Source organism: Centrocercus urophasianus, unplaced genomic scaffold (genome assembly GCF_019232065.1).
Source record: "Centrocercus urophasianus isolate 14NV4802_14NV808 unplaced genomic scaffold, USGS_Curo_1.0 seq_29, whole genome shotgun sequence".
Lineage (NCBI taxonomy): Eukaryota > Metazoa > Chordata > Aves > Galliformes > Phasianidae > Centrocercus > Centrocercus urophasianus.
The window spans coordinates 4,379,278-4,449,718 of record NW_024884855.1 but is presented as its reverse complement, the minus strand read 5'-3'; the positions used below and the strand labels follow the sequence as shown (position 1 = coordinate 4,449,718).

Here is a 70,441-nt window from a genome sequence, read left to right as displayed (position 1 = left end):
CAGAATGAAACCAGATACTAGCTGAATATGTCTTTTTAATGTCTTTTGCAAAACCTGTAAGGAGAAATAAAAAACACAAGGGCAAGCAGCAGGGCACTGTAAGTAACCTCATCAGCTTTTAATCACTGGGAAATACCCAGAGAGGTGATAATAGGGCTATTGAATGAGCCACTACTGAGTGCCCTAATGTTGCTGAAGGGCCTTAATTCACGTTTTGTAGTTATATTCACTGAATGTTTTTGTTATTCAGTTTGTTCATCAAAGTGAGTACTCCTGTTGAAAATAAAGGGTTTCTTGGATAAACAACCTCCCTCCTCATCACGGGCTGCCGAGGTGTAGCATTAGCAAAGTTAATCTTTAGCTTTACTCACTCTAAATGCTGCAGTGATGGAAATGCTGCCAGAATTTCCACGAGTTTTAGGAATCCCTGAAGGCCACACGCTGGACCCAGACTGGAGGAAAATAAACAGATGTAGACAGGCAGCAGTTGATTCACAGTCAGAAAAGAAACAGCAGAAGTTATAAATTAGTTAAGTAAGCTCTTTCTCCACAGCCCCAGATGCCAGACAGTTCACCTTCCTCAGAAGCAACCATTCCCTACAGTCTGCAGGGAGCATTTCTGCTCCAAAGCCTCCAGATGAGGACCAACAAAGTCAAAGTCAGACGGAGCAGAGCTGTTTGTACAGAGGAAGTTTCATTAGAAGCAATATCTGCATTTCCATTTTTTATCTTCTTTGTAAGACTCTCAATTGGTTTAGATTCATATATTTCTGTTCTTTTTCTGTTTCTGCAGATTTCTCATTTTAATTATTGTAATCTTGAAAGCAGAGATGTAAAAAAACATTCTCAATTTTTTTCCAGTTATTGGCAATTCAAACTAACTTTAGATCAACATTCTACTGCAGCTTAAGGCATAAACAGAACTACAGTATTCCAGCTCCAGGCATCTGCTCATCAAATTTGTCCCTCAGATGCTAATCTCATTTGGAATTCCTTTTGTATCAGAACAAGATCAGCCTAATTAAAAGACATGGAATTTTAACCAGAGTTTTAAAATTAAAAGAAAGTAGGAAAGGAGCTGAGTAGAGGAAGAAACATAAAATCAGAAGCAAAGCATTATAGTTCTGAGCTTGGTCAGATATCAGAGCAAGAAATGAAGACCTGGTGAGAGTTCTCCACTGCATCGGTGCAAGTTCTTCCCAAATACTCTAACGCGGGATGCTTTTAAGCAGTAGAAGAGAGAAATGTCTACCTTTGTAAGCTGTTTTACAGTCTGAAAAACGTAAGGATTAAAAAACCTCATTTTTCAAGACAATGTTTCCAAGTGAATCTTCCCCCTTCCAGGAAAACTGAACTACATACTTAATTTGGAAGAAATTCTCTGACCTTTTCCTCTCACAGCTCAAGCTTAGATGGGGCAGAATATTCAGATAGAACAGTTGAATATTTCTGGCAAAAAAATTGTTTCATGGGCATTTAGATCACTATTTTGCATTTTGCATACTGACATGACATCTGCACCTGATTATAAAGAGCTAAATTTTGGTGAAGTCAAACAAAATTGATAGAACCACATTGACCTGAATCACTGCAGGATTCAGAAATTACTTTTTTTATTGTTTTTTTGGTTGGATGTAAATTACTAAATATAGTTCATATGAGCAAAATGTAAATAATAAATGGGTTTTACTTAATGCTTTACCATAAACTGAGTACACACTGTAGACAATCCCTGTGACAGTTCTAAGTGTAATCAGACATCAATCAACAGGGAAGCATTTCACTTACGCAAATTCTAGTTTTCTCAGGTTTTTTACGGCAGGAATTTCATAGCTGCTGCAACTGGAGGCATCTTGAACACTAAATAAATCACATTAGAATAAGAGCATGAGAAACATTTTGTAACCAAAATAGTGCTTTAAAAAGAATTTTAGAGGGATCTTGATCATAAACAAGCTTACCAATTGATTATTATCTCCTGCATTTCTACGAGGTCAGAAAGGTCACTGATGTCTTTCATTGTCTTTGCCTTAAAGGGATCAAGAACAAATTTTTCTGTTGACACTCTCAGCAGTTCATAGTCTTTTGTCTGTTCTAAATATTTCCATAGCTTGATTGTATCACTGAGGGAGGCCCTGTGAAGTGATAAAACGTGAAATCAATAGCTATAACTGCTGTTTCATTTATGCACAGCTTTATGAATGACACTTGCTATCTACACAGAATGACCAACCTGAATGATGTCACATTCTTCAGGCCAACCAAGTCTTTTAGCCCATGCGTGTCAATACTGCTGTTCTGCAAATCCAAGGAAAACTCTTTTCTTGACCTTTTTAAAGTAGAGGACAGTACATGGACATCTGGTGGTGTAAGAACAGTGCCCAGAAAGGACAGGTCTGGCTTGAGCCTTAAGGCCACATGCTGCAAGAGATAGTTGTTTTGTGTTTCATAAATACAGTGCAAAAGCTCAAGTAACCTCTCTGGACAGAGGTTGTTTATTTGCAACCTTTTAATATATTTCAGGAGCATTTTCTGCTTCTTGGTTGATTTTTTTACACCGTTGTTTGAAGAGCAGAAGTAGGTGTCATCCTGGAGGAATAACAATCCAGCCAAAAATCGAGGCACTAAATGTAACCAGTTATAAGGTTTCTTCTTTTTGGATGGAAAAGACAGATACTTTATTAAACTTTTGTCCTTGATGCCTTCTGCTAATATAAGGTGAAGTGCACCCAAGAAATTCTGAATGACAAAATCGGAGAACATGGTCCCATATTCCTCTTCTCCTGTACCTGAATGTTTGGGGAATGCAAATGGCAGGAAAAATCCATTTTTCAGAGCAAACTCTTTAACTTTCTTAGAAGGAAGAAGGTCACTTTTCATGGCACTTTGGTGCTTTTCTCCAAGATACCAGGCTATACAGGCTAGCGTAGCAAGATTCTCTTGGTTTTGTGCAAGTGTAACATCTGTAACATCTGTTTGCGTAGGCATTATTTTTTGCTGAACAAATTTCAGGAAGAGTGTAGTAAGAGTTGAAGGAAGGCCTTGGTCTCCCATTTCAAGTATTGCCTCACAGAGAAAACAAACAAATCTACACATAACAGGGCTGTAACAATGACTGAAGAGGTACTCACACTCTTTGATTAAATTCAGTGCATTGTCGCACGAGGGGAATCCTTCAAAGTATTTGGTTATGTACAGTTCTCTCTGCCGAGGGGAGAATCCTACTATTTCAATAGTCTTATCCACTTTGGACACATACTGACACACCTTTTCTTTTGTTCTTGCTGTAAGTAATAAAGTACAGCCATTGAGTATCTTCTTTTGGATGAGTCCTGAAAGCAGCTCCTTCATGCGGCACAAGTCTTTGTTAGGCTGGCTGGCTGAACAATGAGGAAAATTCTCATGGCCGTGCAACCCTTCCAAACCATCAAAAACCAGAAGGACTTTAGTAGAATTCTGAAGTAAATACTCGAAGATCTCTGTGCTTCCTTCCTGAGGTTTCACAAAAAAGTCAAGAAGTAGATCCTTCAAGCTGTACCACTTCTCAGGCAAGCTTATTTGTTTGCAGTCAAACCAAAAGACAAATTCAAACTGAGGAAACTCTCCATTGGACCAGTCCTGGCAGATCTTCTGAACAAGAATGCTTTTGCCCATTCCTGCTTTTCCCAGCACCACAATCACTTTAGTCTCTAACTCTTTACCTCCTGGGATTTGAAATATTTGGTTTCTTTCAAGGACTGCCTTTTCCTTTCCTTGCTGACTGTTAGTTACCGAATCCTTTTCCACTGATTTTACACTGTTCTTCCCAGGCTTGGTTTCAATTTGGCTTTGCCTAAGTGTACCATCAATATACATGTGATCAAGAGACATTTCACGCTCCACAGACACAGATTTGCACACGTCTCGGAAGTAATCCATAAGCGATGTACAGAAAGCTTCCACTGACCCTAGAGAAAAAAACACATATGCAAACTGAAGGAACCAGTCCAAAAACGACAGCAATGCTTCAGGGTGCTTTAAGCACATGACTGTAATATGGTCAAAATATATCAGTTCCCATAAAGCACGCAGGCCTGAATTTATCTAGCTCCAGTTACTTCAGACTTCAGTAATGACAAACACCTTTACACTAAGAACTCAATCACTCTGAAGATATCTATGGACATGATAAAACAGCTAAGGACATTAATCTCCTGGGTAGGTTATATAGCTAGATGTCCAGAAATGTACAAGTCTAAGATCTTAAAAGCAGGAATTTAGCTCAAGAGAGTTGGAACAACTTAAATTGTTGAGAATGACAATTCCTAAAACAAGGCTCTATTCTGCAAAGAAGGGAAAACAGCAAATTGTGGAAGTTTCAACTCACTTGGTCTTCTTGAAGTTTCTTCAGAAAGAATTACTGGAACTTGGACTTCTTTGTACATTTCTAAGCCTGAAACATGACAATATACTTGAGAAAGATATCCAATAGTTGCTGATTCAGCTTTACTAATTTTAGCAGGAAAACGAATCCAAATGCTCAAGTTCACTGCAACATAAAACATGTACTGTCAGGAAAATATTACCACTGATCTTACACAAGAAAGGGGAGAGAAAAGCTCACAGTATTACACGTGAGCTGATGTGAACCAAGGCAGCACGACACTCAAAAAGATGACAGCTGTTCCAACAGTGTGAGGTCATAGCATAAGAAGGTGGCATCCACTGTTTTTTTTATTTTTTTCAAATGGTGGTGTGCAGAAATTCACATTCACATGTAGGAAAGGTTCATCTCATCAAAAGTAAAAGCAGTATACAACATTTACAAGTATTTTCTCAAAACTTGGAGTATTTGCCTATTAATTCCTAGTTCGAAGTTGTGCATCTGTGGGCTGGGTTAGCCACCAGAGGGCAACAAAACACTTGTAGTAACCCGCGAGGAGCTGAAATTGCCAGATCACGCAGAGATGGGAAGGAGAGGAGCTACTGAAAACAAATCTCCCTGCACTCCGAGAGTTGGAAGAAAAGTGCAGAGGAAAGTCTGCTATCCCAGCTGGGACTGTTACAGCCTGAAAAAGACTCTGATCTATTTATAAGCCCTTCTGCACACTATGCATCTGCATTGTTTCGTTAAATAAGACTTCAGTTTTATAGCTCCTATGGAAGCTGACTGCAGCATATGGCTTCCAGCACAGAGCACTTCAAATGCTCAGGCAAAGGCAGTAATGGGACAGCCTCGTGCTCTGATAGCAATCAAACACAAGGGGCTTTTGTAAGGCTTTTAACTAGATAAGATTTTCCTTTGTGGCAAACTGTATTTTTTTTATAATTGAGCCAGTAGTTCTACAAGCCCTTACCTGCCTCGTTCTTTGGACTAGACTAAGCAGCAAGTCAGCAGTATAAAGCAGGAAATGCCACTGTTTTTTTTTTTTCTTTTCTTGAATGAGGTCAACTTCAGTAAAACCAGCAGGGGGGAACTGGCTTTGAATAGAAGGGAGTGTTCCCTCCCCGATCCGAAGTAATGTACATATTCAAATTGATGCTATACTTACCATTTAAATTAACTTGAAAACCTGGGGATACCATTAATTCAGTGGAGGAAGTCAGTGCTGGCAAGAAACAAATGAGAGTTTTCACTGTATCGCAGCTATTAGTGACTGAAATGAGGGAGTCTTCTACTCTGTTAACAGCATTGATTTTCCAGTACTTTCTGACTATTTATGTGGATAAAAGATTATAGTTCTTACCTGGATATTTTATAGCATTAGATTGACCATTTCCAAGAAAATAATTAATTTTCTGCTGAGCAGGATCCACAGAGTCTATGTTCTCTCTGTTGTCTTTCATGCCAAGTGGCAGACTCTCTGGAATCAAAGGTACTGAAGACCCTGAAACAGCAGAATCATTACTCTCCTGTTTTCAAATCTTCATATCTCAAAAAGTTCCTAAAAACAAAAACTAAATAGCCTTCTGAGAGATAATTATCTTTTCTTGTACTTTCTGGGCAAATACTTCCAGCAGAGACCTTATGATACAGAACTGTATGACTTTATGTTTTTTCTAAAGTTCATGAGATCACATGAGGGACACAGAACCCATCAGAATAAACTCTTAAAAGGTATGATTATTGGAAAACACAGGGGATTACCCAGTGTTTAGTGACCCTTGTGTGTTGACATTCAAAAGACAAAGTCTATTACTATTAAGGCAATATACTCAGAGCAAAGTCCATAGATGTGCAGACCAGAGATCAAGAAGAGAGAAAATGTACTGATACCACATATCTGAATGAATGCTCTCCCTCCTTTGCACAGAACTGCATAACACAGCTGTACAAGCAGCTAGTGAGCATTCTCCCTCTGACCATAAACCAGGGAATTGTTTGTTGATGGAGTGTTCGTAACTCAATCATACATAGCCCTGAGTTTCTGTGGTGTGACAGAATTTCTTCCACTACTTTGTGGTTTCACCTAGCTTCACAGAGACACTCCCACACTTCCAACTTACACAAAGCTTTTGGATTCATTTCCAGCATAGGTTTAACAGCAGGAGGTATTAGATTGTGAGTCTTTGTCATTAGCACTTGCCAGTGGAGCCTGCACACCTTCTGTTATATACAACATGACCAAATCATTGTGACTACTCAGCCCATCACTTGGATAAGTATTCACTTTTTGTGAAAAAAATTCCACACTAGATTTTGGTCTGCTATTGCAAAGACACAAATAGCATGTATAACTGCAAACACAGTTATCTAGCAGCCCTTTACAAACACCTGGATGAGAAAGAAATTGGAACTAAACAAAAGTTTATTCTAGAAAATTTTGTTATTTCCTATTCTTTTAGGACCAATAGTTAATTGTTTATATTAAATAACTCTCATCTCTTCTTTATTAACCTGCACTTCACCAATTAAACAGAAGATTCATTCTATTCAAGTAGGGGGAAAGTACTTTCAATTTATCTTGAACATTTTCATTCTGTTAGTGAGTGTCTCAGTTTTAAGTCTCAGACTGAAGTGGCTGTTGTTTTCCCCACTACTGTTCATGGTCAATGACCAAACTTACAAGATGCAATAAAACAACCAACATAAGAGTTCACAGCTACAGCTGTGTGGTACATACCGGGAATTACAAAATTTCCCAGTGCATTGATAGTGGGAACAGAAAAGGACATGTGCTGGTGAGTTAGTGGGGTGCAGTCAGATGAATGGCTGTTGAGAGACGTAAGGAAACATCCATTCCCTGTTGATACTGCAGAGGCATCCACTTAAAAATAAAAATGAGACAAAAACAAAAGAGAAATTTACTTCACTGCTAGAAGCTGAGGGACCCATAGAAGAGGTATCAACAGATATCATAAAAACCCAATTCTTATCAGTTGAGTTATGAAAAAAAAATTAATAACTTTCCAAAATTTACTCTGCAAAATCTAAAGAGTAAATGAAATTCTTCATCTTTCCTGGCCTGTCTTCTTTCTAGATGTGTTTAGACTGACAGATAAGACTCAACAAGGTCTTAAATTGGCTTCAAGGGCACAGTCTGTCCCTTAATACTGCTTGAGATGAGAGAGGTTGAGGTACAACAAACCGTATTTACTTATGCCTGTGACACGCATTTATCCTACAGCCAGGCAAGAACTTGAGCACTGCTTTGTCCTTGGAAACAAGTTATAGCCTGCTTGCTGGATGCTGATATTACCTTGTAGATGGTCTGACAACTTAGAAATGTTTTATATTTGTTTTACTTTGGTGCAAAGGACTGTAGAATATGGGCTGGGCCAAAAGCAGTCTCTTCACTGTTATTTTTACTAGGATGTTTCCCTGGATTTCTGTGAAGTGTCACTTAGCCACTGTTTGGCATTTCCTGGTATTGATCCTCTTTTTTTTCAGAGTCACGTAACGCATCATAAATAAAAGGTGTACATGAAAAGTTACAAAATTTATCACTGTTCCAGTTCTCCACTGGCCTTCTTTATGCCCTCAGGTGGGTTTAGAAAAGTTCAACTGTGCCTCTCTAGACACAAAGTCATTTTTCTATCATGAATTGGACAGCTGCATAGTAAGAAGCATGTGATTCTACAGCAGTTTCTACTCTACTGGAAGCACTGAAGTATGAAAATGCACCACTATGCTAATCATCAAATCTGTGACAGCAGATCTTCTTTGCAAGGCAGAGTTACATCTAACCAGGAAGGCAGTATGGAACATGAGGCAGTGTAATACAGTCAATAATCTTTTTGTATTCAGCCAGTATCTTACCAATTTTCTTGTATTTAGGTTCTGAAGTATCAGAACAAGTCTCTGCAGAGCCTAAAAAGGCTGAAAGAAAGAAAGGTGACAGTAAATGACAGAAAGAGGATTCAGTTTGTTGATTCTATGTTTCCATTGTAGAAACTCATTTTAGACTTTAAAGTAAAAGAGGATGCTAACAATTTCAATTCAGCTACTTCAGAACTGCATGAGTCCAAAACATTAAACATGAATGTGAGTAGTCTCATATTAGTTTACTGTGATCCTGAAATTTGAATTCAGCTATAGATTATTTTTTTTTTCCTTAAATAATGTAGCTTTGCTGTTTTTCTTGCTGTTAAAGAGTGAACAGTTGAACTAATGCTTGCTAAGCTGTAGATACACTGCAAACAAAGTTAACATTCTCACAGAGATTAAAAAAAAAAAAAGGAGAGAAAAATTAGGGGGAAAGAAATACAACATGCTTAATGTCATGTTACAGGAAAACAAATTCTGCAAATTGTGAAGAATGTGCTGGGAGGATTTTTTGCTTAATGTCCATCCAGGATAGGAAAAGTCAGGGGAAGCACATCTGCTTGTGTCACTGAAGAACTACATGAGAAATGCACTGAGGCTGCATATAAAACCAAAGAACTCTAATCCAAATTTTGGATGCAAACTTTAGAGCCTTTCAGACTCTCACTGTTTTTACTTACTCCTTTTGTGACATTTCTGCTTCTTTACATCAGTGAATTTCTCAGTGTTTTCAAGAGCCATTTCATCCAAAATAAGGTTCCCTGCTAAAAAGATGAAATATTGCAAATCTCAACTTTTGTTCTCCTAGAAATGTTGCAGGAGAAGATAAAAGTGAGAGAATGACACGAGAAGACAGCAATGATGAAACATGCTCCAAATAAAAGATGAACAACAAAAACCATTCTGCAAAACACACCCAACTCTATAGGATTTAGAAAGATCACAGAAATCCAACCATAGATTCTGTCATCCTGTGTTAGTTTTGAGAGTGAAGAAATTGATGTACTGTGACAAATTCAATGGCTATTAAAATACTGCTAATTATGAGCAAAGAATTAAACATCACAGCTGGATCACAGCTGTATTAGAGAGTTTGTGTGATCTCTGTACCAGAAAAGGACCTTAGTCATTATAGAGATGAGAAAGATTAATTATTTTAGAGGAAGAGTAAAGGGTTCCAAACTGTTTATATATTTTTTTTTATAAAACAGTGAAGCTATCTGTACCATTCTTCTACAGGAAAATACATAAATATTAAAATTGGATCTCATTTCCCCTAAGATCAGCACCAATTTTGCCATTACGTTCAACCTCTTCACTCTGAATTCTAAAAACACCAGGGAGAGGTAAAAAAAAAAAAAATTTAAAAGCCACATGGGCCTCTTGTAGCCAGAATTAATTGCCCTGGATATGCTCTGACCTTTAGCAAGCAATTCCAAATTACTTTCTCCAAGCATAAAAGAGGATGTGCAGATATTCTGTGAACCTTTCTGAATCTACATATTTCTCAGCAGCCACACGATAATACAGATTCTCTAAAATGGTGAACTGCTGATTTTGTGCCACAATCGAAACGCTGATTTTGATCAAGATGTTGAGCAAATATCTCCAATCAATTACTGATATGAAGAAATAATTTACTACATATATTTTATACCATTCCTGTGTTGATCTGGGAGAAGTAAAATCTGACATGGCTTCTCAGGCGACTTAGTGCATTGTCCACAGAAATAAGGGTGCAGAACTGAATTTATACACATGATAAGACCTATTGGTGTGTTGGGCTTAATGAATACATGGACATCATTTGTGTCAAATGCTCATAAGTCTATGCTTCTTGTAGGCATTTACTGCACTAGACAGTCAAGCAATGCCTACAATATTGCTATGGTGAAGTGATCAGCAGTTTGGCCACAGATACAACATGGAAAATCCTGCAAAAAGCAAAATATCCTCAGAACTTGTCAGCACAGTTTCTGGGTGAAAGAAAGCTGAAGGTGGAAGAGGATACCTGATGACAGAAATCTTACTAGTGTTCTAATTGAAGTACAGTGCAAGGTGTTATCCAGAACTCTGTCATGAAGAAAATTAAACTTGTCCACATAAATCTTACCAAAAGCATCTTCCACCTGTTTCTCATGCTGATCCTTGAGCACATATTCTGCTAATTCAGCTAAAAGAAGAAAAGAGACAGGAAAACAGTAATGCCACAGCAAATTTCACAGTAAAATTGTTTACTACTGTTCACAGAATTCTGCAATATAACTGAAATAACAGTTAAATTAAGATTTTCTTGTAAATTGTTGCTCAGGAAACAAAGAACATGAGAAAGGAGAAGTGGAGACAGGAAGTATTAAGCAGAAGGAGCCATTAATAGAGAGATTTTCCCCTAACAACCACAGACTGTTGTTCATCTGTTTCCCCACAATGCATGGTTTTAGGTACCAAGGTTAGGCTTATTGTGCATGAGGAGCCTTGAATACGTGCCACTCTTTAGAGTGAAAATAGAATTTGTAAGAAAGAGCTATATCAAATGGGTAGAAAAGAATGAGCACATTAAGATACCAAGAGCTGGAAAAAAAAAAAAAAGAAAAAAAAAGAAGAAGCTTTCATACCTATTCTAGCATAAGCATCTCTGGCACTGGAAGAGAGATACAATTCATCCTCACTTTCATCATTTTCCACTGTACACAGGAAATCCATATTATTGAATTGTTCATAGTTGCAGGTATCAATTTCAGGATCTAGAATGAAAAAGGAGTTAGCACTGGTTTAACAAATACGACAGCTAAGGAAAAGTAACAGAAAGCAGGACATGAAGAAAAAGGAGATGCATTATTTCAGTGTAAGGCTTTTGGTTTTTGGTGCATGTTGGCTAACTAGGAACAGAATTGAATTCTCAGTAACTTACAGTTAACCCAGAAATCCATATTCTTTTGTTAAACTCTGAAAATTCACCTCTCCTAGTATATAAAATGGTTCCAGAACCCATTTCATGGCACTACAGCCTGGAGACACAGCGTGGAATCATCACAGAAGCATACAATTGCTCAGGTTGGAAAAGACCTTCAAGATCATTAAGTCCAATGACAACCTAACTGTACTACCCTAACTCTAACAACCCACTGTAAAATCATGTCCCTGAGCACCACATCCAGATGGTTTTTAAACATATTCAGGGCTGGTGACTCAACCACCTCCCTGAGGAGCTTGTTCCAGTGCTTAAGAACCCTTTCTGTAAAGAAGTTCTTCATAATATCCAACCTAAACCTCCTGGGGCAACTTCATAGAATCACAGAATGGATTGGAAGAGACCTCACGGATTACCAAGCTCCAGCCCCTCTGCTGCAGGCAGGGCTGCCAACCTCCATATCTAATACTAGACCAGGCTGCCTAGGGCCCCATCCAACCTGGCCTTGAACACCTCCAGGGACTTGAGGCATTTCCTGTTGTCCTGTCATCTGTCAATGGCAGACAGGACTAACCCCAAATAGTCCATGTTATTAAACCTTTTTACACTTCAGGATGTGGTAACACCATCCAAATTCCCTCTTGGGAATGTTGCAGAGTCCATGCTAACCTCTGATCTGCAGCAGTAAATTGGCTAGGAAAATGCCAGTCAGACAAGGCCAAAAGCATGTCAGGGACTGTGTTAACAACTTAACAATGAAGATGTCCTACTTCCAATAAATGGGGCCATATTTTGACACTGTTTAACTTATCCATGTCTTCTCAGACACTAGGAAGGCTAAGAATTCAAACCAGCAAAACATCTCTGCTGCTGTGAAAGTCAAGTCCTTTATCCCTAATTCATCTCAGTCCTGTGCAAGTGAGATCATGGCAGTGCAGAAAAACTCCTGCAACAAGATGCAGAAAGCAATGTGGATTTGAAATGGTATCACTCCAATATGGTAACTTCTTAACGTCTGTCTGGCACAGAGCTCTAGGACTTCAACATATGTTCTCCTTTCATTGCCATTCTCAACATGTAGTTGAACTCCTTTGCTTAAAACAACCTCAGCTACTGTTTCACAACACAGCAGCACAGGTACACTTTCATACTTTTACTCTAGCAAGCCCAGGCAAAGCAGCGTGCTCTGCAATGTCCACGCTAATTTAGCAGCAGAATTTGAGAGCGAGGGCCAACCTTCTAATCTGCTTAGCTGTAGAAACTTGTATGAAAGAAAACATCCCTTTGGCACCCTAGTCTTTCTGCTTTCTCCTCCATCACAGAATAATGAAATCATTAGTCTGTGCTCTGAAAAGATGTAGAACAGCACCTGCTAATGCAAGTCTGTTGCGTTGGTGCCTTAGGAAATGATAGTTTGCTTGCAGTTGTCTAGCTTCATAGAATCACAGAACGGTTTGAATTGGAAGACACCTATAAAGATCATGACTTAATTTTTAGGTAGTCCTGTGTAGTGCTGAGTTGGATGTGATCCGTGTGGGTCCTTTCCAATCTGAGATGTTCTATGATCCTCCAGTTCCAACCTTCCTGCCATGGATACCTCCCACTAGATCAGGTTGCCCGAAGCCCCATCCAACCTGGCCTTGAATTGTTAAGCCTTGTCCCATCACTACACACCTTTGTAAAGAGTCTCTCCCCATCTTTCTTTTAAGCCTTCTTTAAGTACTGCAAGGCCCCAGTAAGATTGTCCTAGAGCCTTCTCTTTTTCAGGCTAAACAACTGCAGCTCTCTCAGCCTGCCTCCATAGGAGAGGTGCTCTAACCTTCTGAGCATATTTATGCCTTCCTCTGGACCTGTTCCAACTGCTCCATGTCCAACACAAACATGTGAGCTTGTGCAGGGGGCACAGCTCAGAGAGGCTCTCCATCCATTCACTCTAATTGACACTGATATTTGGGATTGTTCTGGACCAGGTTCAGCACCTTGCACATCTTTAAATACATGGTAGTTTCCGGAAGCAGTCACTGTTTTATATACTTATACAGAAAAAATTATCATATTGCAAAACAAAGCACCTGGTGAATTCAGTCCAGCCACCACGATGAACTGTCATTGGATGGCCACTTAATCTTGAAGAGATGGCAATGCCTTATATCTAAATTATTCAAGTGCTTTTTAGTGCTTTACTAACCTGCAAAGAATTCACCTTCATTTCCAGATGACTTAGGGTCTGAGAATGTAAATAGATGCACTGGATCAATATCACAAAGCAGCAAATCAAGGTAGCCATTTTCAGACACAGATGCTGAATCCATGATTTATCTCTTGTCTGAAATCAGATCACAAAACAATTAGCTATGACAGAGACAACTTCTGTAAATGAAAAGTAAAAGTCTAGCACTGTGGCTTTCTGTTGATCATAAGCCATTGAAATCTGACAGGATTGGAACTGGTCTCACTGGTCTCATGCGTGAGACTCATTGCAATCTGCATCTAGGTCTGTAATTTTAAGTCATTGTTGTCATGCAGATAAGTCTCAAGTGAAGTTATTGCAATGAGATTCACCCATTTTTCACACCAACCACATGGGATACTGCAGTCTGACCATACAGCCCAAAACAACCTGGCAAGTACTAAATAAACTGCAGCTTCTGTAACTTCATCAGAATATAAGTGGTACAAGCACAGATCCAGCAGTTATTGAGGGAACAAGGAGACTGCAGTGAAGAGGATGGAAGAACTCCATCCTGTACTGCTATGACAATGTCTGTTCAGGGTCAGCAGCTTCTGGCTGGGCTGCTACATCCCAGCTCGTGAGACCTGCAGACAGCTCTAGGAGACGTCCCCTCAGTACAGGAAAGAACAGTAAGAGATCACACAGCTATTTTGTAGAGCTCTTCCCCAAACTTTATGGTTTACTGTATGGTCACATTGGGAATTCATTTCTGGTAACAGGGCACTTGCTGGCACTGTAAAATTTACCACAGTAATTTAAAAAATAGATTTAGCAATATCTGCTAGACAAAAAAAAGCACTAGACAGAAAAGCATGAGCTAATAAGAATTGCTAAGCATTTCAGAGTGCCATACGAAATCCAGACAACTCTCTGCGTACTCATGTGCTCCCTGCTGCACTCCCACATTTCTGTATGGTTTGGGAACTGCTTCGTTTCTGCATTTCTTTAGATAAAGTTTATCTGTCCTCCACCTCATTTTAAATCCCTTCCGTATGCTTCCAGTTAGAGCAGCAAGCACCAGCATAAGCTCAAACATTCCACAGATAGTGGAATAACTGTACATGTTGGTTATTCATCATCTTTATCAAATTATTTCCAAAACAAATATTGGCTTCTCAGTGCTTACAGATCTCTGATATGAATGTTATCCGTGTTGATGATCCAAGTCATTCAATCCACCGTAATTCTCAGATACCAACATGAAATGGACAACCAGCAAATTTTCCAGTCTGCATCCTGTCAAAATAGCTGGTCACACACTGCAACTATGGAAAGTTTCAGACAGGCACTGAGAATCATATTTTGAGGTGAAGGCAGTAAGCAGAACCAGTCACACTACCACAAGCTACTTTCTTGTGAACTAATCCTCATTTCCCTCCCAGCCCTGGGTGGAGTTGTCCCTTTGTGCAGCTTGGAAATGGACCTCTCTGTGTTCTTCTGCAGAAGACACCTGAATCTAGAGCCAAATCTTAGGAGAGCAGGTGGACATAGCAACACCCTATGTGTAGGGGTGACCTACACTCAGGTACTTCTCCTTTTTCATACTGTGTGGCCTCATTACATTACCAACATTACAAAAAGTTGTGGTTATTGCCTGCCCTACTATAAATGGAAAGCAGAAGTTGACAAACCTTCATGAGAACCAAGAAGGAGGTTATAAACATATCACATTAATTTCTCAAATTGTTGCTGCATGCTCTTTGTTGTATTACTGTAAAATCTAAACACAGTTGGGCCTTGCAGAATATTGGTTTTCCACACTGTGAACAATGCTGTTGAAACATTAACCCCAAAATAATATTGGATCAGAAGTAGAGACAGAGAAGTGATGAGCAGAAGTTCTGCTGTCCCATAGCCCTGAGCAATGTGCTTTGGGTAGCCCTGCCTGAGCAGCAGCACTGGAGCAGCTGAGCTCCAGAAATCTTTCCAGTCTCAGCCATCCCATGGTCCTGTGCAGTTCTAAAGGGAATGCAAAACAGACAGGTGAATCACTCCTTCCAAGTTCAGCAATTATTAAACTGCTTGATTACAGCAGATGAAGAAAAGGGCAAATCCTATGGAAAGGGAGTAAGTAGGCCTTCTTAGTGTTTGTGGAAATATAATCCTAAGAGCTTTTGTTATTCTAAAGATCTCTTCCAATTGCATTTCCCTGTGGTTAAATACAGACATAATGCAAAATGTTTCGCATTACAAAGTCAAGGTGTCAGGAAGGAGCTGAGAAAGGAGCCTTGCCAGTGCCAAGTCCCACTAGAGAGCTGAAAATTAAGAATTAAGAAGAGCTACAGCTCAGGAGTACAGGAGTAAGAGAAATGTAGCCTTCTACCTTGGGAAGATTGAACTTTCAAAAATGAAGAACTTGCTCTGTTTACCCTCTTTTCTTCTTCACTGCATTGGGCTGACATACATCTACACAAATCTGCCTTTCTATTATCTACACTGGATTTCAGGTGGTGCAGTTTCTTTTGCTGAACCAAAAAAAATCTTAATAACAGCTGTGCTGTGGCATTAAAGTGATGGTGGGATTTGTGGAAAGTGCTCTGTCCAAAGTTTCAGGGAAAAAGAAGTGAGTTTTGGAAAGAGGAAGGTTGCTACATGAAGGGTGTGCCAGAGGGAAGCAGGATTATACCTCTGGATAGTGAATGCTTGGCTGTGTGTTTCAACTGAAGCACAGAAAATGAAACCCAGCATTACTAAGTGTATTTACAACAGCAATTGCTTTCCCAGGACTTTCCTTTTTTTTTTTTTTTCCCACACAGCATCCCACTGAATCCAGCACCCTCTGTCTGAGGCTATAGTTGATGTGTTCTATACTGCTCAGTCACTTTCTTGGTTGTTTCACACATGACTTTACCTTAGTTTACTGATAATACAGTCCCCTGGCATCCTGCAGTGTTGCCAAAATGGGCATTTTGCATATTTTCATATCACAGGATTAAAATTTCATCCAAACCTGTGTGTTAGGGCACTGAATGCTGTTACCAGCTCTCTGGGGATGGTAACAGTGGACCAAAGTCCCATGGGACATCAGCACTGACATTTGCTTTTGGCCTCTGCACAAGCAAAAGTTCTAGGTGAGAAAGACAGGTTGTGCTTCCCAATGTATTCCCAGGCCTTTCAGAGGGTGCTGTCTTTTGCTATTTGGGTGCTTGTTAAGACTAATATTTTTTCTTTAAATAATGAACTAACACCTCCTTTCCCAAGCAGCCTGTTAACTCCAGCTCCATCCCTATATTCCCCGTGCTCCCTTTGCATTAACTCTGTGATGACTCAGTGCATACCTCTGCTGCAGTAAGGTTTCTACTCAGGATACATCCATGTTAGTGCTGTTTTCTACATATACAGCACAGCAATTTGATTCACTTGCAAGACTTTGGGTGGGTTTTGTTCAGCACTCTTTTACAGTGCTATCAAAACAATAAGAATTACAAATGCTGGTAAAGTAGTAAAAGAAATAGTGAGCATCACTATACCAGGACAAAGAATACAGCTCATGAAGCAGTAGGTGTTCCCTTAAATCACATACAAGTCTTAAGAGCTGGATGGCACATTTTAGTTTCCTATAGATAAAGGGAGTAAGTTGTGACTTATCATTTGACACCAGGCAATGAATTCTGCTACCATTTAAAACCAAGTGGTAGTTAAGAGGAAGGAGAAGATTTACAGAAAGGCAATAATGTGAAGTTTTCTTCCAATGTGAGAAAGATGCTTCTGAGGAGATTCTGTCAGGGGGTTTTCTTTCCCAAACTCTTTTGACTGACAGGGAATAAAGCAATTTCCCACAAGTACAGAGGATAAGAAAATTTTAAAAGAAAAAGAAAGTCATCTCAGGAACGGAAGAACCCTGCCCTACAACTTAATTTTCATATCAGTTTAGGAAGCCAAAAATAATAGTGTGCAGCTTATATTTAGCATTGGAAGTTTGGGGTCCTATTTCAACTCTATGAGAAACTTATGTCCAAAAGCCTGTTTAGCTTTTCCTGCTGTATTATGTGATTTACCAAAAGATGATACTTTTGCCTACGGAAGGCATCTTACCTATGCATTAGTCTAAAATGAAAGAACTGAGATGATGCTGGAAAAAAATCTGCTGTATGTCCTACCTTACTCTCCTTTGTCTCCTTCAGATGAGGTTAGAGAAGTTTGAAAAAGTACAGATGTCAGCCTGAGGGATTTTCTGCCTTTCTGTGAACTTCATTGTATAGTGAGAAACAACAGATTAGAAAATAAAACCTCAAAACCTCACCAGCTTTGCCTGGTAGATAGGTATGTGTAGGCAGGCTGCAGGCAAGCTGTCCTGCAGGCGTCAGAGTTGAGAAAATCTTTGAGAACAGAATTTGCCTCCTGAACCCAGCAGTGCCTCTGCTGTCAGAGCTGTGCCCATCTCTCCCATCTCAGCAGGGAGGTGATACGAAGAGGCAGAGGAGACCCCTTGCCTACTTTTTTAGCAGACAAGCTAGCTTTATATTCAAAGACCTTCTCTATCACAGAAGCCCTCCTAAACCAGAACGTTTTCTTGCCAAAACAGTCAGAAGAACAGAAACAAGCTAGTTTATTCCAATACTCCGCAGTTTCACTTTCCGTATAAACAGTATTTGTACAGAGAAGAAGCATGTTCCCCTCAAAACCTGAAACTACTCATTTTCAAGCAATTAACATGACTAAAATTTCTGCAAAATTTCATCCCTTCTAATTCAGACTTTATCCTAAGAATATTTCAAGCAATACAAGTCCAGATACTGATACACAAATCAGTTACAGTTCTTCACGGCAGGTAAGACAAAATGAATGTACCATGACAAAAGCATAGCAGTTGAGAATTGAAGAAAAACTGACCTTAGGAAAGCAGGTGGTTCCTGTTCCTTCAATCTGGATTCAGCACCAGCACAGCAGGAGAGCTGCTCTCACTACTGAGGGTTCATAGATATAAGGAGGAAACAAGCCAGGCAAGTCACAGCTGAAACGTTAGAGGCTTAGGGGAATTCCAAGGAGGAAAACTAAGAGGAAGCTTCCCTCTAGCAGCCCTGTACAACAAACTCTAGTACCTGTCACTTGCCACAGCTAAGAAGAGCCTGCACTTGCTGCTTTGTAGGAACAGAACAATTTATCCACTTGGAAACTGAAACTACTTGAGAGTTGGCAGAACAAGGTTTGGTGTTCCCCAGAATTCCCCATTTTTTTCCTGGTTCAAATCTGTCCCAAAGTCAAACTGTTAAACAGTCCCTTGGAAAGAATAAGCAGGCAGCATGCAAGCACTCTTACCTTGGGGCTCCATTTGCTCAAACAGAAGTGAAACTATTCTTCACATGCTTAAAAACTGCCTAAACAAATAATTTGGTACCTTCTGCAAGTGGCTGTTGCCCTTGGTCCAAACTGACAAGCATGGTGCTCCACACAACATAAAACTTGTCTAGTTTACACATGACTTTCGGAGTTTGCTGGTACCAACATTTGGCAGACAGTGTTTATTCATCTTTTGAATCTCAGACTGAGTCACACCTTGCTGGTGCCTGTCTGTCATAAGACAAAGATGAAAACTAACGTACCTAATGAGTGTTCCTTCTGCAATCCTATCGTTGCTTCCATGTGGAAATGCAACCCTGCTTACCTATTTTTCAAATTTTGTATTACGCAAAGACCTACATGAGTTAGAAATTGCTTAAAAAAAACCTTATCCTCTAGTGAGCAAATGCTTCTTGTAAGTGATAGCTTATAACAAAGTTCCAGAATTTGAAGGGGGAAGGAAAGCAGTGAGATTTGATCAAGTCAGTGGTATCCAGGACTTGCAAGCTTTTGGTCAGCTGCTTGGTAACAGTTGGCTTCCTCACAAGGCAGCAGCAGGTCCTATAAGCAAAGCAGCTGCAGATCTGTGTAAGCCTTTTTCCTTTAGCTCCACTTCCACCAGGTTCTGGGGGAACATGTTAACCTAGAACAGATAATGATTGTAATACAGTCATTGCAAGGAAAACTCCTACAAACAGTCAAAAGGATTGTTAATCTTGCAACATGCAGAACAACCCCACAAATCTCAAGCTCCTTTATGAGTCCTGTAGGCAAACTTCATCAGTTTCTGTGGCTGTAATCCCCTGGTGTAATCAATGAACCTCAAGAATGAAAATTTGGAGAACAAAGGAGTTCAGCTGCTTACTGTAATTCCAATTCATATAACTGCAGTAAAAAAAGTTGCCCACTTTGTGCACAACAGCCATAGCTGCTTAGAAACAGCAGAAAAGAATTGCTGGAACAAATCAGAGTAGTAGTTCATCTAGTGGACTAATCTCTAATGATGGTCTTAGAGGCAGAATGTAAAGAAAACAGGAGGCTGTGAGACAGCTGAGAAGTGCCTAAACTCCCTAGGTGAGCACCTGCTTCTGTGCTTCAGTTTTTGCTGATTCAAAATGAAGATAAGCTTCCCTACAGCAAAAGGAACAAGCAGAACGTACCAATGGACATTGGAAGCACTGCAAAATTGATGTAAATGATACACTTTACAAGTGGAAGAAATCTGAGGCTTTCTCAACCAGATATTTTAGAGATCCTCATTCAGGACCTGCTGGTATCTGTCTGTTCCTGACCTGTGTTGTCTTTGCTAAGTAAAAGTCATTGAACATAGATCTGAAAATGAACAGATTTGAAAAAGAAACTTCGAAAAAAAATTTGCTTCAAAGGAAGTTTAATCTAATAGTTTGAGTCATTTCCTGATAAACGTATATCTTTGAAGCTACTTCTTTAAGCTCTGCTCCTAATTACAAAATCTAGAGAATAGTGGCAATAGTTGAACATGTGATGGATGAAGACTAGTGCTTATTCTGATATACTTTGGTTTCCTTCTGTCATGTCTCAAATTAATCCAAGTTTTGTGACAGACGCAGAGCCAGGCATTACAGGATCATGATCTTTGAATGCAGATTTTAGGCATGAGTATTACAAAAATGAGAAGCAATGGATGTGTTTACAAGCATTTCAGGGATTTAATTAAAAGCAGACTCTATACGGTCCCAGCTTATGTAACCCCAGGCTACCTGCCATGATATTCTATAAATATGACTTCTTGGCATTAATTTGAATGTCAGAACAGCACGAAGATCTTCCAGTTCAGTATTTTTCCACTAATGAACTATCTATTTTTTTCATTAGCATTTCTTCATGTATTCTCAGAAATGCCCTTAGAAGTGATGCCCAATACTGTGTTATAGGAGAGGAAAAACTTCACACACAGCCCTGTGCTGCAGCCCAACTTTCTTCCATCAGGTTTACAGGACTATCTGCATATTCTACTAATTATTCTTTCATTATCCTTTTAGAATTGTTTTCTAAAATTCATTCTGAATAATATAACTAAGCTGAAGTTCTGTTTCACATAGGATGGGCCATGTTAGGATTGTCCCAACACTACTTCTGTTTTCCATTGTATACAACATTAATCTCCTGATGGATAAGACTAAAAAGTTAAGTGAGTTTACAACCTCACAATTTTAAAGACTTCACATTTTTATCTCTCCTTCTGCCCACTAAGAACCTCACAGTTCTTGAATCCAGCTTCTTAAGTCATTAAGTACTTCCTCTCATTAAATATGCAGCAGTCTGCTACAGATATTGTAATTTTTGTGCTTATAGGCAGCTGGAATTTACAACAGAAAATGTTCTTCCCACACATGCTTGAAAAAGGTGAGTGATATTCTCACCATGAGTTGTCAGAATGGGTTGTGAACAAATGCTGCTCAGATTATCAATGGTTGAGTTGTCAGTAGACAAAAACTGACTTTACTGTAGTCCTTGATCTACTTTACATTTCTTGTTCTGCAGAAATATCAAAGATTAAGTTTTATTATGGACTGACTATATAAATGACTATTGGAGAGCTAACCTGAATGGGTGGATCTGTTTGTAGCTGCTCTTGGACTACATTCTGCCCTCTTCTCTTCCTTGCCTGCCCCCCACTGATGCACTTTGCACTGTTACAATGCAATAAACAAAAGTAAATCTTTAACAATACGAAAAGAAAAATCTGATTTACCAGATAAGTACTTGGTCCCTATTGGCTTGCTATCTTTCATATTTTGAGGTTTATTGCCACAGAGTTTAAACAGTACTGGGGAAACAAAGTGTTCACATACAGATCCCATTTTTCCATAAATGTCAGTCATATCTTCCTAGGTAGGTCCTCTCTGTCTTTTTCATGGAGCAAGGCCTGGTGGTTCTACTTGGCTATCACATCTTCCTTCAGCATGAGGTTAAGCGATGCATGGACATCAGAAGCCGTAGCACCCAAGATAATCTTTCTTACTCCAGGTAGGATCTCCTTAAAAAGATTTATACCTGCAACTGAAGATGCTTAAAGGAGGTTTGAGCAAAATGTGAACTTTATCTAAAATAAAAGATTCACTCAGTCAGCATCAAAAAGATGAAGTGAAAAAAAAAGTTGAGAGACTTTGGCCTGCAATAGCAGAGGTATTTCCTCATTTGAGTTAGCCTTTAAATAACACTTCCAAGAACAAATACAAAATGACCAAACAACACAACTCTTACAAGCATTATTAAAAGACAATTCACCAAATCAGCAACATGGTCACTTGAAAAAACATGATATCAAAAACGTTTGTCTCACTGAAGAGGATTACTATAGCAATATCTTTGTCTTCCAGTAGAGTTGGAGTGTGGCCACACCAGTGGGCCCACCAAGGTCACTGCTAAATCAGAGCAGTACCAAAAGCTCTAACACAGAACACATCCTCACGTGAGGGATAGATTAAAACTTGGAGCTTCCAATGCAGAATTAGAGATTAGGTTGTGAATAAATTCTTTCAGAAAAGCCAAACGAGAACCAGGTAGAAAGCCCAGGCTGTTTTCAGTGGCACTCAGTGCCAGGACAAGAGGCACTGGGCAAACCCTGAAGCACCCCCTCTATTCAGGTATCTATGGACACTGACAAGTCTCCAGGCTGAACAGCCCTGGCTCTCTCAGCTCCAACCCTTCATCATCTTTATGGCCTTACGTTGGGATTCTTTCAAGTTATGTCCTGGTCTCTCCTGTACTGGAGAGCCCTACTGGACATAGCACTCCAGCTGCTGCCTCACCAATGCCAAGCAGAGGAGCAGGATCACCTCCCTCCACCTGCTGGCAATACTTGACTTAGTGCAGCCCAGAATAGCTGCTTCTTAAATCTGATTCATTTTCCTTAACTTTATTTAGAAGTTTTTATTTACTGATCTATGTGACCTGTTGCAGCAGCTTATGTTTAGGTATTGTTTATATTTGAAAATACACATAAAAGAAGTTATAAAGATGGCAGTGGGTAAATAAACAATTACCTATTACTGACAATTCTCTTTATGCTATTTTTTTTTTCTTCTATGTTTTTAAGTATCTGATTGCTATAGCAAAATGTACAGCTTTAAAATAAAAACAGGAGCAAAATTTCTAGGGCTGTTTCAAGGCTTATAGGTAGAATCTTTAACATCCAGTTTACTGTGTGACTGCTAAACAAGAATGTAGGCCAACTATGGGATAAGGATTCAAATACCCAAATATTTTTTTCGTTATTTGCTCAGCGGTTTCACTTCCTTGAACACTGCCATCATTTCTTTTCATCAGACACGTATGAAGTTGGATCAGTAATTCAGCCTAGCTAGAAACCTTGCACTGAGATGAACTTGCTAAATGATTATAAAAGTTATAAGTACATAACTGTCAATTCTGGTTAAGATCTAAAATCTCTGTAGAAGAAAAATGATTTTATGCTTCTTCTGGATGTTAATGTTTATGCTCAGTAACATGGAATAGATGGAAAAGATAGGAAAAACAAGCAAATATTATATGGCAGTACAATTTGGCTTGTAGTGCAGGTGGGTAACAAGTTCAAGCTGTAGGTATATAATCTGCAATTTATTTTCCTCATGGGAAAGTAGACCCCTTAGATTTTTCAGGCACATTCATGTTTCAGTTAAAAAATGTATAAGGAATGTTTTTTTAAAAGTATTAACTATTAAAGTTGCTGCCTACACTGACTCAAAACAGAAGAGAGAACATTTGTTGAAGTACGAGCAGGAATACGGTCCTACTCACTCAGAGTAGCACAGAAAAAAATCTTCTATCAACACAGACCTGTACTGAATCAGATGTCTACACTTGTACATTACCATCCTGAGGAGCAGAAGAGCATATGCTGAAGGTCTGCCCTCCAGAAAGCTGGGAACTGCTTACTCTCACAGCAAACATCAGTGTGCGTTCTGCAGCTTGGGGAAGAGAGGCAGTCCCAATCTCAGCTTCTTGGATATGGAGGTTTACAGAAGGTTTTTTTGGCATCATCAGTCATATTCAAGGTGTCTCTAGGCAGCACTTCTGACTAAGAAGTCTTCTTCCTGGTGGGAGATTCAAGCAACATAGTAAGCCATGTATTAAAAGAAGAAAGTGAACATAAACTGTAATTCTCTGCCCGTCTCTTCAAATCTTTGACCTGAAGCACCTTATCTTTTGCAAAGTTAGATAAAGAAAGCCTGTATGGTAGATTCCTTTCTGTGGGCAAAAAAAGAACTCATGTCCATGGGATAGTTCTCTCCAGATGCAGACAAGCAAGTAAACAAATAGCTTGTGATACACCATTGGGATTGACACTTAAGCACAAGAAAAGCAGGTATTTTATGTTTCACATCTGAAGCAGTTTCTTCCTGCAAAGGAACCCAGGGAAAGCACAGCAAAAAGAAGTGATTATAGGCTTTTAAAATAAAATACAATATTGTTTTTTTTTCTTCTTATGCTGGATTTGAGACAGACCAAAAGTGGGATTACCTTTGCACAGGCATTAGACTATAGGGATTATAACTCATTCCTGTTTTACTCTTCCAACACATTTTCAGGATTCCTGTTTTCCGAAAATATGTTCAAGACCATCATCTGGTAGGAAGCATGTTTTTTACACAACTGTCCCCAGCTTTTGCTGGGCTGTAGGAAAAGATATCAAGCAAATAATATGCTATCTTGTAGCTATGAGCAAAATGAGGGAAAGGGGACTACAGTGGCATTAGGCTTTGAAAACTTGACTCAACTTGTAGCACTGCTAATTTGCTATTTTGGCAAAATATTATTTCTATTTCTGTTTCTGTTTTTGCATTTGTAAAATTAAAACATTCTCTTACCATCTTGACACAGGTAAAATCTGCTGAGGCTCATGACACACCGCAGTGCCAGGTACCAAAGGCCAAAAGCTGGCCTACAGTGGTACATTCCATCTGCTGCAACCCCTAGGAAAAACAGTGAAATTAATTGCCAAGATTTTACTATGGCTATTTGGATTTCAAAATTAGTGTAGATTGATATTTACTTAGAAGTGATACTTCCTCTCAAGAAAGAAATCAAAAGCACAAGTTCTCCTTTCTAACTAACTTTCCTCTTTGAAACACATCATAACACAAACAATGCACATGAAAAAGGAGAACTAAGCCAGACTGTACATTTTTGCTATTCGCTGCTTCTCAAGTTGTAACTATTTAGAACTTTCTGTATTTTTTTTCCTTTGGACTTTCAGAAAAGGCTACCATTGTGATCCTTAGAGAGAGATACCCTATGTCACATCACTTATCTACTTTAGTTTATGTGTTATTTAAAGTGAATTCTTAGGCAGGGAAGCTGTGCTGATAAACGCATTCACGTGTGATGCAGAGTACTGACATGCTGATGCACTGTATTATACAGCTTGAATCACTACAGTCAGAAAGGAAGGAGAATTGCTAAATGGACTTTTCAGGCTATGAAAAATTGCTCAAGCAGCAGTCTGTCAGTGCTATTCAGACTGGATGAAAGGAATCCCAAACAAAAATTCTGGTATTGAATCCAGTTTATGGCCAGAGAAGTCAGAGTTGCTAGCTGATTGGAAAACCAGAGACAACAGCTCAGACTATGTTAAAGGAATTTCAAGTATACACAGAAATCAGTCAGGACTTTGCAGCAACCTCCATCAGCATTCGAGAATGTTCCCTCGATGAATGTCTAGTTGCTGGCATCTCCCTTAACTTTGCTACATTTTGCAATCTGGTCTGTGGAAACTTACTTTGTGTATTAGAATGGTGACTTTTGTCATCAGAGTATTTTTCATCATGCACATGCACACAGGATTTCCTAAGTAATTCTTCCAAGGTCTACAGCTCTTAATTTAAATGTCTATTAAGAAAAAATGTCTATTAAGATAAAAAAATAAATGTCTATTAAGTAAACTTCCAGTAGGGAAGTACAGATGCAATATCGTGTAAGATGTTTTAAACATAATTAGTTATTCTTCCCCAGAGATTATTTATAAAAGATATCTGATCAAATCTTTTCCCTACATCCCTAATTTCACCTCAGAAACCAACTGAACTTCTACTGATGTGCAGAAGTTCTTCAGCATCCCTCCATCCTGACAGCTCTAGCACCTACCATATTGCTTCCCAGACACTATGATGGGCCGCAGTACCATACTAGACACACTGCAGATAAGATACTGTATGGAGCTGGTCATGCTGATTGCCTCCCCAGAATATAATTCTCTAAGCTGAGGTCTGAGGTTAGGAACTCAGAAGATGGGATACTTCCAGTCTAGCAAGTGCAAAGAGTAGACTGCAAATATCTGTGAAATAACAACTGAAAACTAAATTAACAAAAATTTGCTGGTGTTCAGAACAAGTACTAATCCTTTATAAGCATGTTGTTATCCTACCACAAAATTCTTACTGGTAACTTTTACTGGTTATTTTTACTACCTCAATGACCTAAACGTCAGCAGATTCAGTGCCTGTTCCAAGTGATCTATTCTGCCTGAGAGGAGCTCCAGAGCTGACTGCAGAGCGGCTCTATCACTTCTCGTGTACTTCTCCATGTCCTCAAACAAGTGACTGGGAAAGTGAAATGTGAGGATGTCCTAAAGGGATCATCAGTCTTTGATCCTTAAAAGACTGCTCACTTTTAGAGTCCCAGTAAGTTGTATTGGAAGGGAATACTTCCTAGAGAAAATCATTTTAGCTACATTACACGACTTACTCTAGTTTACAGAAAAACTGCCCACCTACTCCTTAATTTGTAGTTCACCCAAGCAAAGTCTTTCATCCTTAGGTATTGTCTTTCAGAGATGCTTTGTTTTAAAAGTTGTCTGATGTTTATTCACAGCCCTATAACCTCACCTCTTGGATAATCAGTCCTGTCCACATATGGCAGCTCTAGAAGGGGAAGTGTAGCTTTTCACACTTGCATTGTAGGAACAGTTACATGTGGGTAACATTCCTAAGATAACTTGTTCTCATTCTTTGGAAGATGTTGAAGATCTATCTTGTTTTCCACTGCAGCATCACCATTGCAGGTTTTATCACAATTAACAGTAGCTGTGCAAGTCCCATTGATGTTCTTACCTGAAAGAGAAGAGGTAGAGAGAAGGTAAGAAATTTCAGCAGACTTTTAAGAAAAATTTCCACAGGAGCAGCATAGCCAAGATGGCTAACAAGGAAGAAATCATGACACTTCTGAGGTAGGAAAACCATCGCTGTAAATGCAGAAGTACCTTTCTTACTTGTCCTAGGAAAAGAAGATAACATCTGTCACATGCAGGAAAAGTAACACCTTAGGGACAAGGTATTTTGTCAGCATGCCATGGAGTGCAAAGCATCTTCAGTGGCAGCTGGCTGCAGCTGCATGCTCTGCAAGCTCACTGTGAGCACCAGGACCTGTGGCAGCATCCAATTGCCTCCTGGCCTGTGGACTGAGGAAGAGACAGGAAGGAGCTGTTATCCTGTTAACTGTTAGCTGTTAACTGTTTCCACCAGTTTGCAAGTGTCATGTAACTGTCATGCAAACGTCTTGCCAATAGTTTTGGGATAAGTGGCACACAACAGTACTGATCTTGTTACAGAAATGTTATCTAAATTATTATCTTATTTTGTCTTCTATAGCTGAGAGCAATTACAGAAATTGAAGAAACAGAAGAAAAAAGGAATTAATACTCTTTCTGTCACCATCACTTGGACTTCACTTAATGAGCCCCATACACTGCAGCATTGAGCAGGTGACAAAAACTGTAATTTCTCTTTACACTGAAATACAAGAGAGCAAGAATAGGAAACAGAAAACAAGTTCAAACCTACACCAACAAGGAAAAGCACAAGTTCAAAACCACAGTTCAAGTTTCACAATGATGGAGATGAGAAAACTGGGCAAAACCACTCCACTGACAGTTGGTAAAATCATGTATTTTAGGGGCTTCCCTACAGCATTTCTGATTTTTGTCAGCTAGCAGATTTTAGACACAAAAGACACGAAAATACACATCAGTCACAGTAGCTCTATCTTTAGCCACTTGTAAAAACAAGCCCTTAATGCTACTTTCATTTCAGTAGCTGTGCTCATTTTCTTGTAACAGCAGCCAGTGAATTTGATGATCAGATGAAGTTTTCTCCTTCAGGAGCTTCAGATTCATGTTTCTACAGCTCTGCAATGTGACCTCAGGGCTGCTTGGCTGAGAGGGACACGGAGCTCTCAAACCCTTTTTTTGAATCTGTTCTATGCTGCCCAAAGGGTGAAACCAGAAGTTAATGCCTTCTGAGAAACAAGCAGGGCTGGGTATTGCCCTTCTTCCACGATGTATTTCAATACTTTTATTTGGTGATTATTTACAGATTCTGGTTTAAAAAAATATATCTGTGGATCATGAACTGAGGCCCATCCATGAGAGAAACAGATGCTTCAGCCTCCAGCCTGGGGATCAGGCAGAAGTGCTTTCATGGGAACAGCAAAGGCATCCTCAAGCTTCCTTCTCTCCTAAGCCAGGAGGCTGAACTACAGTATCTCTGAGGCAGCAGAGGAAATTGTAGCCTCTTCCTGAGCACAGACTCCATTGAAAAGGAGTGGCTCATAGGCCACTGTTAACAGACAGACCATGCACCATGCTTTTGTTTTTGCCAAAGCATGTTGGGCCCCTATCACCAGGAGAGGCTGAGCTGTGTGCTGCATGTAGGGCAAGACATCTCCAGTAGCATTCAGTGTAATTCAGTGTAAAAGAATGTGCAAGTCAGTGTGCTGGACTTTGCTTCAAAGCAATATTTCTGTGGCTTATGTAAAGGATTGAACAATCCTGAATGCTTTCACCTCTGGGTGTGATGCAGGCTTATAGAAACAGCATGAATTTCCCTGACACCTTGTCAAGTTCTCTGTGATTGAGTTCAAGGATTTTTAAGGAGCTGAAGCTATCCAATGAACCAGACAAAGATTAACAAATTAAGAAAAGATGTTATTGAACAGAAACACTGCAGCACTGGTCTGCTTCACAGAAATCTGCATGTCAAACAAATTAAGAATTGTAAATAGAGGTTTCCCTCTTCACTGTGTAACCAGATTAGGAACTCTTTTCCACTTCTCTTTTTTAAGGTTTTTTTTTTTTTTCTGTATTCTTCTTTTTCCTGAGAAAGATTATTTCTCCCTTCAAAGCTACAAATTTGGAATAAATAAGAACAAACTCAAGCAAACATAGCAAAAGCCACTTAACCACAGCGTCTACAACAAAAGATGAAGTAGACTTTGCCATTGAAAACTGTGGTTGAAGATCTGTTTAGCAAGCATGTCAGAGATCTAAACAGAGCTATGAATAATAGAAATTTATCTATTCAATAAATTCTGTAATTTGGCCAATCTATCTCCTCAAAATTTAAGCATTTTACCAATCCCCCATCAAACTGCATCTGTGTATTTAATACAAGTGAGGCAAAAGTCATTCTTAAACAATATCTTCAAGCATTCGGTTCCTCTGAATATTAAGCTGTAACTGAGATACTTAGGGCACAATTACTACTATAGAGTTATTCAAAATATCCTTATGCAGTTTAAAGGGCAAGTCTCTATGCCAGCGTAGATTCCAGGCAGTACTCCAAAGCATTACGAGAAACCAGCTGACTTCAGTTAGCCAAGTCAACAAAGCACCACCTTACCCTTAGAGCAGGTTCTATTTACTGGATGTGAACAGACCTTAAAGAACAAGAGAGATCTGTACCAGGTCCACACTGCACACCGTGGTCAGCGGTGTCGCGCAGATTTTCTGTTGCGCTCCGTTCTGCTCCCTGCCTGATGGTCAGCGGTGTCACACAGCTCAGTTAACACACTTCACTCACTACAAGTCAGGCAGTTAACTAAACATTTGTTTTATACAATGTCCTTAAGCAATTACAATCTCAGTTGGCAAATGCTCAACAGATAGCAATTCCAAACATACAACAAATACCGTGCTAAAGGAGAGGGACTGTTAGGAAGGGTAATACAGTCTGACGTTCCATGGTCAGTGCAGACGTTGGTGTGCACGGTGTGGGGGTCTCAGTGCAGCTGAGGGGGGATTCCACTCAAAAGTGGTCCCTGCACTATTTTGTATCCTGCTAGCATGTGGTCTCTGCCGATAGTGTTACTTAATGGCAGGAGTGCATGCTGCTTCTGCTGTATGAGAAGGCCTCCCCTGGGTCCTGCAGGAGTTGGTTATACTTCTTTTACTTAAGCCTAGAGCCATGGAAGCACATCTGTGAGTGCTGTAACGTGTTTTTGTCTTGGCACAGCACCACCTTGACACGAAATGACAACAGAGTGGCACAGTGTCCCGACAGAAATTGCTGGGTCAGGCTCTTGATATTAATTTAGGCCATGATCAGGAGGGGCAGAGTCAGGTTTATCAGTTTTCCCAGCAACACAATTGCTACAGGCTATGCACCAAGAGGGTAAACAAGATGACTAAGCAGAAAATCGCTACCAGACCTTCGGCTGGTCCTGTTTTCCACCCCTCACCCAACTACGCCTTCCTTTCCTCCAGCATGTCTTTTCAGGAGGATCCTACAGGACTAGGATAGGAAGGCCTCTATTTGGTCTTGGTGAGAACTGCTCATTGATTAATGGCAAATTCACAGCAGCAAGTGATTGCACCTGTAGCAAGTTGTATCCGCAAAGTGGTATAGCATACCACTTCATGCTATAAATCTTAGCAATTAGATGAAATCTTCATCTATTTCATAAGTGGCCAAGGTTGTACTGTTCACAAACCAGTCTTCCCTCAAAACCAAACCACAATTCTTAATTCAGTGTAACCACGTCTTCAACTTGCCATTGAAGCAGCATTTGAAGATTTGCTATCTTTACTGTATTGCTGATCTTTCCAGAATTGAAATAATTTGTACTCAAAATTACTGCAAAATTGGTAGTCCTATGAAATCCTAGAAAACACCAGAAATGTTTAACAAAGAATCTTTTTCTAATAATCCCCAAATTAATTCCTTTACAGCAGTAAACTGCAGACCACTTCTAAAGCTGAGGAAGTCATTTGTCCAATGATTCCTCTAGTGACCAAGGATTCTTTCTAGCTTCTAAGTTATTTTAAAAGAAGATGATAACCCATAAAGTACCTCCAATAATCAGAATATATTTTGATAGACCTTTAAAAAGAATATCAATAAAATCACTTGCATGGTATAATGACAGTCATCTGTGGGATTATTGAACAGAGTTTGTCAGGAAAGCAGACAATCCCTGCAGTGAATTGCTGGCACAAGAACTGGAGAGAGGGAAAAGTAAATAACCATTTATCCACTTTAAAACAAAAAGAACAAACCAAACCATGTGTTCTTTTTCTTGTTTCCAGTTGTATCATTCCGATGCTACTACTGAAGTCAAATAGCAGTAGCAGAGTACTAAATCAGATACCTAATGTAACTGACTAATCCTCACCTCTCCCACGGAAGTATTGTCTTTCCTGACAAGGAACACAGCATGTGGTATTTTCTTTGACCTCGGGATAAAAATTCAGTGACTCAGACAATAGAGCAGTATTATCAAGTCACTAGATTCAAACAATCCAGCTTGCTGGCACAACGTTGCAGGCGGTTGGACTCCATCCTTAAAGGTCCCTTCCAACCCCAACAATTCTGTGATTGTGTGTGACACTCGAAAGAAGAGCTGATACAGAAGCTTAGGTAACCAAGCTGTCAGACAGAGTGGCAAGACCTTCACTACCGCAGTTCTGGAGCTGCTTCTAAGTTAGAAGCCAGCTCTGTTTAAGTTGTTTGCAATGCATTTCTCGTAAACCACAGTGCCTGTTGGTATGTTAATTATGTATGTAAACTTCAGGCACACATAAAATTATTTAATAATTGTACCTGAGGCTGAGGGAGTTGGGCTTGTTCAGCCTGGAGAAAAAAAGACTGCAGGGTGACTTCATTGCAGCCTTTCAGTACCTAAAGGGAGCCTACAAACAGGAGGGGAATCAACTCTTTGAAAGGGGAGATAACAGCAGGACAAGGGGAAATGGTTTGAAGTTGAGGGAGAGGAGATTTAGGTTGGATGTCAGGGGGAAATTCTTTACAGAGAGTGATGAGGTGCTGGAACAGCTGCCCAGAGAGGTTGTGGATGCCCCGTCCATCCCTGGAGGTGTTCAAGGCTGGGCATGGATGGGGTCCTGGGCAGCCTGGTCTAGTATTGAATGTGGAGGTTGGTGGCCCTGCATGTGGCAGGGGGTTGGAGATTCATGGTCCTTGAGGTCCCTTCCAACCCTGGCCATTCTGTGATTCTGTGATTCTATTTTACAGAAGACAGGTAAGACGTTAAGTGCAGGCTCATGTAACATCAGTAAAGCTGTCCCTCGATCCTTCACTTCGTACCCACCCGACCGATCCGTTTCTCGGTCGTTCTGAGCACACTTCGGTTCCCCTATCCATATTCGGAAGCCTTTCTCCGTGCTGCCGCCTTACAACCATCCTGCAGCTTCAACAAAAGCAGGCTGAAACACCTTTAACTACAGGACGGGAATCCCTACGCCAGGCTCGAGGTGCAGCCGCAGCTCTCCGCCGCTCGGCCGGGCTGCGGGGCGGCCCCGTTCCCTGAGGGGGCGGCCGTGCGAGCGGAGGAGCCCCCGGCCCCGCGCCATCTCAGCCCGAGCCGCCCGCCCGCAGGCGCCGCCGCGCACCTCAGCGCGGGCGACGAGGCTCCACCGCGCCTTAGCCCTGAGCGGGCCGCGCCCGGGTCCGGCGGGATCCTTCTCCCTCTGACACCTCCGGGCGTCGGCGACTGTCACACCCCGCAACCGCGGCATGAAGCAGGTAGAGGCGCGGGCGGGCGGCGCGGGGCGGCGGGCTGCGGCGGCGGCGCGGCCTCCCCGCCCCTCGGCGCTGACGGGAGCGCTGTGGGGGTCCCCGCCGCAGGCGCTGGTGGACGACACCGAGGACGTGTCTCTGGACTTCGGCAGCGAGGAGGAGCTGGCGCTGCGGAAAGCCAAAATCAGGTAACGGGGAGCGGAGCGGATCGGGCCCCGCCCCCCCACTGCCGGCCGCTGCTGCCGCGTTGCGCTCGGGCCGCGTTGCGCTCGGGCCGCGTTGTGCGCTGCAGGGAGGGCCCCGCCACAGCGCCCCGCCACACCGCAGCACCGCCATACCGCAGCGTTGTGCTGCTTGGAGCCGAAGGGCCCCCAGCCAAAGGCTGTCACAAGATGAGGTGTATCGTAGCATCACAGAACGCTTTGGGTTGGAAGGGACCTTAAAAACCATCCAGCTCCAACCTTCCCCCTGATCGCGGGTTGCCACCCAGCAGATCAGGCTGCCAGGCCCATGCAGCCTCCAGAACTTCTCTGGGTAACCTGTGCCAGTGCCTCGCCACCCTCTGAATAAAGGCCAGCTCCTTCGGCCTGTCTTTACAGGAGCGCTGCTCCAGCCCACCGATCATCTTCATGGCCCTCCTCTGGATCTGCTCCAACAGCTGTCAAAGCGAATTGCCCATACACACTCATCAATACTTCATATAATCAGCTTCTGTTGATACTGATCTCTTCCCTCCAACCAAGCTCCAGATGACTGTGGTAGATTGCAACATTAGCATGTCTTGCAGGCATAAATAAAATAAGGGACACTAAGCCTGCACAGCTTATCTGAGGCACACAAGCAGTCGTGCAGCTTTACAATACAATTGCTCAGCTCTACCATTATCTGGTGGAACGTCTCAGCCCTTCCACTGCACTAGACTTGCAGTCTGGCTCCATGGTGAGCTGCCATGACACAGCATTAACATCCCCAGAACTGTTTTCTGTGTTCTCTGCCATGGCAGCAGGTTTGAGGAAGGTTTGCATTCTGTTCTGTATTATGGTGTGATTCTGGAGCGCATGGCTTGAATGGAGGTGACTAAACTGGGAACTAAAACTTGCAAGTGTTGTATGCAGCAGACACAGTGGAACCAGACTGGAGTCTGGTGGGAACTGGAACTGTGCTGAAGTGCTTGCTTCTGACCTGTGGCACCAGCCCTGGACAGTAAAACCAGCTCTGTTCTGCAGGTTCATGCTCCCTGATAACCATACCACAGTGGGCTCACTTTGTTTAGATGATTATTTCACCAAAGACTGCTCTTCTTTCTTACCCTCATTGTGACACTGCAAAAGGATAATCTCTTATTGAAATATTTTGTGCTGTAGAATACAGAAATGAAACTGCTCAGATTCTTTGGAAATAGAAAAACAAACTTCTCTGTGAGCAATTGTGCAAATGAGCCTGGTACACAGCCATGAGCTGCAGAACTTCAATGCCTGTGAGAAGTCATGATGACATATTCTGGACGTTTGCTTTTATTAAACCTTATCCCACTTTCATACATCTTGGACTTACTCAGTTTGCATGAGCCATGACAAGTTGTACATTTGTGATTCTCCAGCATGTGTGCAAGTGCTCTTTAGAACCAAAAGGTGCACAGATAATGGTGCGGTTGGTGGCTGCTTCTGTTAGGAGGAGAGCACAACCTTGCACAACTTGCAGCTCTGTGCAGTATCAAAACATTTAATCGGGATCAAGCAGGAGCATATGCTCACATCTGTTTCACGTTCGTCAGGTAACACAAGATGATGGAGAGAGGGTCTGGTTGCTCAAAATTGGCCTAAATATATCTGAAGTTCTGGACAGGAGGTGCAAAGAGTGGCATGCAGAGCTGCTGTGACACTTGGCGCAGGTGCCTGGGCAACACTGGTTCAGTGGTACACTGTAGGGCTGACCCAGTTTGATCCCTTAATGCAGGGTCCAACTAAATTCACAGCAGTTCATTCCTATCCTGACAGCCATCATCCTTTCGAATGAAACAAAGTTACTGATGATATAATTGGTAATAGTTTAGTCTTATGAGAAGTTGGTGTGCATTTAAAGCCTACACTGTCTTCCGTTAGTACAAGAAATCATGTTAGTTCATGCAATTTCTTAATTGCTACCATACTTCTGGGAACTGTATTTTTTAAAAAAATGTATCAGGTACAATTGAAAATGTATTCACTTAGAGCTGTATAGCTTATGTCAAAAAGCATGCAGAGGCTTCGCCTTCACGCTTGGACAGTTTCCTTTATCTCAGATTATTTGTTCAAAGTTCTGTTCCTATATGGTAGAAGCTGTAAGCTTCACCTGGTGGCTGCAAGTTAGGGAAATGCATGTTTGCTCTTCTAGATGAGGAAGCAAACAGTATGAACTGGATTTGTTTAGTTTCAGAATTCAGAATCAGAAAACATATTTATTGTTAGCATATATATGTGCACATGTTCTGCGAATGAGGGAGTCATGCAGGGAACAACATGCCAGTGCTGAGCAGTCTAACTCTTCTTCCCCTTGGACCTGCAGATGTGTCTCTGGCCTGAGCAGCTCTATCTCTATATCTCTGTGAGGGGCTTGACTCTCTGTAGTCCCCACAAAAAGCATTCAGGGCTGTAACAAACGTGGGCCTCCTGCTTCTCCAGAGTGCCCCCAGCATAACTATAAAAGCTGTCTGCCCTGATGCTCTCCAGGGTTGCAGCCTACAAGTAGCCCTTATTACTTCAACTTACTATTTGTGCAGCTGAACTCTTACATCATGTTGAACAAGAAGTACCAAGGCAGGATCTGCTTTTGGCAGCTCACAGGATTCCTTCCGCCTGTGTAAGAAAAAACCCCTTTCATTTCACATGTCACGTGTTTATCTGTAAGTCAGAAGTTTTTTGGAAAGTCTGTGGTTAGTGTGGGCACAGCAGTACATGCAAGCTTCAGCTGTGTGTCATTCTTGCTTTTCCAGTCAGGCATCTTTACTACAAGCACAATATTTCCATTATATAATAGTTGACTTCTACAATAAATAGGTAAATAAATAGGTATGGAGTAATGATATTATAATGAAGGAATACATATAGTAAGTACTATAATTTAAACTCCAGTCAAATTTACGAAGATTTATAATATGCATATGAAATTTTTAATTATACCTAATAGAATAAGAAATAAAATAGATAATTAATGAAGGTTTGGGCCATACTACTCTTACTTGCTTAAAGAGATAGAGGGGCTATGCGAAACAATCACAGATGGAAACAAACCATCTTATTTGGAAAACAGATTTTATTCATTGTGGTTTCAAGGGAGGACGTTACTCAGGTGGAATGGCTTTTAATTAACTGTCCTTTTAAACTCACAGAAACCAGCTGTTTCTGTTGTTTTGCACTTGGCATATTACCTGGACTGTGCATCTTACAGCATTCCTCCAAGCCCACGTCCTACTGTACAGACCAACATTTAACTCTGTACAGTTGGTTCTTCTACTGAAATTTCCCTCAGTTTTGTTGTAGGCCAAATTTCCTTTGAGAAGCACAGCACAGATATGCTGTGCAATTAATGACCGTTCATTCAGAAGAACTGTACACTTCCTAAATTGTACTCCCTCTGTAAAAGGAAGTGTTCACTTTCAGTTATTCCATATGAAAGCTCATTTTGTCTTATTTTATATCATTTTAATTCCAGAGAGTTGCTGGTCTTATTTTCAAAGCACTTTGGAAAGACAAGATCTGTCTCAATTAATTCCTTTGTGCTCTGCCATACAGATGGAGGAGCTGGGACTGCAGTGCTGAATGCAACCACTCACCAGATTCCTTTACACAGCACCACGAAGCTCATGGCTGTGCAGGTTTTGTTCCATCTTTGAGGAAGCATTAATACAACAATTGCTGTTCTTAGCTGTAGGCTGGAGGTTGGTTATTGGATGTATCATCACTTTGATCATTTATCAACATCTCAGATAACAACTACAAACTGAGATGCCACTGTAGACCAGAAATAGTTGCTGTACTGCACTGTCAGCATATACACTAACTGTCCTCCTTGTCCCATAACTTCCTAAGTGCTCTGTGTTGTTTTTCCAGGCACCCACTGGCCACCTTTTTCCACCTGTTTTTCCGAGTGAGTGCTATTATTACCTACTTGTTCTGTGACTGGTTCAGCAACAGCTTTGTTGCCTGTTTTGTCACTATTCTCCTTCTTCTATCCTTTGACTTTTGGTCAGTTAAGGTAAGATGATCCTGAACAGTAATTACCTTTGAAAGTATTGTTATGCCATTAACAAATATATATACTATTAGTAAAAAGGGAAGATATATACTGAAAGGGAGACAGACATTGTGATCTGTTGATTTAGTAAATGGGTCAATCCTGTTTTATACAAGGCTTTTACATATCATAGTCACTGGTGTAAGTTACTAACATGGTAGGAAAGCAGCCTTGCCACAGACAGATTTGTTTGTATACTTTGTGTATCCTTAGGAAAAAATAAAGAGATAGTAGTTTTCAATAAGGATGGGAAAGGACCCAGAGGATGCCTATAGCTGTGCCTCACAGCCCTCAGAGGGCCCAGCTGTGGTACCAGCACCATCGTGATGGCCCAGGGGGTTGGTGGGGCCAGCCCAGAGTCCCCAGGGGTGCAAAGAACAAAGTTTAAGTCCTGTGTGAAACACTGATGTGTCTCCAACTTACAGTAAAATTATATGTATTGATGTAAAACGTATTGATCCAGGTTCAAAAATACTTTCTTAATTTAATTGTTTGCTTGATTCCAAGCAGCTCACTTGTTTATAATTAATTTTCCATTTTTTTTTCCAGTGTGTTTTTGGTTGGTGTTCTCTCAGTAAGAATTTATCAGTCTTCTCCAAATAACTGACTTAGGAAAGATGCACCCTATCATTTCTTATCTAAGTTAATATTATTGTGCTAATGATCAGATTAGGAGAACAGTCTCTCCATTTCTGTTAACTCATCTGTTCTTAGTGACTGTTGTGCACAAATTGACAGAGGCTTTAGAAATAAATTTAGTATTTGGTAAGAAATACCATTTTCAGACATGCTTGTCTTTATTTTAAATGTTTTCTGACAAATGAGTGATGCAGCTGCTTAATGCAAATAATTGTTTCTGTCACTAGAATGTGACAGGAAGACTCTTGGTTGGTTTACGTTGGTGGAACCAGATTGATGAAGATGGAAAAAGTCACTGGGTATTTGAAGCAAAAAGGGTAAGAATGATAATTAAAGGCACATGACAAGCATGTGAAAAGAAAGCATGTGAAAAGCTTGTTGTATCCATACTAATTAAAAAAAAGAACAAATGAGAACAACTTATAATGAATCCATCTTCCCGTAGTTATTTACAAAACAGAATTATCTTCAGGAAGGAACTATGTTGAAAGCAAGGCTGAATAGTTCAAATTCATTTTCTTAAAAGTTAGTTTCTTTTATTCATGCTCATGGGCAGCAGCACCCAGATTCTGGAGCATTCTAACACTGCTAGTGCTGAGCAAAGAAGCCCCATCAAATGGCACTTGGCATTGCTGCTAGAGTCAAGACTGCCAGTTCCACATTTGTTTGCTAACACAGTGTCCAGCACCCCAGCAGACAAGAGTTTGGTCGAACAACACTCAAGTGTTGCACAGTAGGTCACCCTTTTAATGCAAAGCCAGAGGTGCACACAACTGAGGTGCTGAGCCCAACGGAACTGCCCCAGAGATGCAGGCCAGCAGTGCCCTCTAGCAGCCCTGTGTGCAGCTGGGGCTGTACGTGCAGGAATGCAGCAGGCAGCGTGGCTGCACACCAGTAAGGGGAGAGCAGAGGTCAGCTTTCTGCCTGTATTTTAAGTGAAATCTAGGATACAAGCAAGTCTGCAGGAAAGCAAGGAAGCTGGAAGACCTCCAGTGTATCACAGTTTTGTGGAGCTGAGAAAGACAGCAAGAGCTTTCTTGGCACTTACTGTAAAATGAGTAAGTGCATTGCCTACTTCACTTACTGCAGTTTGTCAGTCAGTACAAAGTCCGCTCACCTCTGTGGGCTCGAGCCTTCAAAAACTTCTGGCAAATAGGTTGATTAACGTGGGGATCACAACAGAGGAAGGAAGGTATAAATAGGGTAAATTGTATTTTTGTCCTGGTTTACTGATCATGGCACAGCCGGGGGTACCCACTGTTCTCTTACTTCCCAGTCTGGGGCTCCATCTCTTGCCACTCCTCTGGCAGCTTTTTAAAATCTCCTCTGTGGGGTGGGTTTGCTTAGAAGTGTGACAACTCATTCAGCACCAACCAGCAACCAATTCCTGATGCACTGCTGCTGCTGGGACAGAAGCTCAACCTAGAAATCCTACCAGCAGCTGAGGTGTGCTGGAAGACAGTAACACACCCTGAACATCACAACTGCCAGCCCTTTAGGTCTTTCAGGTGTGGAGTTCTCTCTGTATGGACTTATTTTCTCCCCCGAACTGTAAGTGCCAGTGCAGCATCTCTGCTGGTAATTTGTTGGTAATTATGGTTACATGTATTAAAATTCTGTTTGTAACACTGTCTTCTGTGTCACACATCTCTCAGGAATCTGAGAGATAGTAGGAATCTGATGCCAAATTGAATTAAATGTAATAAATTCATGTAAAGATTTATGTCAATTCCTCCTTTGTTGATCTGTTAATTATTGTGGGTTTTGGTTTTGTGACTAAAATGTCAATAATTTCCTTTGTAGGTGCCTACAATAGCTGCCTCAACTGAAGCTGAAGCTCGAATCTTTTGGCTTGGCCTCATCATCTGCCCAGTGATTTGGACAGTGTTTTTTTTCAGCACCTTGTTTTCCCTGAAGCTGAAATGGCTGGTAAGTCTGGGGTTACTGAATGAACGATAGCTGACAAGCAGTGTTAGCTGAGAGAAAACCCAGAGCTGTAGTTTTGCAAAAATCTTTGCATCAAGATCTCTCATGTTACAAAAATCCCAATAAGAATTTGAAATCTGAGGTTTCTGTAGTGAAGCCCTGAGCTCAGGAATGCAACTTTCAGCCTGGCTTTACTGTGTTATCAACTGTTGACAGTTTCACCTGTCTCAAGAAGGGCATCTTAAAGGTTGGCAGAATTGTAGCTTCACTTTTAACTACAGCAGCTAACTTTTCCCCAGAGCTGTGTACCCCATACTTGCACTGTGCTAACAGACTTTAAGAAATCATTGCTTTCCCCTGTAAACTTTTCTATTGTGTCTGCATAATCACCATAGAATACATTTTGTTACGTTGCTGTGCTAAGTATGATTTTGTTACTGATTTTTAAGAGGTAAAGTGCCTTGCATACATACTGCTACATAACAAACAATACCTGAGATTGCATTTTATTACTTAATGGAACAGGAAATTCATCTGTGGGTATGAGTTGATTGCAAATAATTAACTGCTTTATCGTGGCTCAAATGGCATCACTAAAGAAACAACAGTTAAAATTAAACCAGCAGTAGTTCTCCACCCTTAGTTTTGAAAACCAGAATTGGACCCAAGCTAGCAATGAAGATGCATGTTGCTCATACATTGGGAAGCAAGTTCCACAAATGAAAATGCAGTAGCTTCTAGGAAACAAAGTTTCTCTGAGCCTATAAGCACCAGTGGTTCCACTTATTTTTACTGCCTGCTAATGGTGGATACTGATTTCTATCTATTGATGCTCTCTGTAAACCTGTGAGTTACAGGATCTTACAGCGAGGCATTTGTCAGCAAACCTATCTGCAGGCTTGCTGTGTATCTGCTTATGAGGATATTAGATATGTCAGGCTTAGAAGAAGTGAAATGATTATAGAATCAGTTGGACAGGTGCTTTTTTCTTTTTTTTGAATAGGAGCTTAAATATTTCAAGATACAGAATGACTTGAGCCAAAAATTTTAACACTTTTTAAAAAATGTATTTTCTTACAGAAAAGGATTGCTGTGTTTAATATGAATGTATCTCTTTTAAGGTTATTCATTATGTGAAGCAATATATTTCTTTTATATATATAACATCCTTCTTATAACATACGTATGCATATATTTTCCCTGCATACAATCTACATATATGGCAGCACATTCATCTCTGCTAAACTTCTGTTTGTCTGCAGGCTCTTGTCATAGCTGGTATCTCCCTTCAGACTGCTAATTTATATGGATACATCCACTGCAAATTAGGGGGACAGAAAAGCATCAGCAAAATAACTTCAAGGTTTTTTGTCACAGCAGATGTTGCCAAGAGTAAGTATTAAGTTGGTCTGCCAGCAGTAGCCCATGAAGTATCAAATGCTGACCTGCCTCATACTGTTACAGGCTTTGGCTTCTTCCAGATACTGGTTCCTAACATATCTTCTGGCAGGGCTTCCAGCACGTCCATCTTGTGAGCTCCCACCACGGGGCTGCACCAAAGTCACTGCTCTGTATTCAGGAGCTGGCTGCTCCATGGCTGAGCAGCTTCCAAACCCCATGATGAATTTTCTCCAAGTGAAGTGCTCAGTACCATGCTGATTTAGCACAGCACGTGGGCATTGCTGAAAGAGCTACCTTAAACCCTCGGGTTTCCAACAGCCTCTTCCCTGTGTATAGTAAATGATGCTAACATCTGCCTGTCATGTTTTCACTCAACAGGACAGAGCAGGGGGATTTCAGAAGACCGCATTGAAGGACATGGGAAGACATGGACCAGATAATCAATTAAGGAAAAACAAAAGGAGGAGCAGTAGGAGTACTCACTTATAAAAGCCGTTTTTCATATGAAATTAGTGAAGTAAAGCTCTTCTAGAATTGCCTGCATGAAATAATGATTTTCTATCATTTGTGTTTGTGTTATCAGTCTCCAAAACCTCTCAATTTACTTCAAAATGACTTTCACCAAAAGGCAGTTTGCTTGTAGTTGTGCAGAAGTTCAAAAAGCAGACATTATCTTGAGATAAACCTGTAAACTAAACTGAAACTGCTAGATTGTCCTGAGCATTAGAATGCAGCCAGATGATCATTTGTTTAATTCTGAAACTAAAATCAATAAAGTGAAAGTACCTTTTCCTTCTGTACACAACACAGATTTCCCAAGTCTTGATTACTCAGTAAAAAGAAGAGGAAATACAATTGCATAAGGGCAGCTTGGTTAGGGACTGTTATTGTTATTTTAAAAGTGCTCAGGCTTAAGAGTCAGTACAAGGAAGAAAATAGTGTCGTGCAGCCCCAGTTACACTGAAGTAATCAAAATCCATTAATCTTATTCTGATTGGTGTCGTAAATACAATTCTGTACTTGTGCTGTTATACTGTAAGCTGCCTAACATCTAGGTGTTTTAAAACCAACGCCAAGTGTAAGGAAAGAGGACATCACTTCGAAAATTCCACTCTAAAAACAGATCTTTTCCACTGACAAAGATACTTATGTGATGTTCAGGAAGAGAGACATCTGGCATTGCAACTCATCCTACAGCAGAAGGCAGAACAGAGCCTACTGCACATGCATGTAAAAGTTTAGATAGAATGTCCCAGTGTCACTGAAGCCTATTTTACATTCAGCTTTGTGAATAAGATTTTGTCTATGCACGTTTCAAAAGCCAACTTCATATTCAGGTTATCAGTATGATGACTGGATGCAAACTGCACCTTTGTAACACAGATGAAGGTTTGTTTATTTTATCTAATTAATCTCATAGCAAGCTCTGAGACCAGTTGTGAATTTCAGTAATCTTGATTAATCTTTATGGAAAAAAAGAGAATGACATTAATACTAAGGATTTATTTGCAGAATACAAAAAGAATACATTCCTTATATTAAGTCAAGGCAAGGCATAAGTTACTTTTCTGTAATTACACATGAAGCATATTTTTATTGTGTTCAGATAATCTTTTCTTCTTGAAAATGGTGCTGATCACAGTACTCCTGAATCCCTGGAGAGACAGGGAAAAAGTAATACATAAATACCAATCCTGCTGTCCCCTGCTGCTCTCACAGGTTGGGCCTTTGTCACGGAATTTTGCTGCTATCTTGAAACTGTACATCATTGGCTCCTCGGGTAGTTTATATGCAATTACAACCAGGAGGAGGCAATATTACCCAGCTGTATCACACTTAGTAGGCTCCCCTCGGTGGCCTGCTTAAAAACTGCTTGAGAGCAAGCAAACACACATCTTTTCTTAATGATTTAAGCAAAAGAATGAAATTATATACAACTCAGTCACCAGTCTGTAAGTCTGCCATAACTAACGACCAAAAGATCACATTGCACGTTACATTCTTAATTACTATGCACATGTACCCTGGTTTGTTTTCTGATTACGTGCAGCAGAAAACCAATTTCTAGCACCTTTAATGCACTGCAGCAGGGATTCACCTTCATGGTGATTTTAAGACTTACTTTGAATTATGTTCCTGTAAGTTGATGTCGCTGGAGACTCAGGCACTTCAGACAAGAAAGACTGACCTTTGTCACAACTTCTTCCTGGAAGGACAGGAAAAGCATGAAAACAGTGCAACAAGAAGAACTTGTCTTTACTTACTGCTCATCCCACTATCACTTATGTTCCTCCGAGGAACCACTGGTATCCATTCCTTTTAAGAAATGGTTACGTCAGTGATAGAGCTGCAGCTCACAGTTGTACAAAGGACCACCATCAGCAGGAGGTTTCAGCCATTACTTTGGAAGTACTGACCTGTTCCTCAAGTCATTAAATCAAGTGTTCATTTCTAATAGCCAGTGAGGAACCAAGGCATCTCACAATCCACAACAGGATTTGAGTCATGCCAGTGACAGTGAAGAAAGAGCACTAATTTTAATGCTTATCATTTACAAGACACTATTCTTCACAGAAGAATTTACTAGCTGTGTTTTCAGGTGATTACATAAAAAAGACACCACATATTTAGAGTAAGGATTATACAGCTGAAAAGACGTGTAATAAAATCCTCATCAAGATGAAACACCAGGTTAAGTAAATTACCCAGCACTTTTCACACCATGGTATGTGTGATTCAAACAGACGCTCTATGTAAAAGAGAATATTTACCTGAGACACAAAACATTTAACATTCTGTCAGACTCCCCTGTAAGAACATCAGCACAGTTTTAAAGCTGTTGTAGTGCAACACAGTAACGTTACCTATTTGAGGATCTAGAGGCACTTTTCCCAGGAGGGAAACATTTAAGTTCTGGCACATCTTCTCTGCACCTCCAGTAGTTGGGGGAAAGATCTGAGATTCTTTCTGGGACAACATGAAAATAAGAGTTACAGTGCTCCAATTCTGAGAACAAGGTATTTTTCCAGAAACAGCGAGATAAAGAAATGTTTTAAGATACAGACAGCCTTACCTTGCAGTTTGGACATATAAAGCCACTCATGTTCTCCACAACACCTATGATTGGCAGTTTCACTTTATGACAGAAGTTGATTTCTTTCCGAACATCCTGAAGTGAGACTTCCTACAAACATGAAGAAACAATTGGATTTTATAATGAATTGCTTATAATCAATTGGCATTGTTCCCTTTGCTTATGTTCATCACAATACCTGTGAATTTGATGTAATTTGAATTTCAGACCTCTGATTTTTTCTTTTAAAACTGTACATCGCATAAATATGCCTTTCTCTATGTGCAACTCAAGCTATCCCCCCAGATTTTAAGTCCTTGTGTGACTGTTCTCTACTCCAACTGATTTATGGAAAGCACCAAGCAGCTGGGAGGCAGCACTTCATTTGCTGTCAAACAGTGCACACCTTATTTAAAAACTTATTGACTTCTGAGCTTTAAGCCACTGGTGATCAAATTACAAATGCACAGTGATGCCAGCTCATATCCTGAAGAAGTGAATTAATGCATTTCACTTCACAACACAGATCAGACAGCTTTTGACCGTGAACCACTCAGCTGTGCAGAAGCTCACTCAGGTCCATTACTCCACCAAGGCATCCACCTAGCTCATAAAGCAGCCAGCTGCACACACAAGCAAGTCAGTCAGCTCCCTTCTCTGAAATTAAACACTGATTCTAAACCAAGCACTTGCCGTGCTGCTTCTGTGAATGGAAACGCAGATCTCTTACCTGAGGGGTCGTAATTATAACAGCGCCATCTATATGCGACGCACTGAGGTACTGCACAATTGAGAGGTGCTCATCTGAGGTCCCTGGAGGGGTGTCTACAATCAGGTAGTCAACTTCACCCCAGTCCACATCACGAAGAAACTGTTTGATCAGCCCTAGCAGAGAGGACAAGAACGTGGGATTAAATGAAATAAAAATCCTTGTATATTTCAGTCTGCTACAAATTTTAGAGCCCAGATATACAAATTCTTCTGACTACAGTCAACTTAGGTGCAGAAGTGCTTATTTTGCAACGAATTAAAACAAACAAAAGGCAAAACCCAAAACCCAATAAAGCACCTGACCCACTGCAGCCATTATTCAAAGAAACTAGAGAGGATATTGAGAAAAAGTTCTGTGATGAAAGCGGAAGCAGTAACACAACTATATTGTGCAGCTCTGGCTCTACTGTGCAAGAAAAATGATGAAGGCATGCTAACTACTACTGAACAGTGTGGAGTATTCACTGCCTCTTGCCATCGCTTACTTTATTAGATTTGTGCTTTAGCCAAGTAAGCTCATCTTCAGATATTCACTCTTCCAACCATGTAAGTTGTTGCTGAAAACCCTGAACACGTACCATTTTTTTTTGGTCCTCTCCAGATGACAGCATCGTCAGGACTACTGAGCAAGAACCCCACTGACATGACACCTAAGTTTTCCTCAACATACTAAAAGAGAAGAGAAACTCCACGCAGAACAGGAGAGAAAGGGTAGAGGGGATACACCACAGGTGACCTTCAGACAAAAAACACCTGGCATTTTCCCTGCATATTTTTAAGATTAATGAGATGTTTTCTGGGGGGTGTAAAAGACCCTCTGTCCACTACAATTAATACAAAAGCACACTGTGCTTCTTCCCCAGCCCTTCTGCTCCTTACAACAGTGTCAAACCCAGCCAGCCACCTCTGGGAACAGCTGCACCAGCTTACCACTGGAGACCATCCTGATCCACTCTGATGAACCTGAAAATTGAAGAGATACATACAAAGTCACACGAGAAATTAATGCAGAAGTTATGTAAAAGATGAACAGAAGATCAAAGGGGATAAAAAGACCTTGCCTATGGATGTGGTGCCACTGTATTGGACCAGGTTAATTAAAAATTGCAGAAGTTACATCTCCATTAATAAGTGAACTGCTTGAACACTCTTGCTGGAAACATACCCATGATTTTATATAAACACATTAAACATTTCAGAGCTGATAAAGAGCACCATGCTGGTACGACTCAGGTTCAGTATTCATGGATTAGCAGGAGATTCAGAGCAGCACCTGGCTGGCACAACTGGTCACCCCGACTGCCTGTGACTCTCTAACAAATGACACCACGCTGCACATTGGCCATCTCAGCTTTTTTGCTCCCCTGGCTTCCCAATAAACGACCACATAGAACCCTTAAATCTAAGTGAAGCTTTACTCTTAATGACACACTGGGGATGCTTTTATCTGACACATTCGCCTCTCACTATAGCAGCGGTCAGAGCGCACCTGCTCTCCTTCCAGACCCATCATCTTAGGGATGGACGGCCCACAGATGTCGACGTCCAGCAGAGCAACCTGGAACACGAAGCAACGAAGGCCCGTAGAAACGCGCCTGCACAGCAGGGCTCTCAATGCAAAGCCCCGCAGCGCACACCGCAGCGCAATAAGCGGAAAGCCGATCGCGTCCCACCTGTTTGCCCTCGTCGGCCGCCAGCCCGCGAGCCAGCAGCGCGCTGAACGTGCTCTTCCCCACGCCGCCCTTCCCGGAGAGCACCACCACGATGTGCTTCACGCCGCGCAGCCGCTCCCTCAGTTCCGCCGCCTCGGCTGCGGGCAGTGCGGCCGCGTCAGCCCCGCCCCAGCGCGGAGCCCCGTCCCGCGCCCCCGGCCCTCTCACCGCCTTTCTCACCCGGGTCCGTCGCGGCGCCGCCGGCGGCGCAGAGCTTCTGGTTGGGGCATCCCTGACATGCGGCGGCCCGACCCGCCTGGGCGCTGCCGGTTCCCGGGCAGTCTGCAAGGGGATGCGACAGCTGCGGCACGAGTCCCGCCGGCGGCCGCGAGCGCCACGACACGCCGGACCCGCACGGCGCCGCGTCCCTCACCCTCCGGCTGCGACCCGTCCGCCACCTCGGCCATGGCGCCGGCCATACGCCACTTCCGCCGGGAGCGCGGCGCCCTACGCGCATGTGCCTGCAGCCGGGGGTGGGCATACCGCCTGGACGCTAGGGGGCGCTGCAGGACGATAGTGGCCGCGCTGCGCCCTTGCGCGGGTGCTCGTGCTGGGAGTTTTGTGTCCACGACGTTATGTGCCGTTCCAGTAAAATAAGGCCACTGGTACAATTTGCGGCAGTTCTGAGTATCTGCGGAAACCGCAGCGGTAAAATTGAGAACCCGAAGGACCCCAGCTGGGCATCCTGTGTGTTAGCAAAGGACAGGCGATCTGACAGAGCCGAGCGTTGAGCCATGGCACCGTTCTTCTTCTTTCCTGGGGGAAAATAAAACACCGCTCTAAGTAACTGTCCACATACCAAAGGCAGACTAGGAACAGAAGTCTTGAAGCACTGTTAGTTTATGGGGAGCTGGCCTCTGGGGTCGGCTGTTGACCACTGCCTGTTACACCGTTTCCATTTACAGGGCACTGACCTCAGGTAAATGCTGATCACCGTGTGCTGCATGCAGAATTACTTGCAGAATTCCTGATGAAACAGCGGCTCCACTTGAGGCCAGGGCTCAGAGCAGTGCTTTGGGTCTGTGCTTCCTTCAAACATGGATCAGATTTGCTGATGTCAGCAAGCCTTTCCACACCATACAGTGAGGCATGTGTGCAAACATTTCTCTTCTCGGGCCAACAGATCATTTCCTGTTCCCAAGATTATATAGAAAATTCCCCACACAGAGCAGCAAAATAAACCCCTTCCTTGGAACCCCCTCCCTCCTGAGGCAGTGAGGCCACGTCCATCTAGATACAGCTCACACCTCACGGGAAGATAAATATAACTTAACAATAATTTGATTGAAATTCTCTCTCCTTTTTTTTTTTCTCTCAGCTGAAGTGTAATATCATGCTAGTGGTCTGCATCATAATGCATAGAAATATGTACCTTTTTGTTTTCCCAAATTAAAACAAAAACACAAAAACAAGCTGATTCCGGTAAACCTGATGAGGTTCAGCACGGCAAGGTGCAGAGTTTTGCACTTGGGCTGGAGGAATCCCAGGTATCCATATAGACTGGAAGGAGCGGTCCTTGAGAGCAGCCCTGTGAAGAAGGACCTGGGGATCTTGATAGATGAAAAACTTAACATGAGCCAGCAGTGAGCTCTTGCAGCTCAGAAGGGAAATGGTATCCTGGGCTCCATCAAAAGAGGGGTGGCCAGCAGGGACAGGGAGGTGATTGTCCCCCTCTACTCTGCTCTTGTGAGGCTCCATCTGGAGCACTGTGTCCAGGTCTGGAGCCCCCAGTACAAGAAAGACAGGGAGCTGTTGGAGAGGGTCCAGAGGAGAGCCACAAAGATGATCAGAGAGTTGGAGCACCTCCCCTATGAAGACAGGCTGAGGGAGCTGGGCTTGTTCAGCCTGGAGAAAAGAAGACTGCAGGGTGACTTCATTGCAGCCTTTCAGTACCTAAAGGGAGCCTACAAACAGGAGGGGAATCAACTCTTTGAAAGGGGAGATAACAGCAGGACAAGGGGAAATGGTTTAAGCTGAGGGAGAGGAGATTTAGGTTGGATGTCAGGGGGAAATTCTTGACAGAGAGTGATGAGGTGCTGGAACAGCTGCCCAGAGAGGTTGTGGATGCCCCGTCCATCCCTGGAGGTGTTCAAGGCTGGGCATGAATGGGGCCCTGGGCAGCCTGGTCTAGTATTGAATGTGGAGGTTGGTGGCCCTGCATGTGGCAGGGGGGTTGGAGATTCATGGTCCTTGAGGTCCCTTCCAACCCTGGCCATTCTGTGATTCTGTGATTCATAGGTATGTATCTGGAGAAGGAGTGATGATAGCGGCTGTCTTGCATTCAACCTAGAAGAAATCTGCACTGATTTAAGGACACTTAGGATAATACACTTAGAAAATACAGAGCCTAGATACAAACAATTATTTATATTCAAAATCCCTGGCACAGAAAATGGGTTACGATGTGATCTTAGAGCACTGGATTGCAGGAGCTTTTTGCCAGAAGCCTGAAAGGAAAAACTACAAAAGTAAGTTCTCTGAAAAGCAACCTAATGCTTAAAACATGGGAAAAATCACCAGGAGAGGAAGGTACTGTTGTTTGCATGCACATTTGGAGCAAACCATCTGCAAACATCATCAGGACAGCCCAAGGCAACACCCAGAGCCTGTGCTTCGGTTCAGGCTTGCTTCTAATGCCTGCAACTGACTGTCATGCTCATACTGCTTGGATGCAACCTGCAATTCACTCAAGGCAGACCCAGTGAAGGCAAGCCCACAGCCCCATCTGGAGAGAGCCTTCAGTAAACATTCTGAAGGGTGGAGCAAAGGCTATGGAACGCGCCCTGTGACACCACTGTGTATCACTGGGTGCCCGCAGTCCAGGACAGCCTGCAGTGGGGCTGCCTGAAGGCAGCTGCCTGAGCCCTGGGCACGATGGAGTTTTTGGGGACCACGCAGGTTGCCAGCTACTGTGGCACGCGGAAGAGCTGCCTGTTCCCGGACCCAGCCCCCACCAGCACCACCAAGGACACCTACCAGTCCTACTACCTACCGGGATGCCGCTACCTCAGTTCCTGGAGGCCCAGTCTGCTTCACAGAGTGGTCTCGGTCCCTCCCAGCTCTGCTGAGCTGTTCAGTCCCACTGGGCGGCCACCCACTGTTCTGCCCACCTTGCGTTCCTCCCTCCATTCCCGCTACAGCACTCGCGACTGGCACCAAGCAAACATGGTTCAGTTAAAAGGCTCTGAAGCCTCCAGGTACTGGGCTGGAAGGCTGAACACTGATTCCTTGCGACTGATGCAAGATAAGGATCAATTGACTCATCAGATGCAACAAGACAGTAGCAGAAACTTAGGAGAGAGGATCTCTAACATTGATTTCTGGAGATCTGAGCTCGCCTATGAGCTAGAGTGTCTGCTCAAAGAGACCCAGGCCTTGGAAACGGCCAAGAAGCGGCTTGAATGTGCTGTAGGTGAAATGCAGGGACCGCTGAAGGTAGGTTTGACACAGCTGCTTACTTCATGACTATGGCTAAATGGGTAAAGAGAATATTTTTCTCTCTGTTGAATACTATTATAACTTCCACCGTTGTCACCAAGACAGACCGTGGTCAAACATTACCCCTGGTAGGAAGGAGGCTTGGCCACCATGGTCACAGGTCAATACAGGAACCTACCAGGATGCTTCTAAGCCTTCTTCCCCTGTCTTCCCGCTCCAGGAGGCAGAGGCTCTGGCAGGCTCAGGCAGTCATCTCTGTGCCTTCCAGGAGAGCAGGCAGTGGCTCAGTGAGCTGCAGCACTCCTGGGCTCCCTGTTCACTAATGGTAGTTACACAGTCATTCTCTAGAATGTAGATGCAAAACTTCCAAACTTTGATACTGAGTAAGGGTCAAAGGGTCAAAGTATAAGAGTTAGGAGAGATGAGAGTCAGGGATTTTGCCATGGAAGTGTAGAACAGAGGTGTTTTAATTAACACAATTTTAAACAAAACGGGCAAGTTGTGATGTAGGCCTTGCTGACTTTACTGTGCAGCTAATCAAATGAAAGCTTTGGTGGCAGCTAATCCCTAGAAGTATGTGTTAACAGGTAAGGTAATGAACCACAAAGACTCATAGTTTTGTGCAGTGGAGCCATCTCCTATTCTGTTTCACCCTCACTGGATATCATTTGTCATGTCAGCTCCGTGGTTCCTTCAGCAAAGTTTTCCACTCTACAGTGCAGTACTGTGCCCATTGCAAATGTTCTTTGGTTTGCTCGCAGACAGCCCTGGAATGCTTGTACTACCGCGAGAAGCGGAAGGAAATAGACTTGGTTCATGATGATGTGGAAAAAAACCTCATGAAGGTAAGACTGGACTTACTCGTTTATGTTTTAAACTGTGAGAATAACTGAAATCCAACTAAGTGCTTATCAGGGCAAAAGCATTAGCTCATAGCTCATTTGGAAGACTGAAGGTGAGAGAGGAGAAAAAATGGGTTAAACTACATGTAGTGGGAATGATTGATATTCTGTTCATCCTCCCTGGAACAAGAGGAGCAGCCACGCGTCTATCTGAGGTGCTCTCCACTTTTGTCTTCTCCTACGAAATGATGTAGAAACAATCTCAAAATTGTTTTTTAGGCCATGTTCTATAAAATTTGTGAAGTCCTTCAGGGCTTACAGTATAAAATTATTGTTTACTGCCTTGCTGTTTGTATAGTCTTACTGAACAAGGAACATGAGGATTGTAGTGATTGCTAAATCTTTCAAATATAAAAGAAAAAGCCCAAAAATGAGTACCATTTTATTAAGATTTGAAAGAAGTTATATTGGAAGCGTAAGAAAACTAATACTAGGAAAGCAAATGATGGGACAATGCCATTTCTTCAAGTACTTTTCTGGATTAGAAGATTACAGAAGGATCTGCAGACCAGCTGAACAACCAGAATGTTTGTTCAGCGCCTACAGTGTGCAACTGTACTAACAGCCAGCTCAGCAGGAGAATGAATGGCAGGATGAAGCACTGCTTACTCTTCCAATGTGACCAGATTAAAAAAATATTTTAGAAAATGAAAAATAAAGACCATTTGTCTGATCTCCTGGGGCGCTGCTCTGATTATGGAATGAGCTAGATGGAGTCGATGAGGGCCAACAGAGGCCTGTTTTGTAGTAACAGCAAAGCCACTTGTAACCTCTGTCAATTGTATATGGTGCAGGTACAGAGACAGAACTTGGCATTTTAATTTTGGGGTGTCTTAATGACTTCCAAATAATTCAAAGCTTTTTATTTGCTGTTTCAAAACTTAATGATATAAAAAAGCTGTTCACACCGCTAAGAGGGTCTCTTATGCCAAAAAAAGGGTTTCTGAAAAGGAAAGAGAATGGATGGAGCACCATAAGGTTGTTTGAAGGACTGTAAGTATCACATTTGCATAGTTTCCAGTGTGGTTTGTTTCAGTATTTTTTATTTATTGTAATCCGAGTGGAAACTTGGCTTTGAATTTCTTTGACTAATATTTACACTTATGAAGAGTGCAAAACTCTTTTATATCAAGGAGCCTACTTCTGAAATCAGATATATTTTCAACCTGCTCTGCTATTCTTTTAACAAAGTGTTTATATTATTGTAGAAAAATGTAACAGTAGTTGAAGGGTAGTTTAATAGATTAAGGCTCATGTTTCAAGTACATTCATTATACCCAGCCTAAGAAAAATTTGTCCTTACCTTTATCAGAATGACTCTATCCATTAAAATCTACTAGAATGTTTGATAAAATATAAAAGGCCATACAGAACCAACTCCAAAGATACAAATTTGTGGCACTGAGGAAGACAGGGACAAAAACACATCCTTTCCTTCTCCACACATCCACACATGAGATGATTTCAGTATCTAGAATGCAGAACCAAAAGGATATATTCACTAAAGCAAATGGAGTTTAAGGAAAGCATTGACATCTGGGTATTTTTCACTCTAGGAGGTTGATCTATACAAAGATTGTCAAGAAATACTGGCAAAACTTGCACAAAGAATCAGTCATCAGTTGGAGTAAGTATTTACGTTTAATTCCTCTTTTAAAGACAAGAAGCTAAATTCAGCGTTGGCTGGGATCTAATGACATTGAAAATAGCAATTGCAAAATCAGAGGCTTAGCCTGTTAGTTGCTCCTTGCCCTTCACTTCTCATTCTTACTAACAATAGAATTTGTTAAGCTGCAGAAGAGCAATACCCATCATTTAAAGCACCAAGTGAACCAAGACAATTTGCCATCTTCTTCAAAGATTTCTCCCATCTTACAGCCTTGCTAACATGAGAGCTGTTACTGAATGCCCACTCTCTTTTGCTCTGAGGCTGTCCTGCATGCCACACAACTATCTCATGTTTTTCACCCATGTGGTCATTTGCCATCAAAATGACAAGCGCCATTCCATGCGCAGAGTTAAATGCAGTTCTTTGGGGAACGTTCTGAAGCTAAAAGGTGAGCAGGGTGAAATGGTACAGCAGCTCCCTCTAGCTAAATTACAGCGCAAAGCATTTTCATGCCACCGTAAGTGCCAGCAGATGATATACTGAAGCATGGGAGGGTGTTAATGAGGGCAGTTAGCTAAAGTACGGAGTACTAAAGCTTCGAAGATAGTTCAGATTAAAGTAAGACTTTCCCCTTCACAGTATCAACAGAGATGCGCAGCATGCCCTGGAGCAGGACCTTTCTGACAAAAACTCAGCCCATTTTATTGACACAAAGTGCTTTAACCTGAGGAACACATCAGACAGCATCAACTTCTACCATGGAGTGGAGAAAGCAGATGGGACGTGAGTACGAGTGGTCGCTGCTGTCTTCTCTTTCCAAGCAGGAGCCTGATTACAGCACAAGTTCTAGCCTCATATTTGAAAAGTGGCAGGCAAAGAAGTGTCTCTGTATGGCCCTAAGGTCTTTCCTTGGTGTGAACCCTCCCTCATCCTCAGTCAGTGCCTGCTTTCTAATAGCTGCCGTGGTTGGAGAGCAGACAGGAGCTGACAGTCTGCAGCACCCACAGTACTGTGCACTGAGCTGCTGCAGAGAGAGCAGTCACTTACAAACATGTTGCAGCTGACTCGCCTTCAAACTGCTTCATGCAGATCTCTCTTTTTGGTTTTTATTTATAATCTTCTGTGTTCTTCAGGTTTCAAAACCCATGAAATCAAAGCAAAATATAGCTGTGGTGTGCAGCTAAGTGCAGCGGGGTGAGCAGCATGCAGGTGAACACCAAAGACTATATATCTTTTCATAAAAATAGCTTGGATTATTTGGAAATTAGCCCATCAAGATGTACAGGACGTGCATTAAACAGTATGACTGAAGGGATTTAATAGATTTTAGCATGACTGAAATTTTGCAGTTATATACAGTTTTAAAACTGCATATCACAGTTTACTTATGAACACCTGCATCCAATTCTAAAGTAATAGCAGAAGAAAAACAACGTGCAATAGAGGGCAGTGTTTTTGTGCTAATGACTTGTTAATGCACTGCTCACTTGAACAGAGCAGTATCTAAATGGTGAACATACTCCACAATTTCAGATGATGGCGACTCTGTCTTGCTGAACAGTGGAGGGAAAAAATGTGCACTATTTGTTTACTAACAGAACATAAGATCACCTCATTCACTACTGAAATAAGGGAGTAAATGAGAAAAACTTGGCAGGAGTTCTGCTGACTCCAGTCATACTACCAACTCTTAGTATTAGCAATGAAAATAAAAATATGCTTGTGGATAAGTTTTACGGCCCTTTTCCTTTTTCACCAACCATAATCCAAAGCAATGCCATTTTTCATTAGCATCTAACTGAAATAATCTGGCAAACTGAGATGTACATGCAGCACTTGGGAGCAGAGCAGGTGTATTCTGCCTGAATCATTCAACAGAGCCAGCCAGATACATTACAGTCTGGAAAAACAATGTTAAAAACCAGATCAGGTATTAAGTATTTCAAACCATCAAGATGGAAACCTGCTTGGGAACTCAATTTTCTGATCAGAAAATGAATATAATACATCAGACCAAAAAGAAAAAAAAACCAACAAAAAACCAGCCACCGAAACCACGAAACCACCCTACAGAAAGTACACTGAGATTGGCTGGGTAAGTTGTAAGCACTGTCAGCTCAGCCTTAATGCACTGATTTATGCAGTCTTGAAATCGTGTTGGGTGCCCAAGACTTTTCAGGGCAACTACTGAAATAAATGTGTAGTACTAAAGATTTCCAAATACCTTGGGAAGATCAGTGCTTCAGTTTAGAGAGACAGGGATACCTTATGAAAAACTGGGAAAAAAAAGGGGGGAGCCACTGAGAAAACAAGACATGGCAGAATTCAGTTATTTCATCCCTTAATATTAAATCTCAGTTTTCAGTTAAAATCTAAAGAAAAAAAATAAGAGACTGAAAAAATGGCAAAACTTTCCCTGCAGATTTAATGTACAAGCATCGTTCTTAGAGGGAAGTTTTGCATAAAGCAGGATGTTTAAATGCAGGCAGAAGTTTTTCTCAGCCTTTCCTTTTGGCAACTAAAAGATAAACCTTTTCATAAAATATTCTGATTTTTTTCTGGTTGAAGGGCAGAGTGATCTGGTAGGCTGAGCAATGCAAAAGAAGGCAGTGAATTTAACTCCAAAGAGGGCAGCTTATAGAGTATCACTTCTTGCTGGGGGCTCAGGCAGCAATCTTAGGGCCCTACAGACTCCCACTTTGGAAAAATCTGAGTCTGAGATGTATGTTCAATTAAGGTAATTAAGGCCATCTGTGAAGGCTTGACATAAAACCAAGAGTCCCAAAGTTTTTTTGGCTACACGACATTGCAGAGGGAACATTCTTGGCTTTTGTTTTTTCTGTGCAGGAGACCTTTATTCAGTTTTTCTACGTCTATTTGTAGACTTTCCCATAGCAATGTCATTTCTGTATGTCTCGTATATATTAATAAGTTTAAGAATAATGGGGCCAAAAATTAAAGCAGAAGTGTTCATTATAATGCATGGAAAAGAAAGAGGATGGAGATCCTACAAATAGCAAAGATGGCCAGTGATGGAGCAGGAAGAAATTCCAGTTCTCCTTACTCTACCCTGGGTCAGTCAGTGAGTTGTCCATCCTCCTGCTACCATTCCTTCTGATGATTAAGGCACTAGGAGAATCAAAGCCACGTGCTTTGCTGCATGGGTCATACATTTCTCGGGATGTAGGGCTGTTGATGTGTAACAATCCTGCTCTCAAGGCTAGTTGGTCATTTGCATCACATAGGTTGGCTTCTCATGTTTTCTGGCAGTTGCTGACACACGGCTCAGATTCTCCATGATAAAGGCCTTGGGTTGTCTCAGGCAGAATTTGAATCCAATTTGATGATGTACAATGTATCTTTATTTTCCTTACTAGTGTTTCAGTTCCTACAACATGGGCTAAATTCAGTGAAGACAATATCAGGTGCTCTCAACATGCAAGGGCCAACTCTGTCAAGCTCCGGGAGGATACAGAGGCTGCACTGGAGAGCACATCTGAGGAGCTGTGGAATCAATTTGTCAGCACCAACTTGGCCTTTAACAGTCGCATTGCCGAAGTAGCTGATGCCAAGAACAAACTCCAAGCACAGCTGGCTAAGGTAAGACCCACTAAGCATTGGCAGCTGTGTGTAATCCTAAATGTGCATGAAAGGCACAGAAATCTCTAGAGTTTACATCCTTCTTGAATGAGCACCTCATCGAAAGTCAGCTATATTAGCTTTCGTCAGGCAATGCATTTGCATCACTTGCAGCCTGAGGAGAGCTCACTCAAAGATGAGCAGCCTGAGAAGATGACAGAATTTTACAACAAACCATACAACATCTGTCCCATACAAAGAATCACTGTGCTTATGTTCATTTGCACTTTACATGTCTAAAGTGGGGAAAAATGTTTTAAGTTTTCTTTGTTTTCCAATTTTTCATTTATTGAGGTTATTCCCTGGTGATTTCCTGAGCAAAGAAAGTGTTGTTATTTTTTTGGTAAACAGTGAAATGACTTTGGAAAGCACACAAATAAAAAGGCCCACAAACATTGTAACATTTTTTTTCTTTTAGAAGAAAGAGGATATTTCAAGTTTTTGCACTTTTTTTCTGCAGTAGTAAAAGAAAAGTTCAGAATTTAAAAATTCTTTCTTTCAAAATGTTATCAGTCTGCCCTTGAAACCTAAGGTTCCCAGTTGTCCTTCTCCTTTTAATGCAATATACCTTTACATCTTTAACCTCAATTTTAGCCTTGGTTGTGCTTGAAAATAGTCTCATATCTTGGAGTGGTTCAGACAGTTAACTTCTCAAATATTTCTTCTTTCTTTTCATGTGATAAAAAGCAGAAATAGCACCGAAGGTGACAGACCTGTATTAAATTCCATCTGTAAACCCTTTCCAGTCAGTTTTCATGGAAAAATGTGACTTGTTGGAAATGTATTAGTGGAATTTTGAAACATGTTCTAAAGTTAATAAGAGGTGCTGCCTTTGTACTGACAGATAAAATCTTGTTAAACTATCAAGACTTACTGTGTCATTCATGTGACTTCAGTCAGAGTTCACTGAGTTCTTCTACTAAGACTCCTTCTCTTATAGAGGAGGCTCGTGCTCACTCATTTGTTTCAATGCACATTTGGAAACAATAGAGTTTTCCTGCCATTCTATTTGTCATAAGTTGTTTTAAGATGTTTTCAGTTTATTTTTAGGGACTTGAAGGAAAGTGCAAACCAACCAGCTAAATATGTGTGAAGTCACAGCACATAATGTTTTCTTCTATTTTTTCCTGCTTATGAAGCACAAAAGATGTTGAATGTAGTTTTTGTGTGGTTTGGATCTTGTATAAATGAAGCCAGCTATAGCATTTTATCCCTGAATTGAATATCCACCTAAGTTTCTCACGGTCTTAATCTATGAATTCTTGCTTCGCATTTTCCAGTGACTTTTTATAAAAGATAGAATAAAATACAGAAGGTAGAATAGGGCCACGTGTGGAATCACAAATTGCAGTGTGAAATAGCAACACACTATCAAAGATTTGGTCATCGCGTCCAGCTGACGCAACGCTGACAGCTTGTAGATAATAGAGGAAAAAGTGACTTGTGTCCCCATGCTGTCACACTACTGGATTGCAATAAGAAGTGACTGGGAGAAACTGAAGTAATCGTATATGAAGATCTTTACTGCATAAAGAATAATTAGGTTGTGTGTGTGCATGGATTAAAAAAACATCATGCAGGATGGCATTCCATGAGCTCCTGCTGCTATGCAGTGATGAGTTACAAAGTGACAGCATATACACAGCAGAGACCTTCATCTCAAACTCCATAGTGATGTAAAAACAAAATGCTGTAGGCTTGCAGAGCAGAAATGCTGCTGGTTAAGGAGTGGATGAAGCTATATGATAGAAAGCCTATTAATTCTTTTGCTCGTGATACCTCAAAAGGACAGGAGGAAAGAGAGAGAGAGTAAGGAATGAATGCTCAGTTAATGGCCATCTATAGCTAAGCAGAGCTGATTACGTTTTATTCTTTCTCCAAGCTTGCAGTGTTGTCTGTAGAACTCAGAGAAAAAAGTATGGCTGGATATGCTGTAATAAGACAGCCACAGGAGCAGCTAGGGCTCAAGGCTGTCCCTTAAACACTACCACACTGCTACAGTTCCTTTTCCTTTCACATGCAATACCAACCCATTCACCACAGCGGGTGCCACAATTTCATTTTCTTGTGTTTAGAAAATAGATCACTCTTTCAAAGGCTGTTTTTGCACTGGCTTCACAAGCAATGAATGTCAATATTAGAGACATCCTTCCTTCTGCCAAATTCTTTTCCCAGCTAAGCAGTCTACCTCCATGAACTGGGAGGAGAATGAGTATAGAAAAAGTTTCCTTGGAACCAAGAAAAGTTTTATATTTAATGAGATCTGAAGTTCATTTCTGAATGAAAAAATAATTTTCTGCTTTGTGAAACAGCCAAATCTCTTCCAGACAAAAAGCTACGCAAGGGAACTTCCTGTAATCATTTGTTTCCAAAATCAGAAAGGAAAGAATAATTAAAAAAAAACATACAAGAGTAAATAGTGTGAATATGGTGATGATAAAAAATAACCACATGTTGAAATAGGACATTTTCCTCTGTCTATATCACTTACATGCAGAAGATCAGCTGGATAAGATTATGAACCTAATGGCTCAGCTTGTGGTCTCAGCATGTTCTTCCTCCTCCTAAAAAAGTACCAAATTAGCATATAAAAAAAACCCCAAATGTAAAGAAAATCAGCAATTCATTATTATTCTGTTTAGTTCTATTGTAGAATATCATCTTCCTTTATGTCCAGATAAGTGTTTTCTATTTACCAAAAGACGCAGAATGTCTCTATGTAATAAGGGCATCCTGTTGTTTTCACTTCTATCAAGAGTTAGGCCAGGAGTTTTGCCAGGACCTTCTCCATCAATGACATAATGTCTCCATTTCAGGTTACAAACTGTACAAGTCTCAGAGCAATAACTACACAGCAGTACATCTGCTTTTTTAAGCATTTTTTCTGCTGCTAGCATGGTGGGTGGAATTGAACCTCAGTTTCCACCACGTTCCTGCACCATTTACCTTGAGTTACTGATATACAGTTGAATAGCAGATCTGAAGAAATTCCCTGTTGCAACTGACTGAGATTCTGACACAGCTTTTAAACTAGGTTTGCACTCTAAAATGTCCGCGCATCATGTTTAAAAGTGCATGAACAAAACGCACTTGAGAATAATACTTCATATAGTTTGCCTTCACTACGTACTTCCCAATACAATGAGGACCAAGGGATGCAGTGAAGAACTCTTCCTGTAAGGCATCTGATAAACAGACATGAGAAAATTATTATATAAGAGGAATGGAGCAAAACCCTCAACAATGAAAGTGCTTGGCACTCTGCTTTTTTGTATCTAAATTAGTCCAAACAAACCACTTTACAATACAGATCACCTGCTCCACTACATTTTTTACTATGAACCTCCACTCCTTTTCATTTATTTAGAGGAATGGCTTAGTGACTTACAGATGTATCATCTTGGGTTAGATCAGCTGCGACTTTATCTTTTATTCTACTTGGAGTTCAGCCTGGAAGTCGGTGCTTGAAAGGGCTCCAAGTTCAGATCAGGTTTCCAAGTCAGTGTGAGAGGTCTCCAAAGCTCATTGTTTGCCAGTGATTCCAGCTTGCCTTTCTGCGTTCGCAGTCCAGCTGCTGTCTGCTCTCACTGTTACTCCACTGATGTATTCAGGAAACTGTCTGAGTTTTCTTTCCTTCAAATTTTTATTGTCTGCTTTTCCTTCCTGACATTTCTTTTGGGGAAGCTGGCTGGTGAGTCTCACAAACCCCAACTCTATCAGAAATCTGGGAAGTGATTTGCCTAAGGAAATGGTAAAAACGGATTGAAGTGCTTCTGTATGACTCTGAACAGGAATCTGTTGAATGCAGAAAGGAAATGCTTTTCCTAAAAACTTGCTTTATATGTCTCTGTTTCTAGTTCATGACAGGGCTTCCATGATGAATTATCCTCTGCCCGCTTTTGCTTGATTTTTCTCTAGCAGGCTGAGACAACTTGCCATCTTTTCAGAAACTCAGTACAGGAAGTATGGGTGTGGTATAAAGCATTTCCTTCTGCAACTCTGAAGCCTGGAAGCCATCACAACTGCAAGAAGGATTAAAAGAGTGGAAACCGGGCAATTGCTTGAATGAGTTCCTCAACTTCCTCCTTAGTAGGATGAAAAGGATGATGTTAGTAGCACTAGATGACACCTCTAGATTTAGGTTATTCAAATAACTGTTGGGGAAGGGGCACAACACTTGCTAAATCTACAAACGGCTCTATAGAAGCAGACAAAAACATAAGAAGAATCAGTGGTGAGAAAGAAGCCAGACAAATCCAGATGGAAAACATACACGCTTCTTTTTCACAGCAACAGAATTCATCGCTGCAACAGTTACCACAGATGGGTGACTTCATTAGTGTGAGGAACTGAAAATCAAGATAAGATCGCTGTGCTCCCCGAAAGCTCTGCTTTTCCTACAGGCACTGGCTTATGAAGAGGAATTGCTACAGGGTAGAGTATTGTCCTGCAGGCAGTGTAGGCAGCTAAATAACTCAGACTTTCTTCTCACCCTGAGATTGAAAATGTCCTATTTCCATTTCTGTCCCAACTGCGTAAGTCTGTCATTAGTTTGTCTTACTTGATTCTGGGATTAATCTTGTCTTCTGAGAATTCTTGTGAGAATCTGGATGGCAGAACCGTAGATGCATGAGGTTCTGGAGGCCGGAGACAAGGAGCCTTGCTGGCCAGGGTTCAATCCTACACCAAAGAGGGCTATCGCAGCTGTGCTGTGTTTCCTTGTCACTGGGCTCACAGAGAATGTAGCTGTTTGGGGATGGAGATATTTTTCAGGGTTCTAATCACAATGTGTGACCTTGGTCAGGCACAGAGCTGTTCTGGGACCAATATTTTAGGGTAGTGAACAGCAAATATAGCCCACACAATTCAGTGTAGAAGATGGTGGTATGGTAACTACAGCATGCACCACTACAAGAAACACTCAGTTTACGATGAGAGAAAATATGATAAACATATTTGACATCTGATATAAAATCTATACAAATCTTTAGGAAAAGGAGGAAAAGCTTTAATCATGGTAGCAGCCCCTCATTAATATGTTTGCATCTATTTTCCATAAAGCTAATATTAACGTAAATAGTTACCTTGGCTTCCCTCTCCTGGAAATAACCAATAGGACAGGATGTTTACATGCAGTAGGTCTGAGAATCAATCAGACCAGACAGCAAGTGACATATTTACACAGCCCAGTATTTATCCCATGCCTAAACACCAGATTATCTCAGTTAGCACTGTACAAGATAGAACACCTGCACTGTGCTCAGAGCATTTGTATGCTCAGAGGCAGAGCTGCCCAGCTCCTCCCTTCCTGCAAGATTTGCTACTCCTCTACCCAGGAGCACAGGGATCAGAAACATGCTAGAAAAACAGATACATATTCAGTAAAACCATGAAAAAATAACCACTCATTCCAGTAAACGAGCAGCCCCGATTCTGAGTATTTCCACTCAGTTCATTGAGAATGAGTGCTTTTAGAAATAGTTCCCTCTTACTTACTGTTTTTTACCCCTGCGGTGTGAAAAGGCAGTATATTGCATCAGTATATGATGGAAATTAATTCTTTCTTGCCTTTCTACTTGATATATTTCTACTCTATACCTGGAGAAACAACAGAATTTTGTTTCAGTAAGTTCTTCCATCACTTACACAGATTATCCTATGAGTTTCCATCACACATTTTTTTTTTAATTAAATTCAAATGTATTTATAAATTAAAAAACAAGCAACTTGTTGTCTTAACACCTATTGAATATATTTATATGATGGCTAGAGGGAAATACTGAATATTGAATACATTTTATAGTTACACAATCAACTTCTAATTCAAGACATAAACCTACTTGGTTTTGTAAGTAGTATAAAACATAGAGCAAAAGCCAAGAGAACCTCAGTGGCAATAAAACCAGGGACTGCCCTCCAGCCTCCTAAATAATTTTCTAACTCCTCAACTGTGAAATTCAGAGAGAAGCCCTCCTACAGCTGTTGAAAAGGAAACAGCTCAGCCCTCCTCTGAGCAGGGGCATCTGGAAAGGCTGGCATATTTTAGGAGGTGCCTGCGTGAGAAGCATGAAGAAGGGTGCAGCAGGGTTGTGAGCTGAGGGATGGAGCATGTGTGTAGGAGAGGGAGCACTTTCCCTGTGGCACTTTTCCCACATAGGCTTTCATCTTGGACCCCGGTGTATCCTCATATTTTTATACATGTCTTTCTTTGCTACTTTTTTCTCTTCCTCATTTTATGCCTTAAAAACTCAGTAATTTATGGTTTCTGATGCCTTTCCTGGTGGCTGAGTATATTCTTCATTCACTTAATCTTATCGTTTAATATGGAAACCTGTTTGAGAGTAAAGTTTTCAGACAATTAATGAAGAGTGACTCAGAAGTGGTTGGGAAGGTGTGTGCTGGTTGGTCTTAGCAGCTCAAACATGCCTGGAAAAACCTGTTTGAAGGAGGAAAAAGATATGCACATACTTCAGACTTTTACTTACAAACCAAGAGAAATTTCACATAAAAAGTAAGGCAATAACTGGAAAACAAAGTTAGATTTATGTCTCCTAAAATGGTTGCTTGGTCCCATGAAATCATAAAGGCTTGCTTAGACTGGATCAGAGCACGAACTGTGGCCAAGGGGAGAAACCATTTAGGAGAAGCCTGGCTTCTCAGTCTGCCACACTGCAGTGCTCTACTTCACGGGTTAGGCTTAGCGGCACTCACTTGGGGGTGGGCTGGAATCGGAGTAATGCATTTGGATTATCATGAATCCAGTGTCATTAGCTGCACAGTGTCTTCTCACACTGAAGGACATGTTCCCAGCTGCTCAGTAAAGGCAGCCTGTATTGAAAGAAAGCAAGCCTTTGCTGACGTTGCTACGGAAGGCAACTTCTTGTGTGATTTGTAAGACTGCTCCGATCACGTGTGTGACCTAGCGGCTCTTTTTCCAAGTCGTACTGTATCCAGACTATAAAAATCATGGCCTTGGTGAGGTGAGAGAGCAGCAGGAGAGCAGTTTTCTAGAAGCTCTCAAGTATTCTGCAGCACAAAACTTTCCTCACGTCCTGGAAGGGAAAGTTTCCGGGTGGGCAGCTGCCTGAGCCAATCCCTCAGCACAGTCTCCTAGGAACATGCTGCTCAGCATTTGTTGTTTTTGCTTCCTGCCTTTGGAGGCCATCCAGAAATGACGTATACCAGTGCAACACTATCTGGTGATCGTCCCCACCAATCAGTTTATGCACTGTAGATTATCTAAGTCATTTTATCCAATGTGTGTCCCGAATGAGTAATCAAAAAATGTACTAAGCTTCTGTGATGCTTTAGAGGTGGTTCCCCCGAGGCCATTTTACTTTGCATGTCTGAAATGACAGCACTTAAAAAAAAAAACCAAGGAAAAAAATGACAACATACAAGGAACCACATCCACTTACATGCAGCCAAGCAAGGCTTGAAGATAGCTGCATGACTTTACATTTGAATTTTGAGTTAGGAAGTAGGTTTAAATAATTTTATTTTTTTATTATTATTTTATTTAATGGTGAGGGATTTGCTCAGTAGTCTTGGTTGTGCATAATGCCCTTGCACACTACTGGCACCATTCTGAGCAGGACTTGTGAAGTAATGTGGCACAAGGGTGCTTTGTAGTGACTGTGCATTATGCAGACATGATGTTATAAGATAACAACTGTGAATTTTAGATTTTAGCTCACTTCGTGGTACCAACAAACAACTGGATTCTCAATAAAGAGAAATCAGAAATTAGAGCCTGCCCTTTTTGAGCACTGTCATTGTGTGAATTTGCAGACCATGCAAGTTCTAAATACTTTAAGTCATTTCTAGATACAAGAAGACCACTGCCTTATGTCAGTTATGGTAAATGCACGTATAACTTAGTACTGGAAAAAGAGAAGACAGTGCAGCCTCCCACATCTGTGTCACTCAGGTAACATCCATGTGTGTTCTACATGTGCTGTGGGCAGTGAGGTCCAATTGGACACAAACTCACAGTACAGCACAGTCAGTGCCATGGAGGAAATCAACCTCAGGACTGATAAATTACAGCTGAAATATATGGGCTTATGGTTTAGTGTTATCACCAATAAAGCTCAGATTCTGAACCAAACAGGCCTTACTCAGAAACAGGACTGAGAACACAAAGTCCTCTGTTTCACTCTAAGTAGAAAACAAATAACCCTCCCAAATCCTTTCTGAAATTGAAACACAACTTTGTCCAGTTCTTACTGAGCTGAGGTGATGTGTGCTACTATGTTTCATTGGTTTTACTTTGATTTACACTTTCAAATTATTATTTTAAAAATCTACTTACAATTTACTATGAACTGTAAATAGAATTAACGTAGGAGACCAAAACCCTCACAAAATCCCACTGCAGGTAACATAACCACACCCCAGTGAACTTGGCTCACTCAGTAACTTGCAGCAAGGCGTAGCATGGGAAGCACTCCTGCAGAGACAGAAGCTGTAACATAAACACAGGAAAGGAGGACCCTGCTAAGCAGTGGGTGACCGGCAGAAGCACTGCGCGCTCTTCCCTCACAGCCTTGGCACATCCCCACAGGTTGATATTTTGGTTGGCAATGAAGATGAAAGGTGTGCACAAAGGGTAGGACTGACAGGCTCACAGAATCCCCAGCAGCACACCTGGGAGCTGCATATAACCTCCTGCACATGATGTGAACATACACAGAACATTTCTACATGGTGACATTCTTGTAACAGCACAAGCTGATCAAATTTTGCTTCTCCTTCTAATTGGGCAGCAGAAGATCCAAATCCTCTGTGTTTTCAGTGAAAAGGAAAGATGTGGGCTTCCTGCATAATGAAGGCATCTGACTTCTTTATGTCTCATTCCTTTGTTGTGTTTTATTTTTTTTAATCTACAGAAATAAGTCTGTAACTGGTAAAATTGTAGACAATATAGAAAACAGTAGATCTAACAATGTGCTTTTACTGTAAGCAATTAGTGTGCAAAATAAATAGCTACCAAAACACATTGATCTATCTGCATAAATATTTCCTGTAAAACACAGCTTGCTTATGGTGATTATTTAATTAAGAAAGACCTCTCACATTGCTCTACTACACCACATAACCAAGCTCCTAGATTTGGGCTGATGTGCAGGTTCTTGGTATCCTTAGCCCTCTGGGTTTTACCTATAAATAACCTTCCAGAAGCAAGAACTAACTCAATTTTCAAACCACGTGCATCATTAGCTTAACGTGATACAGCTTCATATGTAGGCAAGATCAAAACAGCAGCATAACTTTAAGCACATTACGCCATTTTTAATGGTTGCTGAAATTCAAGTTGCATTGATTTTAGTAAACTGGCTGAGAAACAATGTCAGTTCAGTTTGTTCTCTTCCATTTTAAACCTGTCTACAGGAAGAGCTTGAATTTGTTCCCTGTATTGGCTGCAAATGATTGTGATAAATGAAAGTAAGGTAATAATCAACTAGTTAGGGAACATTATTAGAACATAAACATTTCTTTCCTGCTCTCTATTTTATGGCTGAGCAAAAAACTTCTCCTTTGTAGTTTCTTCCACTTTTTAACACCGATGAAAAAAAATAAAAAGCACTTGCAGTATGCTGGGGAATAATACCATGATATGGTAATATGCTCTGCAACTAAGAACTATGCTATTCTAATTCTGTGAGGCTCTCCTTTTTGATGTTGTTTCACTCCATACTGTCTCCATTTAGAGAAAAAAAAGTTATTTCCTCTACAGCTCCCAGAGACTTTTCAAAACTTCCAGAAGTTAGTTTCAGTACTTAAAAATGACTTACACAGCAAATGTCCCCCAAATACTTGTAGTCTGCCACTATTTCAGGGGGCATGTTTCATGGCTTTTGAATTTTTATGGAGGAAAAGGAAATAAGTATTGAATGAAAGTTTGAATGAAAATGAAAGTTTGTTGAGAAATTTTATCTTTTATCTTTTATTACTGCCTCTACAAAAACGGCATTTCACAAAAAAACACAGTTGGGATTTTCCCATCACTGTATTTCAGTGCTTCTTTTCTGCTTGTTATAAATTTGTATTCCAATTTATATTCCAATTCAAAAATTATTTCATGTTATAATAATTAAAAAAAAAAAGGTTTATTTCTTAGTGGAAGTTGTTCTCCAGCATTGATACCCAGTTTTGCAGGAACAACTTAATTACATGTTTTAGCAGCATTTAATGGCCTCTGGCTCTCCCATTGCTGTATATCTTTTGAAAGAAATTGCAAGATCAAGCCAACATATTATACAAATATGTTTGATTGCTGTGAGGTTGTAGAAATCTCCTCCCCTAAATCAAAACAAAATGACATGCCAGATGGAAGCAGTTGCGATAGCACTGCTTGAAGGAGAGTTAAGTTCTGATTTGGATGCATGTGAGGCTTACGAAAATGTTCTTCTTGCTCAGGTACTTCAAGAAATCTTCCAGACAGAAGATACAATCATGCTACTGGAGAGATCCATCATGGCGAAGGAATACCCGCTGAAAGTGGCTCAGACACGCCTGGAGGGGAGAACTAGGCGACCCAATATAGAACTGTGCCGTGACGCACCTCAGTTTCAGTAAGTAGAGGCCAGACCACCCCGTCCCTTCCTCAGTCAGCTACTCAAGAAATTTAACAGCGTGAACTGATTCAACAGGATTAGAGTTGTATTCATTATGTGACTATAAATCCTGGAAGAAAGAACTGAAATCCAAGCAGTTATACTGAAGTGTAGTTGAGTTCAGAGACCCCTTCCCAGAACAGATTGGTGTTCAATTGCTTGGTGGTGGCTGATACGCTTCTGAATTTGGTCTCATGTTGAGTGGAACTTAGGAATTGTGTTTAATTCCATTCAGGATGAAACAACAAGATTTACTTCAGGAAATGCCGTACTTTAGAATTTTTTTTTCCCAGGAAAAATTCTGTTTTGATGCAAAAATTATTTAATGGTCAGGCCCCTTTAAAAGTTATTTGCAAATTAGAGAGAGGCAGTATTTCTTTCTTCATGAACTTGCTTTCAATGCTTTTATCCAATATAGTGAGTCCAGAATCATTGTACAGATTAGCTCATCTGCTCATTTTAGCTGTGGGACCCTTCCAACATGCTGGCAGCAGCTTGCTGATCCCTATGCTGTGGTTCATAGAACAATGTGAGTTATGTCTTTCTCGATACAAAAAACAGCATCTGAGATATTAGTCTTCCTTCCCTAGTAAAGGAAGGGTCTTCTGAATTTTAATCCCATTTTTCTCCCTCCCCATCAAGTCTTCAGAGTATTCTGTGGGAGATTTCTCAAGGAATACTGTAGCTGGAGTGAATCTTGCAGTCCAGTTAGAGAATTTGTGCTTATTTTATTGAAAGCAGGAAGCTATACGTTGTTGACATTTGTATCAAAATCCTACCACATGCAACACTATGAGAATACTGAAGTACATTATGCTTAGTCTGAGGATTTATAGCAGTTTTCCAAATCCTGTTTTGTCAGCTCAAAAAGCTTCTATTCAAACCATTTGGATAGTTTTGTTTGTCTTTTTATATCACACAAATCATACCTGTTCCAGATGCAGTTCAGCTGTGAATAAATAAAAGCTTCTGATCTGTGTACAGTAGTGTTCACTTAGCACTTACCTTTACTCTGGGAGCAGATCAGTTAACACTTCAGTTACCTTTGTGCCATTGATTAGGAATACAAATTAGCAAGTATCAACAATTTATTTAAGAAAAGCCAATCACCACCACCAAGATGGCTTTAAATATTACTCTACAACTTCAGTTATTACTCACTCAAAGTCTGTTCTCACTTCCTCCCTGAAGATCTCCACAAAATGTCTGCAGTATCTGATTGATATCAGTCGAGTCATCAGGACTGTGTGTCCAAAATAAAAAACTTCTTTGAGTTGGGATCAAAATGTGCTGAAGCAGAGGGTCATGTTATTCCTTCTTCTTCCCATAATTGCCAGTGATACTGTTGATGTTCCAAAGGATCGTGTCTCAGAAAGTTTGAAAGCTTCATTTGAAATCACTGAATATTTTCTTCATCTATTGTGAAAAGATATAAATATGAAATTTGTGTAGGGGTTCTGATTCAGTTCAGCTCTTACCAGCTCACAGGTTGTATAAGAACTTAACATGCAGTTACCCATGTATTCAGAAGTACTTTAACCTTAACATACACATAATTTTTCCATCAGTCTGATACGATTTCCAATATTTCAACCTAAATATCTATGCAAGTACATTGTTTGCTAGACAGCTATATTGATAATTACCATACCTTATTCTCCTTGCTTTGATGAGTATTAATTTTGTTATGCCACAGCTCCCTAAACCAGATCATGTTGTTTTGGATGCTTTAGCTGATCTAAATCTTTGAATGCTACGTTCATCCTAACTGGGATTGGAGCTTGAAATTCTGACAGAGGGTACTTGAAATGTGAGCACTTTTTCTACCACAGTTTTTGGCTGAGCTTATACCTCAGATAAAATATATATATTTTTGAGAAACTCCAACCTGAGAATGCAAAATCATTTACTAATTCATTTTTAAATAATTTGTTCCACATATTTATCTGTTGGTTTAAAGCACAAAGATATTCAGCTCAATAGGGAAAGAAAATATCAAATGAACCACTTCTTTGTAACATGTAAATGTTATCTGAGTTTGCTGTTTATTTAAAAGGAAGTGCTGATGTTGGCATTTGTTCTCTGTGTGTGCTGCCAACTTTGTAGTTTAAGGGATTAAACAGAAAACAAATTAATAAAGTCTAGTTTTTCTGTTCCATGGTGAAAAAGCTGGGACTATCCCAAAAGAAGTTGATGTGGATTCTGGAGAAAATAAAAGTTTCTTAAAGCTTACAGTGCTTGGCTTATTTAATAGAACATTAGATAGCACACCAGGTTGACAGTATTAAAGTTTACTCACTCAGTGATTATGCAAGGATCCTTGCCATGTCTGCACAGGTAGGCCATGGAACTACACTGATGGTCTCCAGAAATGCATACTATAGAACTCAACCTGGCCATGCTAGCCTTAGAGATGCTACCCAAATAGGAGACTGCAGGTGAGGAAGATAGCGTTCAGGATGCTGAGTGGCTTAACTGCTGCTGAATGTCAGTGTAAGCAGAAATTGACACTTCTTACATGTGCTATGGAAGCCAGTATGGCAAAGAATAGGTTTCATGTTGATTCAGACCAAGAGGGTCTGTTTGAATTCTGTCTGAGAATCTGATCTGTGCTCTGTGTAAAAAAGGCACGTGGTGGGAGACTGCTAAAGTTATTGGAGCAACCTGTCCCCTTCTCTTTTTTTCAGGCTTGTCACTGAAGTTTATACTATAGATGACACCTTACAGACCTTAAAGAAACATCTGCAAGAAGCCCGTGATACTCTGCAAATGCTGCTTCACAACAAATCAAAGCTGGAACACGACATTTCTGTGAAGGCAAACTCCTTCTTCATTGACAAGAAGTGTATGGAGATGCGCAAAACCTTCCCCTGCACCCCACGGCTCATTGGCTACATTTGAGCAGTAACCTTTGATACCTTTCATGCATGATACAAAAGGTGCAAAGGTTGCAAACATTTCCTGAAGGAAATCATTATTTTGTTGGGGTTTTGTTTCTTTGTTTGAAATCCAATAGAAATAAACCAACCAAAATCAATACTGTGCTTCTTTCCTTCGAACAACTGCGTAATCTCAGCTATAGCTGCCCCATGGAATGGAATTAGTAGATCTATTCTAACAGAATCAGACCACACTAAAATGGCTAGAGAAATTTTGCATGATTTGTGAGTTACTAGCTAAAGAAAATTATAAACTGACGCCCCGCACTTTTCACCAGAATAAGTACAATACAGGATTTAACTGTCTGGGATATTGTGACGCCTGTGTTTCAGTCCTTGTCTGGAAAAGTCACATTTGAATGCTTACCCATCCTACAACTCTCTTTCTGTTTAGCAGATGTAAATTTGGTGTTTGCTTGAAATTAGAGGAGGTTGAGCAAACTTGATTCGTAGAAGAAAATCTTGTATATTTATGTGAACTATTTATGACCAGTGTTTGCCTAAGACTGAGAGGTCTTAACTACACAGAACTGTGTACTATCAGTAGATGTCAAAGGACTTCATGAGCACAGACAGTACCACAGTTCTTCATCACTTCATCAGGTGAAGACAATGAAGGCTGAAATGTTTACAGTGCAGTAATCACAGTGAAGGATTTGAGGAAGCACTAGTTTTAACCCATGTTAAAGCAATCTGACTTTTGAACAAATGGAATAAAAATGTTTTTCTGTTATTTGTGTTTCTGTGCTGGGTTTACGTGCCCTTACATACAGCATAATCAACAATGCACAGTTCTAACAACTGAGCTGCTTCCTGCTACCTTGGTCCCACAAGGGTCCCTTTCACGTAACAGCTCTAGGAACACATAAAACACATTTTAACTGAACCAAGGCCAAATCTGAAACAATGCTTGGTCTGAAAGTTGCCTGAACAAACTGGCTCTGTTCCTCCTCTTTTGTTTTGCGGGGGTGGTGGCTTCACTCAGCTCCCAACACAAGTCACATTGCTGGGGGACACCAAGCCGTGCAACTCTGTACTTCCC

The 70,441-nt window shown here is 41.0% G+C and overlaps 4 protein-coding genes across 16 annotated transcripts in view; 2 read left to right on the top strand and 2 right to left on the bottom strand.

The window, feature by feature from the left end:
* CIITA (class II major histocompatibility complex transactivator) overlaps nt 1–29,512 on the bottom strand; it is a 37,421-nt gene extending 7,909 nt beyond the window's left edge. Inside the window, exons 1-17 of one of the 9 annotated variants that reach the window (XM_042827641.1) lie at nt 29,365–29,512; nt 26,538–26,762; nt 24,522–24,626; nt 23,526–23,747; nt 13,345–13,482; nt 10,861–10,989; nt 10,359–10,418; nt 8,926–9,009; nt 8,240–8,299; nt 7,104–7,247; nt 5,727–5,867; nt 5,532–5,588; nt 4,367–4,432; nt 2,234–3,947; nt 1,962–2,135; nt 1,789–1,860; nt 372–452 (exon numbers count right to left, since the gene is read on the bottom strand). In XM_042827641.1, the coding sequence (XP_042683575.1) occupies nt 372–452; nt 1,789–1,860; nt 1,962–2,135; nt 2,234–3,947; nt 4,367–4,432; nt 5,532–5,588; nt 5,727–5,867; nt 7,104–7,247; nt 8,240–8,299; nt 8,926–9,009; nt 10,359–10,418; nt 10,861–10,989; nt 13,345–13,468 (2,906 nt within the window). In that variant the 5' untranslated portion in view covers nt 13,469–13,482; nt 23,526–23,747; nt 24,522–24,626; nt 26,538–26,762; nt 29,365–29,512. The other 8 variants (XM_042827639.1, XM_042827643.1, XM_042827644.1 and 5 more) reach the window with 8 other exon arrangements.
* Nucleotides 29,513–32,354: 2,842 nt separating this feature from the next.
* On the top strand, nt 32,355–41,502 carry TVP23A (trans-golgi network vesicle protein 23 homolog A). Of its 4 annotated transcripts, none has more exons than XM_042827654.1 (7): nt 32,357–32,465; nt 32,568–32,647; nt 36,548–36,692; nt 37,598–37,687; nt 39,174–39,299; nt 40,559–40,688; nt 41,076–41,502. In XM_042827654.1, the coding sequence occupies exons 1-7, from the start codon at nt 32,457–32,459 to the stop codon at nt 41,135–41,137; spliced, it is 642 nt and encodes a 213-aa protein (XP_042683588.1). In that variant the 5' UTR covers nt 32,357–32,456; the 3' UTR covers nt 41,138–41,502. The 4 variants fall into 4 exon arrangements, with proteins under 4 accessions (XP_042683590.1, XP_042683588.1, XP_042683586.1 ...); XM_042827653.1 differs by lacking the exon at nt 32,357–32,465 and adding an exon at nt 36,230–36,375 and having other exon boundaries at nt 32,633–32,647; XM_042827656.1 differs by lacking the exon at nt 41,076–41,502 and having other exon boundaries at nt 32,355–32,465; nt 40,559–40,699.
* Nucleotides 41,503–42,185: 683 nt separating this feature from the next.
* Nucleotides 42,186–46,669, bottom strand: NUBP1 (nucleotide binding protein 1). Of its 2 annotated transcripts, XM_042827650.1 has the most exons (11): nt 46,627–46,669; nt 46,434–46,535; nt 46,215–46,351; nt 46,031–46,099; nt 45,472–45,504; nt 45,120–45,210; nt 44,501–44,655; nt 43,771–43,881; nt 43,562–43,664; nt 42,820–42,903; nt 42,186–42,352 (listed from the first exon to the last, which is right to left on the bottom strand). In XM_042827650.1, the coding sequence occupies exons 1-11, from the start codon at nt 46,658–46,660 to the stop codon at nt 42,300–42,302; spliced, it is 972 nt and encodes a 323-aa protein (XP_042683584.1). In that variant the 5' UTR covers nt 46,661–46,669; the 3' UTR covers nt 42,186–42,299. The 2 variants fall into 2 exon arrangements, with proteins under 2 accessions (XP_042683584.1, XP_042683585.1); XM_042827651.1 differs by lacking the exon at nt 42,186–42,352 and having other exon boundaries at nt 43,562–43,660.
* Nucleotides 46,670–49,127: 2,458 nt separating this feature from the next.
* On the top strand, nt 49,128–69,361 carry TEKT5 (tektin 5). Its single transcript, XM_042827649.1, has 7 exons — nt 49,128–49,692; nt 50,457–50,536; nt 52,150–52,220; nt 52,842–52,985; nt 55,580–55,802; nt 66,264–66,418; nt 69,148–69,361. The coding sequence occupies exons 1-7, from the start codon at nt 49,128–49,130 to the stop codon at nt 69,359–69,361; spliced, it is 1,452 nt and encodes a 483-aa protein (XP_042683583.1).
* The last annotated feature ends 1,080 nt before the right edge of the window (nt 69,362–70,441 follow it).

Bases quoted from the DNA above. Each gene is read 5' to 3' on its own strand.
- TEKT5 (XM_042827649.1), top strand. From the start codon at position 49,128: ATGGAGTTTTTGGGGACCACGCAGGTTGCCAGCTACTGTGGCACGCGG. The intron at 49,693-50,456 runs GTTTGACACAGC...GCTCGCAGACAG, and splicing joins GCAGGGACCGCTGAAGGTAG to CCCTGGAATGCTTGTACTAC. The intron at 66,419-69,147 runs GTAAGTAGAGGC...TCTTTTTTTCAG, and splicing joins CGTGACGCACCTCAGTTTCA to GCTTGTCACTGAAGTTTATA.
- TVP23A (XM_042827652.1), top strand. From the start codon at position 32,457: ATGAAGCAGGTAGAGGCGCGGGCGGGCGGCGCGGGGCGGCGGGCTGCG. The intron at 36,693-37,597 runs GTAAGATGATCC...TTCTGTCACTAG, and splicing joins TTGACTTTTGGTCAGTTAAG to AATGTGACAGGAAGACTCTT. The intron at 37,688-39,173 runs GTAAGAATGATA...TTTCCTTTGTAG, and splicing joins GGGTATTTGAAGCAAAAAGG to GTGCCTACAATAGCTGCCTC.
- NUBP1 (XM_042827650.1), bottom strand. From the start codon at position 46,660: ATGGCCGAGGTGGCGGACGGGTCGCAGCCGGAGG. The intron at 46,536-46,626 runs GTGAGGGACGCG...ATCCCCTTGCAG, and splicing joins GGACGGGTCGCAGCCGGAGG to ACTGCCCGGGAACCGGCAGC. The intron at 45,211-45,471 runs GTAAGCTGGTGC...CTTCTCTTTTAG, and splicing joins GATCAGGATGGTCTCCAGTG to TATGTTGAGGAAAACTTAGG.